The sequence below is a fragment of the Oncorhynchus kisutch genome, linkage group LG20 (genome assembly GCF_002021735.2).
Source record: "Oncorhynchus kisutch isolate 150728-3 linkage group LG20, Okis_V2, whole genome shotgun sequence".
NCBI lineage: Eukaryota > Metazoa > Chordata > Actinopteri > Salmoniformes > Salmonidae > Oncorhynchus > Oncorhynchus kisutch.
The window spans coordinates 1061950-1122897 of record NC_034193.2 but is presented as its reverse complement, the minus strand read 5'-3'; the positions used below and the strand labels follow the sequence as shown (position 1 = coordinate 1122897).

Sequence of the window (60948 nt, the reverse complement as noted above, 5' to 3'; positions counted from 1 at the left end):
GGAGCGAGAGAAGAGCGAGAGAAGAGGGAGAGCGAGAGAGGAGGGAGAGAGCGAGAGAGGAGAGAGAGAGCGAGAGAGGGGGAGAGGAGGGAGAGAGCGAGAGAGGGGGAGAGGAGGGAGAGAGCGAGAGAGGGGGAGAGAGCGAGAGAGGGGGAGAGAAGGGAGAGAGGGAGAGAGGCACTTCACTGTGCAGTGACTGAAGATACATAAAACATGACAAAAATACGTTCCAATTTTTTTTATTGAGGTCTCTCCTCATGTTATCAAAAACCTTTAGAAATAGGATCTCCTCATGTTATCAAAAAGCTTTAGAAATAGGATCTCCTCATGTTATCAAAAAGTTTAATTGAGATCTCTCATGTTATCAAAAACTATTTTAATTGAGATCTCTCCTCTTAATTAAAAACCTCATTGAACAAAAAGCTTAAAACAGCTTATTCCTTGTAAACAGCATCAACACAACAAGCAAAACACCGTGGGTCCATACTTACGAACTCTGAATGAACCCTTAAACCTTTTAAAACTAAGTTAGCTGTCCCAATTAGAAGCCTTGCTTCCGAGACGCACTCGCAATACGGTTAACTCAGAGTTCGTCAGTATGGACTCTGTACCTTTAAGGAATCAACCACAAAACCAGAACATGGTAAAAGACTACAGAATAACAGTCTCTCAGGGGTCGGTTGGATCCTGAAGCTCAATACCAGAACATGGTAAAAGACAACAGAATGACAGTCTCTCAGGGGTCGGTTGGATCCTGAAGCTCAATACCAGAACATGGTAAAAGACAACAGAATGACAGTCTCTCAGGGGTCGGTTGGATCCTGAAGCTCAATACCAGAACATGGTAAAAGACAACAGAATGACAGTCTCTCAGGGGTCGGTTGGATCCTGAAGCTCAATACCAGAACATGGTAAAAGACAACAGAATGACAGTCTCTCAGGGGTCGGTTGGATCCTGAAGCTCAAAGCGTTCTCTAAATGGCAGCTTCTTTTTTCTCAGCATTGTCTTCACCAAAAAGCCACCGCCTCTGTCCCAAATGGAACCGTGTTCCCTACAGAGTGCACTATTTGTGCATCTATTTTTTGGTCACTAGTGCACTACGTAGGAAATAGGGTCCCCTTTGGGCCACAAGCAGAGAAGGGACAGTCTCTCCTTGCAGTACTGTGACGTCATGACATTCAAGGTCAGTTGTGGAATCAGTCCACCCGTAGAGCTCCAGAAAACGTAAAGAAATCCTCTCTCTTACGCTTACACCCTCTCTCTTAGTTTAGGCCTCTCCCTTTCTCAGGGATTAGCACTTCATGGCTGGAGGGGGGGGGGGGGGGGGGGGTCTTGGCTGGTAGATGGGGTGTCTCCTCTCCCCTCTCCTCTCCTGTCTCCTCCTCTCTCCCCTCCCTCCTCTCCTCTGGTCTCCTCCCCTCCCCTCCTCTCTTCTCTCTTTTTCTCCTCTCTCACTAGCTGGGGTCTGATGGTTTGTTCAGTTCCACCTTCACTCCTTTCTCTCCAGCTCCTGGAAACACACAGACACACACAGAGACAGACAGACACACACAGAGACAGACAGACACACACAGAGACAGACACACAGAGACAGACACACAGACAGACAGACAGACAGACAGACAGACAGAGACAGACAGAGACAGACAGACAGAGACAGACAGACAGAGGACAGACAGACAGAGGACAGACAGACAGACAGAGACAGACAGACAGACAGACACACAGAGACAGACAGAGAGTCAGGCTTAGAGTAGAGGCTGACAGTGAGATGATTCTCCTAGGTTTGTGGAAAGGTGTTTAACATAAAACTTGAATTAAACGCAGAGTCTCAAACAGCCGCCTGTCCCTTTTAAAAGCTGGGCATCGGCACACATTTCAGCAATAAACGGCTGTTTCAAATAAACACCGGGTCGAAATAAAGTGTTTACCAGGTTACCATGGACACAACTATTATATTTCCACAGGCATGTGCATTAAAAAGATTTGTAAAAAAAATTCTGTCATCGTTGCTAGCCATGGCGCCACCAAAAAGACAACGCAACATTAAATTCATGGGTGTATGATAGACAGCCTAGTCTTTGTAAGTCTGATCTGCGATAGATACTAATAGTGTTATTATAATGTTTATACTGGTAACAATAAACAGTAGGTTGGTCTTTTCAACATTTTATTGAGAAAAAGTTGTGCTTTAAGGAAATAGAAGCCCGTCTCTAAATAGAAGCCTGTCTCTAAATAGAAGCCTGTCTCTAATAAGCGCCTGTTGTGTTCAATCATTGAAATAAATAAATGCCTGGGCAATTAATGAAAGTTTTACGGTACATACAATGATATCCTCATAGTAAGAGGTTTACCTGTTAGGTATTTCTCTTTAGCCCTGGCTCGCTCATCAGCATCAAAATACCACACTGTGATGGCATACCTGGAGAAGAAGAGGTCAGAATTGACATCTCTGGGAGGGAGACACCAGAGATAATAGACCAAGTTCTGGACAGGTGATACAGGTGAGGGTGTGTTATAAGCTGTTTGCGAGTTGAGGGTGGCTGAGGGTTGAGCGGGTGTTATAAAGGTGAGTTATAAAGGTGAGTTATAAAGGTGAGTTATAAAGGTGAGTTATAAAGGTGTTATAAAGGTGCGTTATAAAGGTGCGTTATAAAGGTGCGTTATAAAGGTGCGTTATAAAGGTGCGTTATAAAGGTGCGTTATAAAGGTGCGTTATAAGATGCGTTATAGGTGTGTTATAAGATGCGTTATAAAGGTGTGTTATAAGATGCATTATAAAGGTGTGTTATAAGATGCGTTATAAAGGTGTGTTATAAGATGCGTTATAAAGATGTGTTATAAGATGCGTTATAAAGGTGTGTTATAAGATGCGTTATAAAGGTGTGTTATAAGATGCGTTATAAAGGTGTGTTATAAGATGCGTTATAAAGGTGTGTTATAAGATGCGTTATAAAGGTGTGTTATAAGATGTATTATACAGGTGTTTTAGTTAGTTACATTTTAGTTAGTTTAACTGGAACAGGTTGTTATTTTAGTTAGTTTAACTTGACCAGGTAAGGTACTAACCTGATAGCGTGGGCGGGCTGGACCTCGTGTGGGTTCCGTCTGTCTGACCAGAAAAACAGCAACCGGTCAAACTTAGGCTCGATGTCGGCAAACTGAGCTTTACCCTCTGGGAAGATACGCAGAACACCCCCATGTTCCTGGAACAGAACATATCAATCAATCAAAATATCCCCATGTTCCTGGAACAGAACATATCAATCAATCAAAATATCCCCATGTTCCTGGAACAGAACATATCAATCAATCAAAATATCCCCATGTTCCTGGAACAGAACATATCAATCAATCAAAATATCCCCATGTTCCTGGAACAGAACATATCAATCAATCAAAATATCCCCATGTTCCTAGAACAGAACATATCAATCAATTAAACAATCAATCAATCAAAATATCCCCATGTTCCTAGAACAGAACATATCAATCAATCAAACAATCAATCAATCAAAATATCCCCATGTTCCTAGAACAGAACATATCAATCAATTAAACAATCAATCAATCAAAATATCCCCATGTTCCTGGAACAGAACATATCAATCAATTAAACAATCAATCAATCAAAATATCCCCATGTTCCTAGAACAGAACATATCAATCAAAATATCCCCATGTTCCTAGAACAGAACATATCAATCAATTAAACAATCAATCAATCAATCAAAATATCCCCATGTTCCTAGAACAGAACATATCAATCAATCAAACAATCAATCAAAATATCCCCATGTTCCTAGAACAGAACATATCAATCAATTAAACAATCAATCAATCAAAATATCCCCATGTTCCTAGAACAGAACATATCAATCAATTAAACAATCAATCAAAATATCCCCATGTTCCTGGAACAGAACATATCAATCAATTAAACAATCAATCAAAATATCCCCATGTTCCTGGAACAGAACATATCAATCAATTAAACAATCAATCAAAATATCCCCATGTTCCTAGAACAGAACATATCAATCAATCAAACAAAATATCCCCATGTTCCTAGAACAGAACATATCAATCAATCAAACAATCAATCAAAATATCCCCATGTTCCTGGAACAGAACATATCAATCAATTAAACAATCAATCAAAATATCCCCATGTTCCTGGAACAGAACATATCAATCAATCAAACAAAATATCCCCATGTTCCTGGAACAGAACATATCAATCAATCAAACAATCAATCAAAATATCCCCATGTTCCTGGAACAGAACATATCAATCAATTAAACAATCAATCAAAATATCCCCATGTTCCTAGAACAGAACATATCAATCAATCAAACAATCAATCAATCAAAATATCCCCATGTTCCTAGAACAGAACATATCAATCAATTAAACAATCAATCAATCAAAATATCCCCATGTTCCTAGAACAGAACATATCAATCAATCAAAATATCCCCATGTTCCTGGAACAGAACATATCAATCAATTAAACAATCAATCAAAATATCCCCATGTTCCTGGAACAGAACATATCAATCAATTAAACAATCAATCAATCAAAATATCCCCATGTTCCTAGAACAGAACATATCAATCAATTAAACAATCAATCAATCAAAATATCCCCATGTTCCTAGAACAGAACATATCAATCAATTAAACAATCAATCAAAATATCCCCATGTTCCTAGAACAGAACATATCAATCAATCAAAATATCCCCATGTTCCTGGAACAGAACATATCAATCAATCAAACAAAATATCCCCATGTTCCTGGAACAGAACATATCAATCAATCAAACAATCAATCAAAATATCCCCATGTTCCTGGAACAGAACATATCAATCAATTAAACAATCAATCAAAATATCCCCATGTTCCTAGAACAGAACATATCAATCAATTAAACAATCAATCAATCAAAATATCCCCATGTTCCTAGAACAGAACATATCAATCAATTAAACAATCAATCAAAATATCCCCATGTTCCTAGAACAGAACATATCAATCAATCAAAATATCCCCATGTTCCTGGAACAGAACATATCAATCAATTAAACAATCAATCAAAATATCCCCATGTTCCTGGAACAGAACATATCAATCAATCAAACAAAATATCCCCATGTTCCTGGAACAGAACATATCAATCAATCAAACAATCAATCAAAATATCCCCATGTTCCTGGAACAGAACATATCAATCAATTAAACAATCAATCAAAATATCCCCATGTTCCTAGAACAGAACATATCAATCAATTAAACAATCAATCAATCAAAATATCCCCATGTTCCTAGAACAGAACATATCAATCAATTAAACAATCAATCAATCAAAATATCCCCATGTTCCTAGAACAGAACATATCAATCAATTAAACAATCAATCAAAATATCCCCATGTTCCTAGAACAGAACATATCAATCAATCAAACAAAATATCCCCATGTTCCTAGAACAGAACATATCAATCAATTAAACAATCAATCAAAATATCCCCATGTTCCTAGAACAGAACATATCAATCAATCAAACAAAATATCCCCATGTTCCTAGAACAGAACATATCAATCAATTAAACAATCAATCAAAATATCCCCATGTTCCTGGAACAGAACATATCAATCAATCAAACAAAATATCCCCATGTTCCTGGAACAGAACATATCAATCAATCAAACAATCAATCAAAATATCCCCATGTTCCTGGAACAGAACATATCAATCAATTAAACAATCAATCAAAATATCCCCATGTTCCTAGAACAGAACATATCAATCAATCAAACAATCAATCAATCAAAATATCCCCATGTTCCTAGAACAGAACATATCAATCAATTAAACAATCAATCAATCAAAATATCCCCATGTTCCTAGAACAGAACATATCAATCAATCAAAATATCCCCATGTTCCTGGAACAGAACATATCAATCAATTAAACAATCAATCAAAATATCCCCATGTTCCTGGAACAGAACATATCAATCAATTAAACAATCAATCAAAATATCCCCATGTTCCTAGAACAGAACATATCAATCAATCAAAATATCCCCATGTTCCTGGAACAGAACATATCAATCAATTAAACAATCAATCAAAATATCCCCATGTTCCTGGAACAGAACATATCAATCAATTAAACAATCAATCAAAATATCCCCATGTTCCTAGAACAGAACATATCAATCAATTAAACAATCAATCAATCAAAATATCCCCATGTTCCTAGAACAGAACATATCAATCAATTAAACAATCAATCAATCAAAATATCCCCATGTTCCTAGAACAGAACATATCAATCAATTAAACAATCAATCAAAATATCCCCATGTTCCTAGAACAGAACATATCAATCAATCAAAATATCCCCATGTTCCTGGAACAGAACATATCAATCAATCAAACAAAATATCCCCATGTTCCTGGAACAGAACATATCAATCAATCAAACAATCAATCAAAATATCCCCATGTTCCTGGAACAGAACATATCAATCAATTAAACAATCAATCAAAATATCCCCATGTTCCTGGAACAGAACATATCAATCAATTAAACAATCAATCAAAATATCCCCATGTTCCTGGAACAGAACATATCAATCAATTAAACAATCAATCAAAATATCCCCATGTTCCTGGAACAGAACATATCAATCAATCAAACAATCAATCAAAATATCCCCATGTTCCTGGAACAGAACATATCAATCAATTAAACAATCAATCAAAATATCCCCATGTTCCTAGAACAGAACATATCAATCAATTAAACAATCAATCAAAATATCCCCATGTTCCTAGAACAGAACATATCAATCAATTAAACAATCAATCAAAATATCCCCATGTTCCTGGAACAGAACATATCAATCAATTAAACAATCAATCAAAATATCCCCATGTTCCTAGAACAGAACATATCAATCAATTAAACAATCAATCAAACAAAATATCCCCATGTTCCTGGAACAGAACATATCAATCAATTAAACAATCAATCAAAATATCCCCATGTTCCTAGAACAGAACATATCAATCAATTAAACAATCAATCAATCAAAATATCCCCATGTTCCTAGAACAGAACATATCAATCAATTAAACAATCAATCAAAATATCCCCATGTTCCTAGAACAGAACATATCAATCAATTAAACAATCAATCAAAATATCCCCATGTTCCTGGAACAGAACATATCAATCAATCAAACAAAATATCCCCATGTTCCTGGAACAGAACATATCAATCAATCAAACAATCAATCAAAATATCCCCATGTTCCTGGAACAGAACATATCAATCAATTAAACAATCAATCAAAATATCCCCATGTTCCTAGAACAGAACATATCAATCAATCAAACAATCAATCAATCAAAATATCCCCATGTTCCTAGAACAGAACATATCAATCAATTAAACAATCAATCAATCAAAATATCCCCATGTTCCTAGAACAGAACATATCAATCAATCAAAATATCCCCATGTTCCTGGAACAGAACATATCAATCAATTAAACAATCAATCAAAATATCCCCATGTTCCTAGAACAGAACATATCAATCAATTAAACAATCAATCAAACAAAATATCCCCATGTTCCTGGAACAGAACATATCAATCAATTAAACAATCAATCAAAATATCCCCATGTTCCTAGAACAGAACATATCAATCAATCAAAATATCCCCATGTTCCTGGAACAGAACATATCAATCAATTAAACAATCAATCAAAATATCCCCATGTTCCTGGAACAGAACATATCAATCAATTAAACAATCAATCAAAATATCCCCATGTTCCTAGAACAGAACATATCAATCAATTAAACAATCAATCAATCAAAATATCCCCATGTTCCTAGAACAGAACATATCAATCAATTAAACAATCAATCAAAATATCCCCATGTTCCTAGAACAGAACATATCAATCAATTAAACAATCAATCAAAATATCCCCATGTTCCTAGAACAGAACATATCAATCAATCAAAATATCCCCATGTTCCTGGAACAGAACATATCAATCAATCAAACAAAATATCCCCATGTTCCTGGAACAGAACATATCAATCAATTAAACAATCAATCAAAATATCCCCATGTTCCTGGAACAGAACATATCAATCAATTAAACAATCAATCAAAATATCCCCATGTTCCTAGAACAGAACATATCAATCAATTAAACAATCAATCAAACAAAATATCCCCATGTTCCTGGAACAGAACATATCAATCAATTAAACAATCAATCAAAATATCCCCATGTTCCTAGAACAGAACATATCAATCAATTAAACAATCAATCAATCAAAATATCCCCATGTTCCTAGAACAGAACATATCAATCAATTAAACAATCAATCAATCAAAATATCCCCATGTTCCTAGAACAGAACATATCAATCAATTAAACAATCAATCAAAATATCCCCATGTTCCTAGAACAGAACATATCAATCAATTAAACAATCAATCAAAATATCCCCGTGTTCCTGGAACAGAACATATCAATCAATCAAACAAAATATCCCCATGTTCCTAGAACAGAACATATCAATCAATTAAACAATCAATCAAAATATCCCCATGTTCCTAGAACAGAACATATCAATCAATCAAACAAAATATCCCCATGTTCCTAGAACAGAACATATCAATCAATTAAACAATCAATCAAAATATCCCCATGTTCCTGGAACAGAACATATCAATCAATCAAACAAAATATCCCCATGTTCCTGGAACAGAACATATCAATCAATCAAACAATCAATCAAAATATCCCCATGTTCCTGGAACAGAACATATCAATCAATTAAACAATCAATCAAAATATCCCCATGTTCCTAGAACAGAACATATCAATCAATCAAACAATCAATCAATCAAAATATCCCCATGTTCCTAGAACAGAACATATCAATCAATTAAACAATCAATCAATCAAAATATCCCCATGTTCCTAGAACAGAACATATCAATCAATCAAAATATCCCCATGTTCCTGGAACAGAACATATCAATCAATTAAACAATCAAAATATCCCCATGTTCCTAGAACAGAACATATCAATCAATTAAACAATCAATCAAAATATCCCCATGTTCCTGGAACAGAACATATCAATCAAAATATCCCCGTGTTCCTAGAACAGAGCACAACAATAGAATGACAGATGACACATGTATTTAGTACTCTGCTATAGAAAGAAATGGGTTTGACTACAAGGTCAACAGACAGATCATAGCAGCACTAAGAGCAACAAACTGTTTGAAAGGATGAGAAGGCCATTTAAAGGACCTACGGCTGAATCAGTTACAAACATGGAACTAGAAAAGAGAAGAAAAGACTGTTCCACCTTCTGGGTCTGTGTTCCAAATGGCTCCCTAGTCCCTTAAGAATGAACTACTGTTGACCAAGAAGTGACAGTCTAGGGAATAGGGTGCCATTTGGGACACTCGAGTGGTGGAGGACTTAGGGAGGAGAGCTGTGGATAGGAAGCGGCGTGGGAACGGTCTTTCCTGCTGAGCAATCAGAAGAAGAATCTAACAGGAAAAGAGTTCGTTTGGATAAAAGAACCCGGAGACTCGCATTCAACCTTTCACATCTACGATATGATAGGCTGTTCTCTACACACATGTTAATACTACGATACGATAGGCTGTTCTCTTCACACATCTAGAGATCAATAAACACTAGACACCTGACCACAAACTAGAGATCAATAAACACCTGACCACAAACTAGAGATCAATAAACACCAGACACCTGACCACAAACTAGAGATCAATAAACACCAGACACCTGACCACAAACTAGAGATCAATAAACACCAGACACCTGACCACAAACTAGAGTTCAATAAACACCAGACACCTGACCACAAACTAGAGTTCAATAAACACCAGACACCTGACCACAAACTAGAGATCAATAAACACCAGACACCTGACCACAAACTAGAGATCAATAAACACCAGTCCCATTCAGGATGCCGGGCATGTGTCCTAGCTCACCCTATTCCCTACTTGGCTCTGGTCAAACCCAAAGGATCTTGTTTACCCTCTGTGCTAGAGGGTTCATTTCAGTATAACTGCAGACAGTAATATTTAATACCTTGGTATCTCAGTCTCTGTGCTAGAGGGTTCATTTCAGTATAACTGGAGACAGTAATATTTAATACCTTGGTATCTCAGTCTCTGTGCTAGAGGGTTCATTTCAGTATAACTGGAGACAGTAATATTTAATACCTTGGTATCTCAGTCTCTGTGCTAGAGGGTTCATTTCAGTATAACTGGAGACAGTAATATTTAATACCTTGGTATCTCAGTCTCTGTGCTAGAGGGTTCATTTCAGTATAACTGCAGACAGTAATATTTAATACCTTGGTATCTCAGTCTCTGTGCTAGAGGGTTCATTTCAGTATAACTGGAGACAGTAATATTTAATACCTTGCTATCTCAGTCTCTGTGCTAGAGGATTCATTTCAGTATAACTGGAGAGGTACAGTAATATACCTTGGTGTCCCAGTCTTTATTTAGGTAGTATATACAGGTGACACATCGCCCGTCTCCGTTCGGATTGTCCACATGGCGTACGTATCCGGTCCCGTTGCCTGGGTAACACGCCACCATCGCCTAGACAACAGAACAGAAACATTATGATGATTGCCTTGGAAGGAGATGATTAGTCCTGACACTTAAGAACATGATACCATTACTCATGCCAACATTAACTGTCCCGTCACGATTAGACCTAGGAAGGTGACCCACACACACTCCCGCTATGAATGTTACACCCTCCGTTATTGATGTTACAGTCTAAAATAGACATTCAAATAAAAATCATCATTTGGAATGTAAAAAAAAAAAATGCCAACGGAAGTTGCAGAACCTTAGAATTGCATAATTACAGGTAGACACCACCCTCTGACAGGTAGACACCACCCTCTGACAGGTAGACACCACCCTCTGACAGGTAGACACCACCCTCTGACAGGTAGACACCACCCTCTGACAGGTAGACACCACCCTCTGACAGGTAGACACCACCCTCTGACAGGTAGACACCACCCTCTGACAGGTAGACACCACCCTCTGACAGGTAGACACCACCCTCTGACAGGTAGACACCACCCTCTGACAGGTAGACACCACCCTCTGACAGGTAGACACCACACCCTGACAGGTAGACACCACACCCTGACAGGTAGACACCACACTCTGACAGGTAGACACCACACTCTGACAGGAAGCCTGAATAGTAGACAAGCCAGACACCACACCCTATCAGGAAGCCTGAATAGTAGACAAGCCAGACACCACACCCTATCAGGAAGCCTGAATAGTAGACAAGCCAGACACCACACCCTAAATGAACCTATTGATGCACAAATATGTTTTTCTAGTACATGCCCCCATGCAGTCTTTTAATTGTAGATTTAAAAGCCCACTGTGTGAAAATAACTCCAAATATATGTTTCATCATTTATTTTCCCTGAGCCTCCTTTGGCTCAGTCTGATCATGTGGGCTTGATGAAACACATTTAAATATATTTACATACACAGCCCTGATGGCAGATAGGATCATCTAGACCAGGGGTCCAGAGCCTGCTGCTCTTCTGTTCTACCTGGTAATTCATTGCACCTACCTGGTTTCCCAGGTCTAAATGAGTCCCTGATTAAAAAGGGGAATCACCTTCCTGGTGTCCCAGGTCTAAATGAGTCCCTGATAAGAGAACAATGAAAACACACAGCGGAACTGGTTTGGAGGTTCTGAGTTGAGTGGTCTAGACTCTAGAGGCCAGAAACTCAACTCTGGACGTTGATGCCTGTGTAACAGTATAACTTTAGACCGTCCCCTCGCCCATACCCGGGAGTGAACCAGGGACCCTCTGCACACATCAACAACTGACACCCACGAAGCATCGTTACCCATCGCTCCACAAAAGCCGTGGCTTCAAGGTCTCAGAGCAAGTGACGTCACCGATTGAAACGATATTTAACGCGAACCACCGCTAACTAAGCTAGCCGTTTCACATCCGTTACACTTGCGATCCCAATTGTAATATAATTTGCAACCCCCACCATGTAAAAGAGTGATGTGCTCAACAGCTATGACAGTCTATTACAAATGAGTCTGACAGTACTATTGACAGTATTTCAAACTGAAGGAAGTATGGTTTGAACTAAGTGACTGAAATGAACCAGAAAGGCATTGGGAAGATGATTGTACTTCCCTCCCAGTCTGATATAGGTCTTGTCCTCTGTTCTAATGAGTCCTGCGTGGCTCGTAGAGGGAGACAGACACACACATGTTCCTTAGAGTCTGATCTTTCAGTGATGGGCTCATAATATTTTGTAACTTAAACCTTTTATAAAAGATAGAACCACTTATGTAGGAAGAAAACAGAAACGGCTTTGTTCATGACAACCGCATCTAGCGGCTACTGGAGGTTACGGATTCTATGAACCGAGGGCAATCAATCCCCATTTTCAAATCAGACGACCCCTAGTTAAAAAAACACTGCCGTAGGGTAAGAGTAGGAGGATACCTATGCAAATAAAAGATAACTGGTCATTGGTCAGAATAATCAGATCAGATTGTGATGTCATGCTGTGTGCTGAAAACAGGCTGAAATTCCAGGCGTTCTTTATTTTTTATTTTTTGCAGTGACGCTCTCCATCCAACCTGACAGAGCTTGAGAGGATCTGCAGAGAAGAATGGGAGAAACTCCCCAAATACAGGTGTGCCAAGTTTGTAGCATCATAACCAAGAAGAGTTGAGGCTGTAATCGCTGCCAAAGGTGCTTCAACAAAGTACTGAGTAAAGGGTCTGAATACTTATGTTATTTTTGCTTTGTCATTATGGGGTTTTATTTTAAAATAAGTCCGTAATGTAACAAAATGTGGAAAAAGTCAAGGGGGCTGAATACTTTCTGAATGCACCCTGCCTAATAAACAATGCACCCTGCCTAATAAACAATGCACCCTGCCTAATAAACAATGCACCCTGCCTAATAAACAATGCACCCTGCCTAAACAATGCACCCTACCTAATAAACAATGCACCCTACCTAATAAACAATGCACCCTACCTAATAAACAATGCACCCTACCTAATAAACAATGCACCCTACCTAATAAACAATGCACCCTACCTAATAAACAATGCACCCTACCTAATAAACAATGCACCCTACCTAATAAACAATGCACCCTACCTAATAAACAATGCACCCTACCTAATAAACAATGCACCCTACCTAATAAACAATGCACCCTACCTAATAAACAAAGCACCCTACCTAATAAACAATGCACCCTACCTAATAAACAATGCACCCTACCTAATAAACAATGCACCCTACCTAATAAACAAAGCACCCTACCTAATAAACAAAGCACCCTACCTAATAAACAATGCACCCTGCCTAATAAACAATGCACCCTACCTAATAAACAATGCACCCTGCCTAATAAACAATGCACCCTGCCTAATAAACAATGCACCCTGCCTAATAAACAATGCACCCTGCCTAATAAACAATGCACCCTACCTAATAAACAATGCACCCTGCCTAATAAACAATGCACCCTACCTAATAATGTCTTAAATAAATGAAATATGGGGGGGCTGCTGTGAGCTGAAAAACAAGCTCTGTGAACCCTTTCTTAAATAAATGAAACATAATTGACTGCAAAGCCTTTGAGACTGTGTATCCTACTCTGTAATGGTCAGAATTCATACCATTTCTTACATAGACTTTCTAAAATAAAGTCTGACCTCCGTCATTTAGACCTAAAGTATACTTATGGACATGGTTTCACACTTTATTTGTAGATGCTCAGGTTGACCGTTCTACGAAATGGCTCATATACATGCATGGCTATTTCAGTGTAAGTTATTCTCTATCTGGGAGGAACATCCAATGACTAGTGGCTAGGCCAGCCTCCCTCACGCTGCTGCAGCACGCGCCGCACGGCACGTAGCACAACCATTAAAACATACTCCCTCTGGAGAGGGGGCAGGAGTCAGAGTTCAACCCAGTTTATTTTCTCCCTCCCACACACTCTTCCTCCTTCTCCCCTCCTCCTCCTCATCCCTCTCCAGCTCAGTGGCCCTGTAGAAACCCTACAGCACAACGAGTTGTACATGTGAGACGTGCAGAGAGCCGTTGTTTACATGGATAACTGGTTGTCTTGGTTACCCGGTAGTCCTGTAGATTACAACAGAGTGGTGACAAACACACACCCAGGGTTAGGAGCACAGGCGGTTCCAGCGTCAATACCTTCAGTCCCTTTGCCAGATCGACAAAAATTCTAATGAAACATATTCTAAACCTCCGTAAATGTTAACTTTGAGACATGTATGCATAAATATGATGTTTTAACCTTCTTTTAAACACTTAAACCAGTGTTTTTACACAATATATATGAGCCTTGTGAAATGTCTTAAGCTACATCAACAGATGGAATCGGATCGCTTTACATATACGGAGCAGAAAGATTTGACATGATTAGTCTCGGTGTGTTACGAGCCCAGGGAGGCTAGTCTGCTATAATGCCATGGTAATAATACGGTTTCTATGATGTTGATGTAACCGGAAAGAGGATCATGGACTAACACGCAGACAGGCGAGGTGCTTCATGACGACTGAACCTGAACAAGTCTCTGTTCCAGGAACATTCTGAGCTCCTCTGTCTGCGTTGTGCACGTGGCTTCTTCTGGGTTAAACTAGGTGCATACGTTTCATATACAATATCATGCAATCCTCCAAGATCTATGGGTGAAGTTACGTCCAAATCGTACAATATCGTGTTTGTTTTGAAACTGCAGTTGCTCTCTAAACGTAACCAATGTTGTACTAAAGATACACTGTATCCACAGCAGTATGTGAAGACCCCTTCACATGAGTGGAGCCACACTACATCAGCCACAGCCGTTGCTGACAGGTGTATAATACAGAGCCATGCAATCTCCATAGACAAATCTGGGATTGGCGGATGCCAGGAGAACTACCTATCCGAAATGCAAAGTGCCAACTGTAAAGTTTGGTGGAGGAGGAATAATGGTCTGGGTCTGTTTTTAATGGTTTGGGCTAGGCCTCTTTCCGCATGACAACGCCCCCATGCACAAAAGCGAGGTCCTTACAGAAAAGGTTTGTCGAGATCGGTGTGGAAGAACTTGACTGGCCTGCTGAGAGTGACCTAAGCCCCATCAAACACCTTTAGTATGAATTGGAACGCTGACTACGAGCCAATCGCTCAACATCAGTACCCGACCTCACTGATGCTCTTGTGGCTGAATGGAAGCAAGTCCACACAGCAATGTTCCTACATCTAGTGGAAAGCCTTCCCAGAAGAGTGGAGGCTGTTATAGCAGCAATGTTCCAACATCTAGTGGAAAGCCTTCCCAGAAGAGTGGAGGCTGTTATAGCAGCAATGTTCCTACATCTAGTGGAATGCCTTCCCAGAAGAGTGGAGGCTGTTATAGCAGCAAAGGGGGGACCAACTCCATATTAAAGCCTTCCCAGAAGAGTGGAGGCTGTTATAGCAGCAATGTTCATACATCTAGTGGAAAGCCATATTCACTGAGGGGTTTAATAGACCAGGTCATATCCACTGAGGGGTTTAATAGACCAGGTCATATTCACTGAGGGGTTTAATAGACCAGGTCATATTCACTGAGGGGTTTAATAGACCAGGTCATATTCACTGAGGGGTTTAATAGACCAGGTCATTTTCACTGAGGGGTTTAATAGACCAGGTCATATCCACTGAGGGGTTTAATAGACCAGGTCATATTCACTGAGGGGTTTAATAGACCAGGTCATATCCATATCCACTGAGGGGTTTAATAGACCAGGTCATATCCACTGAGGGGTTTAATAGACCAGGTCATATCCATATCCACTGAGGGGTTTAATAGACCAGGTCATATCCACTGAGTGGTTTAATAGACCAGGTCATATTCACTGAGTGGTTTAATAGACCAGGTCATATCCACTGAGTGGTTTAATAGACCAGGTCATATCCACTGAGTGGTTTAATAGACCAGGTCATATCCACTGAGTGGTTTAATAGACCAGGTCATATCCACTGAGGGGTTTAATAGACCAGGTCATATCCACTGAGGGGTTTAATAGACCAGGTCATATCCACTGAGGGGTTTAATAGACCAGGTCATATCCACTGAGGGGTTTAATAGACCAGGTCATATCCACTGAGGGGTTTAATAGACCAGGTCATATCCACTGAGGGGTTTAATAGACCAGGTCATACCCACTGAGGGGTTTAATAGACCAGGTCATATCCACTGAGGGGTTTAATAGACCAGGTCATATTCACTGAGGGGTTTAATAGACCAGGTCATATCCACTGAGGGGTTTAATAGACCAGGTCATATTCACTGAGGGGTTTAATAGACCAGGTCATATTCACTGAGGGGTTTAATAGACCAGGTCATATTCACTGAGGGGTTTAATAGACCAGGTCATATTCACTGAGGGGTTTAATAGACCAGGTCATATCCACTGAGGGGTTTAATAGACCAGGTCATATCCACTGAGGGGTTTAATAGACCAGGTCATATCCATATCCACTGAGGGGTTTAATAGACCAGGTCATATTCACTGAGGGGTTTAATAGACCAGGTCATATTCACTGAGGGGTTTAATAGACCAGGTCATATTCACTGAGGGGTTTAATAGACCAGGTCATATCCACTGAGGGGTTTAATAGACCAGGTCATATCCACTGAGGGGTTTAATAGACCAGGTCATATCCACTGAGGGGTTTAATAGACCAGGTCATATCCATATTCACTGAGGGGTTTAATAGACCAGGTCATATCCACTGAGGGGTTTAATAGACCAGGTCATATTCACTGAGGGGTTTAATAGACCAGGTCATATCCATATTCACTGAGGGGTTTAATAGACCAGGTCATATTCACTGAGGGGTTTAATAGACCAGGTCATATCCACTGAGGGGTTTAATAGACCAGGTCATATTCACTGAGGGGTTTAATAGACCAGGTCATATTCACTGAGGGGTTTAATAGACCAGGTCATATCCACTGAGGGGTTTAATAGACCAGGTCATATCCACTGAGGGGTTTAATAGACCAGGTCATATCCACTGAGGGGTTTAATAGACCAGGTCATATTCACTGAGTGGTTTAATAGACCAGGTCATATCCACTGAGTGGTTTAATAGACCAGGTCATATCCACTGAGTGGTTTAATAGACCAGGTCATATTCACTGAGTGGTTTAATAGACCAGGTCATATCCACTGAGTGGTTTAATAGACCAGGTCATATCCACTGAGGGGTTTAATAGACCAGGTCATATCCACTGAGGGGTTTAATAGACCAGGTCATATCCACTGAGGGGTTTAATAGACCAGGTCATATCCACTGAGGGGTTTAATAGACCAGGTCATATCCACTGAGGGGTTTAATAGACCAGGTCATATCCACTGAGGGGTTTAATAGACCAGGTCATATCCACTGAGGGGTTTAATAGACCAGGTCATATCCACTGAGGGGTTTAATAGACCAGGTCATATCCACTGAGGGGTTTATTAGACCAGGTCATACCCACTGAGGGGTTTAATAGACCAGGTCATATTCACTGAGGGGTTTAATAGACCAGGTCATATCCACTGAGGGGTTTAATAGACCAGGTCATATCCACTGAGGGGTTTAATAGACCAGGTCATATCCACTGAGGGTTTTAATAGACCAGGTCATATCCACTGAGGGGTTTAATAGACCAGGTCATATCCACTGAGGGGTTTAATAGACCAGGTCATATCCACTGAGGGGTTTAATAGACCAGGTCATATCCACTGAGGGGTTTAATAGACCAGGTCATATCCACTGAGGGGTTTATAGACCAGGTCATATCCACTGAGGGGTTTAATAGACCAGGTCATATTCACTGAGGGGTTTAATAGACCAGGTCATATCCACTGAGGGGTTTAATAGACCAGGTCATATCCACTGAGGGGTTTAATAGACCAGGTCATATTCACTGAGGGGTTTAATAGACCAGGTCATATCCACTGAGGGGTTTAATAGACCAGGTCATATCCACTGAGGGGTTTAATAGACCAGGTCATATTCACTGAGGGGTTTAATAGACCAGGTCATATCCACTGAGGGGTTTAATAGACCAGGTCATATCCACTGAGTGGTTTAATAGACCAGGTCATACCCACTGAGGGGTTTAATAGACCAGGTCATATCCACTGAGTGGTTTAATAGACCAGGTCATATCCACTGAGTGGTTTAATAGACCAGGTCATATCCACTGAGGGGTTTAATAGACCAGGTCATATCCACTGAGGGGTTTAATAGACCAGGTCATATCCACTGAGGGGTTTAATAGACCAGGTCATATCCATATTCACTGAGGGGTTTAATAGACCAGGTCATATCCACTGAGTGGTTTAATAGACCAGGTCATATCCACTGAGGGGTTTAATAGACCAGGTCATATTCACTGAGGGGTTTAATAGACCAGGTCATACCCACTGAGGGGTTTAATAGACCAGGTCATACCCACTGAGGGGTTTAATAGACCAGGTCATATTCACTGAGTGGTTTAATAGACCAGGTCATATTCACTGAGGGGTTTAATAGACCAGGTCATACCCACTGAGGGGTTTAATAGACCAGGTCATATCCACTGAGGGGTTTAATAGACCAGGTCATATTCACTGAGGGGTTTAATAGACCAGGTCATATTCACTGAGTGGTTTAATAGACCAGGTCATATCCACTGAGGGGTTTAATAGACCAGGTCATATCCACTGAGGGGTTTATAGACCAGGCCATATCCACTGAGGGGTTTAATAGACCAGGTCATATTCACTGAGGGGTTTAATAGACCAGGTCATATCCACTGAGGGGTTTAATAGACCAGGTCATATCCACTGAGGGGTTTAATAGACCAGGTCATATCCACTGAGGGGTTTAATAGACCAGGTCATATTCACTGAGGGGTTTAATAGACCAGGTCATATTCACTGAGGGGTTTAATAGACCAGGTCATATTCACTGAGGGGTTTAATAGACCAGGTCATATTCACTGAGGGGTTTAATAGACCAGGTCATATTCACTGAGGGGTTTAATAGACCAGGTCATATTCACTGAGGGGTTTAATAGACCAGGTCATATTCACTGAGGGGTTTAATAGACCAGGTCATACCCACTGAGGGGTTTACAGTCATGCTGTTGTAACCACACCGTGCGTGCATACCAAACGGTCATGCTGTTGTAACCACACCGTGCGTGCATACCAAACGGTCATGCTGTTGTAACCACACCGTGTGTGCATACCAAACGGCATATAGTGGATTATATTTGACCAGGGTCTATAGGGCTCTACAGCGGCAGGGAGCATAGCAGGTAAGAGCGTTGGACCAGTTGCTGGTTCGAATCCCTTAATGGACTAGGTGAAAAATCTGCCGATGTGCCCACGACCAAGGTACCTAAACCTAATTGGTAATGGATAAGAGCATCTGCTAAAGATAACCATTATAATGTAAAGGGCCAGAGTGCCATTTGGGAAACAGCCTCGACTATTGCATGACATATGAGCCAAGATAACGATTATAAATACCCAGGTTTGAAATCACTCTGCCATTTCCTGGTTGTTAAAATTCTAATAGTTCGACTAATTTCAGTTTGTGTGACAAAACAAGCAAGTATAGTTTAGAGAATCATTGTACCATCTAAACAAAACCACTGTGAAATAAATTGAACATATGCAAAAACATATTTTCAGCTGTTTTGTCGGTGGGGTACAAAACCGAAAGTAGAAGACACAAAAACGACACGTAATGGTGTGCATAGAAATTACACACACATAAACAGAGCTACAGCATCTTAAACTTGCTTTCAATGAGAATGACAGATCTATAACTTACAAGTCTATGTGAATTTGATCGGGTTGGACATAACGTTTCATATTGCAGCTTTACCTTAACCTGGATACTTACTTTAGTCCTTCCATTTATTGTAAAGTTTCCCAGCTGACCATTACAATGTCTGACCAGATCATCCATCCGGCTCATGAGGAAGCAGATCTTCTCACATCCGGTCTCTCGGCCCTCGATCCATGTGATCTTATCTCCCCTAATGTCTTTAGTGGAGTCCGTTTTCTGACTGACCAACTGACCGTCGGTAAACTTCCCGGTTTTATGCAACAATTTAACGTCTTCCAAGATGGCCAGCCCCGTTTCACCGCCGAGGAAGTTGTCAACAACACATATCCCATGCTTTATCATACACGGGACGATGTACTCAATGGCGAGATTCTGAGGCGTGGACCGGGTGGTGGTCTGTCCGTTGGGTTTGGTGTTCGACCCGCCTGGTTTCCCGACCGAGGAGCCAGCGCACTCTGCGTTAGTTATAAAACCTTTCATTCTTGTCTCTCCGCTCGGTGATGCGGTGTTGTCGGGTTGGACGCGTGTCTTTAGTTGTGGTGACGGTAGTGTCTGTCCCTCTATCCCCCCGGACGGTGCCTGAGGTTCAGCAGACTTCTGTTTTGAAACCTGTGGTTTTACCTCGGATTCTTTACAATTCACCTTGTGCATTTTCCAGTGCTGCTTCTGGTGCTCCTTGCTGCAGTAAAACGAGTTTCGACACCGGCCGCACTTTAGGAGATTCTCCATTTTCCCACAAAGTTCACAATACTGTCTTTCTCGCTCCAAGTCCAGAGCAGTCTGAGCTGCAGTCTTAAGTTTAGTCTCCATGTTTGCAGTTGGAAGTAACGTTAGCTAACCTGTGTGTTACGGTCTTTAAATCCAATCATTTACACGCGTCCTGTTACTGATTTAGTTTGGAAGTGATCCACACACAGATCGAGCCCAGCCTGCCACGCCACACCGAGTGAAACGGAAAACCAGCTCCTGATAATTTCATCACACGTATTCCGTTGTTTACTTTATTTTACACGGTAATAAGAGTTTAGGTGCGTTCGAGCCCAACATTTGGATAATTCCAGTGTTCGGGACGTTTTGTAGCACGGAGCCATCGATCAGACGGTGTCGCATAACGCCGTCAGTGTTACGACGCCTTATCTCTCTCGGAGCGTATTATTTACGCAGATTCTGTTACAAAATGTTTCTTAAACGGAAGCGAACAAAACGGGGCGGGATATACGTGCATTTGTCCAATAGAAACTCTAGTTTTAGTTGCAAATCGGAATGATAACGATTACGCCTCTGGGCTGCGTTTCGTATGTATTTACGTTCTGAAACGGTGCTGTACTGAACGACCAGTTGAAAAAAGGGTCGGGGAACACAGTCGACATCGCCACTTCCCTTTAAATACGTCACTCCTTGCTTCAAGTCACGCCTCGCCACACCCACCAAATGGCAGCAAACCTACCTCAAAGTATGTTCAAGAACGTACAAGAACGTTTTGGAGAAACGTCGTTAAATACAACCAGTTGCACAACGTAGCAAACGTTCAAGCAAACTGAACGCACCCATGATGTCAACAACGACACCTGCCTGCTGGTCCAATGTCAGCAGCTGGTCCTCCCTTTAAACCTGCAATGTGGAACTTTTTGGGAGATGACCAAATTCACATAGAAATGGGAGTTACAGATGTGTCATTCATTGAAAGCAAGTCTAAGAAGCGGTGTATTTGTTCTATGTGCTCTATTTCTATAATTCTATTTCTTAAGTTTCGTTTTTGCATCGTTTACTTTTGATTCTGGACAAAAGCTGAAAATATAATATTTTTGGTTATGGAAAATATATTTCACCACGGTTTAGATGGTACAATGATTCTCTACACTAGACTTGCTTGTTTTGTCACATAAACTGAAATTAGACTTAACTATTCGAATTTTAGCCGAAAAGGTGCCAAGATGGCGGCTTGAACAGACGCTTTTATACCGAGATCTGTACCAAACTTCAGAAAGATTGTGAAAAAAACAAGTTTACAGTCATTACTATTTTTATTTGTTCAAGATATAAGACATTTCCTGTTACTGGAATAATAATTGGATCATTTATTTCAGCATGTCCATGCAAAGTCGTGACAAAAGAAGAAAGGAAGAAGTTAGCCATTCTATTGCTAATCAACAAGAGAGAAACATGCTTATAGACATCTGCCATAACTACGCTTGGCCTATGGATAATATATGCTTTCGAATGCTGAAGATGACGAATTCCCCTCTTTACCGGTTACTCCGTGCAAACCTCCACCCTCCAAAAAAACCAACATGAACTCTGACATCGTGGCTACCCTCTCCTTACTCATCAACTCCAGGTGTGACGCCATTGAGAAAATGGTAGGCGCGAACACCATGGTTATCGAAGGCTTGAGAAAGACTGTGGAGTTTGCATGTGGTGAAATTAATGATGTGAAAACGAGAGTGGCAAAAGTTGAAAAAAGTGTGGAAAAGAATAACAATGTCTACCATAGACGTCTCACTGATCTGGAACAATACACAAGAAAATGGAACCTGAGACTCTAAGGCTTGCCAGAGGTGGAGAATGAAGATGGAACCTGAGACTCTATGGCTTGCCAGAGGTGGAGAATGAAGATGGAACCTGAGACTCTACGGCTTGCCAGAGGTGGAGAATGAGGATGTGCGAGGAGAGGCTACCCGTATCTGCCAAGAAGTTATCCCTGCAGAGAAGAACAAAGTTGGTGATGCCATCGACGATGTGCATCGCCTCGGCAAGAAGCAACAGCAAAACGATTCAAGACCAAGGGGTATCATCATCCTCTTCACTGCCAGATTCTACAGGGATGCTGTCTGGAATGCTGCTAGGAAGAACGCCTTCCTTCAGAGCCATGGTCTGCGTTTCGCCGAGCATCTCAGCCCGGAGTACATAGAAAGAAGAAACAGGTTGTGGCCAACGATCAAGATAGCACGAAGTGAGGGGAAGGCTGCTTACTTCGTCGGAGGACGAGGCTTCATCAACGGTTCAGAAATCCATATTCCTCCCTAAAATCTCACCAGAAGGAACAGGTTGATGGTTTCAGCCATGGTATTCTCATTTTCCTTATGTGGTTTACCTAACAAGCATCAGGTGACTATTTTACAGGAATACTCAGGTACCTCAATTCATTAGTTTGTTCTTGTATGACCAGAAGTCCTATTTTGTTTATAAACTTACGAAGAAGATTGAAAGCTGAATTTATGTTTTATGTATACAGTAACTAAGATACTGTCCTAAATGGCACACAGGTCTGCTCTGACTTTACACGGTTATTGTTCTATTTAGTTATTAATACTTATTTCCAAAAAAGGTCTTAGGAACGTTTATATGTAAAACATTTTGTTATACAATTATTTTATGATCAGTTTTCATATGTACTTAAAATAGTAGGTACCCTTTTATTTAAATTATTATTTTGTATTTTATTTCTCAGAATAGTTCCTGATTACACTAAAGAGGACTTTTAGTCTCTCTTACTACAAGAACCCTTGGTTTGGTCTTGAACATCATTTTCAGTTGAGTTGAATTTCAAAAGCCGGATAACGTCTAGCTCAAAGGTTATGGAATAAGCCATTTTCACTTTAAATTGACTTAAATGGTGCAGATCTCGGTTCCTTATCGTTTACGTTCACTGCTCCTATGTCTTTGACTCATCCTACTACAGTTTATACTTTTATATAATCTTTGTTGTTTTGTCTTTGTCTATAGTATCTCTTAATGCTAGGGGGTTACGAAAAAATGTGAAGCGCAAGGGCTTGTTTTTATTTACTAAACAATTTCGAACAGATTTATGCTTTTTTCAAGAGTCTCACTCAATTTTGGCTGATGCCAACTTCTGGAGGTCACAGTGGGGCAACGATATTTGGCTTTCCCACGGATCTGAACTGGTGTCACTACAATGAAAAATACCTTTGGTGGTAATATTCTACACTCTGTGACCCCTTTGGTGGTAATATTCTACACTCTGTGACCCCTTTGGTGGTAATATTCTACACTCTGTGACCCCTTTGGTGGTAATATTCTACACTCTGTGAACCCTTTGGTGGTAATATTCTACACTCGGAATGTGACCCCTTTGGTCACTTTATTTGTCTTGTGATCAGTTACAATGACATTACACTCATTACTGTAAACTTCTACGGGTACAACACCAAACAGGAGAATGATCAGTTACAATGACATTACACTCATTACTGTAAACTTCTACGGGTACAACACCAAACATGAGAATGATGAGTTACAATGACATTACACTCATTACTGTAAACTTCTACGGGTACAACACCAAACATGAGAATGATGAGTTACAATGACATTACACTCATTACTGTAAACTTCTACGGGTACAACACCAAACATGAGAATGATCAGTTACAATGACATTACACTCATTACTGTAAACTTCTACGGGTACAACACCAAACATGAGAATGATGAGTTACAATGACATTACAATCATTACTGTAAACTTCTACGGGTACAACACCAAACATGAGAATGATGAGTTACAATGACATTACACTCATTACTGTAAACTTCTACGGGTACAACACCAAACAGGAGAATGATGAGTTACAATGACATTACGCTCATTACTGTAAACTTCTACGGGTACAACACCAAACATGAGAATGATCAGTTACAATGACATTACACTCATTACTGTAAACTTCTACGGGTACAACACCAAACAGGAGAATGATCAGTTACAATGACATTACACTCATTACTGTAAACGTCTACGGGTACAACACCAAACAGGAGAATAATGAGTTACAATGACATTACGCTCATTACTGTAAACTTCTATGGGTACAACACCTAACATGAGAATGATCAGTTACAATGACATTACACTCATTACTGTAAACTTCTACGGGTACAACACCAAACATGAGAATGATTAGTTGCTTGAATCTATAGAGAAACATATACTTCATTGGTTATCTAAATGTCCCAATTCCTTATTATTGATAGGAGGGGACTTTAACATTACAATAGATAATTCATCTGATAGATGGCCCCCAGGTATCCCAACCAATCAGAATTTGGGTTTAATACTTTTTATGGAAAAGTTTGATCTTACTGATATATGGAGAGAGAGGTTTCCGGCTGACAGATCATTCACTTGGAGTAACAAAACCGGTTCCAGACAATCCAGAATAGATGTTTGGCTTATATCCAAATGTATTGATAGTCAGTGTGTTACTACACATATTTGTACTACTCCCCTCACAGACCATAGGGCCATTTACATTGATATCAAAATATTTACCCCTGATACTAACCTTGGTAGAGCATCCTACTGGAAGCTAAATAGCTCATTATTAAATAAGGATGTAGTTAAATTTGAGGTTAAAGATCTGCTCTCACACTTTTGTGAAGAAAAATCTTATTGCAAGAACTGGGAGCTCTTTAAATTTGAGGTGTCCCTACCTTAGAAAATATGGTAGTAATCTTGCTAAGACCAGAAGAGCTGAGGAGGAAAAGGTGATCATTAAGATAACTTCCCTTTCTCAGAGTTCCCCAGCTGACCTCTCGGGGGAGGAGAAGATGGAACTAATTGAGTTACAAAATAAACTGGATAATATATATAAATTAAAAGCAGAAGGAGCCTTTATTAGATCTAGGAAAAAATGGATTGAGGAGGGAGAACAGAATTCATCCTATTTCTTTAGACTTGAGAAATTCCACTCTAAGAATAACACTATCCATAAGTTAAACATCGATGGTGTTATTACAGATGACCAAAAATTAATCGCTAAATACTGTAGCAATTTTTACAGAAAATTGTATAGCTCTACGTGCTGTCAGGAATCCACAGATATGTTTTTTAACTCACTGAATAATGTTCACTCTATCAGTGATATAGAATCTAACTTAGGAAGGCCACCAAAAATTCTGAGATTTCCATACCCAACAATAACATTTTCCGTCAAGATAGAACTGCCAAAGGGGGAGGAGTTGCAGTCTACTGCAGAGATAGCCTACAAAGTAATGCCATACTTTCCAGGTCCATACCCAAACAGTTCGAACTACTAATTTTAAAAATGACTCTCTCCAGAAATAGGTCTCCCACTGTTGCCGCCTGCTATCGACCCCCCTCAGCTCCCAGCTGTGCCCTGGACACCATTTGTGAATTGATCGCCCCTCATCTAGCTTCAGAGTTTGTTCTGTTAGGTGACCTAAACTGGGATATGCTTAACACCCCGGCAGTCCTACAATCTAAGCTAGATGCCCTCAATCTCACACATATCATCAAGGAACCCACCAGGTACAACCCTAAATCTGTAATCAAGGGCACCCTCATAGACGTCATCCTGACCAACTGGCCCTCCAAATACACCTCCGCTTTCTTCAACCAGGATCTCAGCGATCACTGCCTCATTGCCTGTATCCGCTACGGATCCGCAGTCAAACGACCACCCCTCATCACTGTCAAACGCTCCCTAAAACACTTCTGCGAGCAGGCCTTTCTAATCGACCTGGCCCGGATATCCTGAAAGGATATCTACCTCATCCCGTCAGTTGAGGATGCCTGATCATTCTTTAAAAGTAACTTCCTCACCATTTTAGATAAGCCTGCTCCGTTCAAAAAATGCAAGAACTAAGAATAGATATAGCCCTTGGTTCACTCCAGACCTGACTACCCTCGACCAGCACAAAAACATCCTGTGGCGGACTGCAATAGCATCGAATAGTCCCCGCGATATGCAACTGTTCAGGGAAGTCAGGAACCAATACACGCAGTCAGTCAGGAAAGCCAAGGCCAGCTTCTTCAGGCAGAAATTTGCATCCTGTAGCTCTAACTCCAAAAAGTTCTGGGACACTAAAGTCCATGGAGAACAAGAGCACCTCCTCCCAGCTGCCCACTGCACTGAGGCTAGGTAACATGGTCACCACCGATAAATCCATGATTATCGAAAACTTCAACAAGCATTTCTCAATGGCTGGCCATGCCTTCCTCCTGGCTACTCCAACCTCGGCCAACAGCTCCGCCCCCCTGCAGCTACTCGCCCAAGCCTCTCCAGGTTCTCCTTTACCCAAATCCAGATAGCAGATGTTCTGAAAGAGCTGCAAAACCTGGACCCGTACAAATCAGCTGGGCTTGACAATCTGGACCCTCTATTTCTGAAACTATCCGCTGCCATTGTCGCAACCCCTGCCCACGCCATTGTCGCCCCGGGGCAGCAGGGTAGCCTAGTGGTAGCCTAGTGGTTAGAGCATTGGACTAGTAACCGAAAGGTTGCAAGTTCAAATCCCCGAGCTGACAAGGTACAAAATCTGTCGTTCTGCCCCTGAACAGGCAGTTGACCCACTGTTCCTAGGCCGTCATTGAAAATAAGAATTTGTTCTTAACTGACTTGCCTAGTAAAATAAAGGTAAAATAAAATAAATATTACCAGCCTGTTCAACCTCTCTTTCATATCATCTGAGATCCCCAAGGATTGGAAAGCTGCCGCAGTCATCCCCCTCTTCAAAGGGGGAGACACCCTGGACCCAAACTGTTACAGACCTATATCCATCCTGCCCTGCCTATCTAAGGTCTTCGAAAGCCAAGTCAACAAACAGGTCACTGACCATCTCAAATCCCACCGTACCTTCTCCGCTGTGCAATCTGGTTTCCGAGCCGGTCACGGGTGCACCTCAGCCACGCTCAAGGTACTAAACGATATCATAACCGCCATCGATAAAAGACAGTACTGTGCAGCCATCTTCATCGACCTGGCCAAGGCTTTCGACTCCGTCAATCACCATATTCTTATCGGCAGACTCAGTAGCCTCAGTTTTTCTAATGACTGCCTTGCCTGGTTCACCAACTACTTTGCAGACAGAGTTCAGTGTGTCAAATCGGAGGGCATGTTGTCCGGTCCTCTGGCAGTCTCCTGGTGCCACAGGATTCAATTCTCGGTCTGACTCTTTTCTCTGTATATACTGTATCAATGATGCCGCTCTTGCTGCGGGTGATTCCTTGATCCACCTCTATGCAGACGACACCATTCTGTATACATCTGGCCCTTCTTTGGACACTGTGTTAACCAACCTCCAAACGAGCTTCAATGCCATACAACACTCATTCCGTGGCCTCCAACTGCTCTTAAATGCTAGTAAAACTAAATGCATGCTCATCAATCAATCGCTGCCCACACCCGCCCGCCCGACGAGCATCACTACTCTGGACGGTTCTGACTTAGAATATGTGGACAACGACAAATACCTACGTGTCTGGCTAGACTGTAAACTCTCCTTCCAGACTCACATTAAGCATCTCCAATCCAAAATTAAATCTAGAATTGGCTTCCTATTTCGCAACAAAGCCTCCTTCACTCATGCTGCCAAACATACGTAAAACTGACTATCCTACCTATCCTCGATTTCGGCCTCCAACCCTGTACTCAACAAACTGGATCCAGTCTATCACAGTGCCATCTGTTTTGTCACCGAAGCCCCATGTATGCTCTCGTTGGCTGGCCCTCGCTTCATACTCGTCGCCAAACCCACTGGCTCCAGGTCATCTATAAGTCTTTGCTAGGTAAAGCTCTGCCTTATCTCAGTTCACTGGTCACCATAACAACACCCACCCGTAGCACGTGTGCCAGCAGGTATATCTCACTGGTCACTCCCAAAGCCAACACCCACTTTGGACGCCTTTCCTTACAGTTCTTTGCTGCTGTACATAGCTCTTCTGTAAATAGTCCATCCAACTACCTCATCCCCATACTGCTATTTATTTACTTTTTTGCTCTTTTGCACCCCAGTATCTCTACTTGCACATCATCATCTGCACATCTATCACTCCAGTGTTAATGCTAAATTGTAATTATTTTGCCTCTATGGCCTATTTATTACCTTACCTCCTTACTCCATTTGCACACACTGTATATAGATGTTTCTATTGTTATTGACTGTACTTTTGTTTATTCTATGTGTAACTCTGTGTTTGTGTCGAACTGCTTTGCTTTATCTTGGCCAGGTCGCAGTTGTAAATGAGAACTTGTTCTCAACTGGCCTACCTGGTTAAATAAAGGTGAAAAAATACACATTCAAGGGTTTTTCTTTATTTGTACTATTTTACACATTGTAGAATAATAGTGAAGACATCAGAACTATGAAATAACACATATGGATGTGGATGTATGGATGTAGTAACCAAAGAAGTGTTAAACAACTCAAAATCCAATTTTTATTTGAGATTCTTTAAAGTAGCCAAAGTTTGCCTTGATGACATCTTGGCATTAGAGGATCGCCGCTGCTCTGAACCAACTGTTTGATAATTTCTTATCACATTGTTTGTAACTTTTTTAGTATGTTGCTGCTACCGTGTCTTGTCACCTGAAAGAGCTTCTGGACATCAGAACAGTGATCACTCACCTTGAACTAGACAAATAATTTTTCTTTAATGAGTTGGATGGGAAGGATATACTCCAAACACCCGAACAGGCCCTCATCCCCGTCATTCGCTGGAGAAACAAACAGCGATTTCGCAGAAAGAGATCGGGGTGCCTTGTGAGGATCAGGCGATGAGTGGCTAATCTGCGTTTGCCATCCGTACTGTTAGTTAACGTTCAAATCGCTGGAAAATAAATGGGACGAACTGAAAGCACGTATATCCTACCAACAGGACACTAACTGTAATATCTTGTGTTTCACCGGGACTGAACGACGACATTAATAACATACACTCTATCGGCAGGATAGAACAGCATCCTCGGTAAGACAAGGGGCGGCAGTATATTTCTAAACAACAGCTGGTGCATGATGTCAAAGGAAGTCTCAAGGTTTTGCTCACCTGAGGTAGAGTATCTCATGATAAGCTGTAGACCACACTATCTACCAAGAGAGTTTTCATCTGTATTTTTTGTAGCTGTCTACATACCACCACAGCCACTACTGGCACTAAGACACCACTCAATAAGCTGTATACCGCCATAAGCAAACAGGAAAATGCTCATCCAGAGGCGGCGCTCCTAGTGGCCGGGGACTTTAATGCAGGGAAACTTAAATCAGTTTTACCTCATTTCTACCAGCATGTTAAATGTGCAACCAGAGGGGAAAAAAACTCTAGACCACCTTTACTCTACAGAGATGCATAAAGCTCTCCCTCTCCCCCTCCATTTGGCAAATACCCCAACCCGAAGCCATGGTTTACAGGCAACATTCGCACTGAGCTAAAGGGTAGAGCTGCCGCTTTCAAGGAGCGTGACTCTGACCGGGAAGCTTATAAGACATCCCACTATGCCCTCTGATGAACCATCAAACAGGCAAAGCATCAATACAGGACTAAGATTGAATTGTACTACACCGGCTCCGACACTCGTCGGATGTGGCAGGGCTTGCAAACAATTACAGACTACAAAGGGAAGCACAGCCGAGAGCTGCCCAGTGACAAGAGCCTACCAGACGAGCTAAATAATGTGCTCGCTTCGAGGCAAGTAACACTGAAACATGCATGAGAGCAACAGTTGTTCCGGAAGACTGTGGGATAAAGCTCTCGGAAGCTGATGTGAGTAAGATCTTAAAACAGGCCAGCATTCACAAGGCCGCAGGGCCAGACAGATTACCAGGACATGTACTCCGAGCATGTGTCTTCACTGACGTTTTCAACCTCTCCCTGTCTGTGTCTGTAATACCAACATGTTTCAAGCAGACCACCATAGTCCCTGTGCCCAAGAACACTAAGGTAGCCTGCCTGAATGACTACCAACCCGTAGCACTCACGTCTATAGCCATGAAATGCTTTGAAAGACTGGTCATGGCTCACATCAACACCATTATCCCAGAATCCCAGATCCACTCCAATTTGCATACCGCCACAACAGATGCTCTATTGCACCCTTTCCCACCTGGACAAAAGGAACACCTATGTGAGAATGCTATTCATTTACTACAGCTCAGCGTTCAACACCATAGTGCACTCAAATCTCATCAATAAGCTAAGGACCATGGGACTAGGGTAGGTAACAACACATCCGTCAGGCTGGTCCTCAACAAGGGGGCCCCTCAGGGGTGCATGCTCAGTCCCCTCCTGTAGTCCCTGTTCATTCATGACTGCACGGCCAGGCACGACTCCAACACCATCATTAAGTTTGCCGAGGACACAACAGTGGTAGGCCTAATAACCAACAACGATGAGACAGCCTATAGGGAGGAGGTCAGAGACCTGACTGTGTGGTGCAAGTACAACTACCTCTCCCTCAACGTGATCAAGACAAAGGATATGATTGTGGACTACAGGAAAAGGAGGGCCGAGCACGCCCCCATTCTCATCAACGGTGCTGTAGTGGAGCAGGTTGAGAGCTTCAAGTTCCTTGGCGGCCACATCACCAACAAACTAACATGGTCCAACCAGACCAAGACAGTCGTGTCAGTGGTGTGACAAAACCTATTCCCCCTCAGGAGACTGAAAAGGTTTGGCATGGGGGTCCTCAACTCCTCAACAGGTTTTAGAGCTGCACCATCGAGAGCATCCTGATGGGTTGCATCACTCCCTGGTATGGAAACTGCTCGGCCTCCGACCGCAAGGCACTACAGTGGGTAGTGCGTACGTCCCAGTAAATCACCTAGTCTATGACTAGGGTGGCTGGACAATTTTTTAGGGCCTTCCTATAACAGCGCTGTTATAGGAAGGTCCTAAAAAATTGTCCAGCCACCCTAGTCATAGACTGTTCTCCCTGCTACCACACGGCAAGCGGTACCGGAGCACCAAGTCTAGGTCCAAGAGGCTTCTAAACAGCTTCTACCCCCAAGCCATAAGACTCCTGAACATCTAATCAAATGGCTACCCAGACTGCTGCTACTTTCTGTTATTAACTATGCAGAGTCACTTTGACAACCCTACCTACATGTACAGTTGGCTACTAGCTAGCTAGGTAGCTGTTTAGCTTTTTAGAACATTCACTCCGTTGTAAACAATTAACAAGATAGTTGGCTACCACCTGTGGTAGTCAAACTGTCAACTATCAAGCAACAAGATATGTCAAACAAAAGTCTAAAAACCACTTGAGCGCAAGTACATCAGATTAAATCCAGGAATGAGATATTATTTGATACACATTGAGTTTGGCCTTTGCTATAATAGCCCATAGAAACACACTGAATAACACATTCATAAATGTGGGACTGCTTTAGACCTGGAACACAAGGTGCGTGAAATTAATTATCAGGTAGAACAAAAACATTGCAGTAGTCTGGGCCTCGCAGAGTATGATTTGAATAGCCTTCCAACATTTTATTTTTTAAATTTTTTATTTCACCTTTATTTAACCAGGTAGACTAGTTGAGAACAAGTTCTCATTTGCAACTGCGACCTGGCCAAGATAAAGCATAGCAGTGTGAACAGACAACACAGAGTTACACATGGAGTAAACAATTAACAAGTCAATAACACAGTAGAAAAAAGAGAGTCTATGTACATTGTGTGCAAAAGGCATGAGGAGGTAGGCGAATAATTACAATTTTGCAGATGAACACTGGAGTGATAAATGATCAGATGGTCATGTACAGGTAGAGATACTGGTGTGCAAAAGAGCAGAAAAGTAAATAAATATAAACAGTATGGGGAAGAGGTAGGTAAAATTGGGTGGGCTATTTACCGATGGACTATGTACAGCTGCAGCGATCGGTTAGCTGCTCAGATAGCAGATGCAATTCGTTCCAGTCACAGGCAGCAGAGAACTGGAAGGAAAGGCGGCCAAATGAGGTGTTGGCTTTAGGGATGATCAGTGAGATACACCTGCTGGAGCACGTGCTACGAGTGGGTGTTGCCATCGTGACCAGTGAACTGAGATAAGGCGGAGCTTTACCTAGCATGGACTTGTAGATGACCTGGAGCCAGTGGGTCTGGCGACGAATATGTAGCGAGGGCCAGCCGACTAGAGCATACAGGTCGCAGTGGTGGGTGGTATAAGGTGCTTTAGTAACAAAACGGATGGCACTATGATAAACTGCATCCAGTTTGCTGAGTAGAGTGTTGGAAGCTATTTTGTAGATGACATCACCGAAGTCAAGGATCGGTAGGATAGTCAGTTTTACTAGGGTAAGTTTGGCGGCGTGAGTGAAGGAGGCTTTGTTGCGGAATAGAAAGCCGACTCTAGATTTGATTTTAGATTGGAGATGTTTGATATGAGTCTGGAAGGAGAGTTTACAGTCTAGCCAGACACCTAGGTACTTATAGATGTCCACATATTCTAGGTCGGAACCATCCAGGGTGGTGATGCTCGTCGGGCGTGCGGGTGCAGGCAGCGAACGGTTGAAAAGCATGCATTTGGTTTTACTAGCGTTTAAGAGCAGTTGGATGCCACGGAAGGAGTGTTGTATGGCATTGAAGCTCATTTGGAGGTTAGATAGCACAGTGTCCAAGGACGGGCAGTTGAAAAAGCATGAAAAAAAGACCACAGTTTACTGTAGAATACTATAGTACTTACTGTCAGAAATAGCCATAATAACCAGCCAGTTCACTCCAAGTCGGGAGATGCCTTCAAAACTGCAATCTCTGGCTCTGAGGGTCGCATGTTCAATCCCAGTGCTAGATAGCCTGACGAATCACACTACATTCTTCAGCTGCTCTGTCTTTCGCTACATACTTCAGTCTGAGACTGCCATCATTGAAGTGGTTTGTGGTGACGAGGAGAACGAGGGCTGTTGTACAAAACAAAGTCGCCAGTGATTGGATCGTCATCTAACCAATCAACACCAATGATTCATTTTCAAACCGCCACTTTAACCCACGTGTGTCCTGGCTCTGGACTAACCCATCGGTTTCTGGACCAATCAGAGGGCCCTGAATGTGTTCTCATTCGGTAAAGGATTGGGAAGGTACTCCGATCCAGACTCATGTAGTGCTTAGCCGGAGCAAGGAGTCTAGGTAGTCAGGCAAAGTTTTTTCTATTGAAACCGTATCCCAAACCTTAACCCTTACCTTAACCATTCAGAATTAATGTCTTAACTTAACCCTTACCTAAACCATTCAGAATTAATGTCTTAACTTAACCCTTACCTAAACCATTCAGAATAATGTCTTAACTTAACCCTTACCTAAACCATTCAGAATGAATGTCTTAACTTAACTATCAAAATGTAATGTTTATGCCCCTAAACGTTTAATACTGAAGTCAAACATTGAGATCTTGTTGTAATAACAGGAAGTTAGTCATGTGGGGCTGAAACCCTGTGTATTCCTACTGGAAGGGTTTAGCTTAATAACACAGACCTTCAGGATGACAGTTTAGCTGAATAACACAGACCTCCAGGAGGACAGTTTAGCTGAATAACACAGCCCTCCAGGATGACAGTTTAACTGAATAACACAGACCTCCAGGATGGCAGTTTAACAGAATTACACAGACCTCCGGGATGACAGTTTAGCTGAATAACACAGACCTCCAGGATGACAGCCTAGCTGAATAACACAGACATCCAGGATAACAGTTTAGCTGAATAACACAGACCTCCAGGATGACAGTTTAGCTGAATAAAACAGACCTCCAGGATGACAGTTTAGCTGAATAAAACAGACCTCCAGGATGACAGTTTAGCTGAATAACGCAGACCTACAGGATGACAGTTTAGCTGAATAACACAGACCTCCAGGATGACAGTTTAGCTGAATAACTGAAGGATCCTAACATAACATAATTCTATTTTATTTCTTATGTTTTTGTCCTGTTACAGGGATGTTGTGAAGCGTGACAGAGGGAAGGAAACCTTCCAGGTCCACTGCAAAGGAAAGAGCGTCTGCTGCAGGAGAAACTTACGTAGGTCTACCTGGTAGAGAGGCGTAGAGATACCAGGCCTACCTGGTAGAGGGGCATAGAGATACCAGGCCTACCTGGTAGAGGGGCGTAGAGATACCATGTCTACCTGGTAGAGGGACGTAGAGATACCATGTCTACCTGGTAGAGGGAGGTAGAGATACCAGGTCTACCTGGTAGAGGGGCGTAGAGATACCAGGCCTACCTGGTAGAAGGGCGTAGAGATACCAGGCCTACCTGATAGAGAGGCGTAGAGATACCAGGCCTACCTGGAGAGGGGCGTAGAGATACCAGGCCTACCTGATAGAGAGGCGTAGAGATACCAGGCCTACCTGGAGAGGGGCGTAGAGATACCAGGCCTACCTGGTAGAGAGGTGTAGCGATACCAGGTCTACCTGGTAGAGGGAGGTAGAGATACCATGTCTACCTGGTGGAGGGGCGTAGAGATACCATGTCTACCTGGTATAGGGTCGTAGAGATCCCAGGCCTACCTGGTAGAGAGGCGTAGAGATACCAGGCCTACCTGGTAGAGGGGCGTAGAGATACCAAGTCTACCTGGTAGAGAGGCGTAGAGATACCAGGCCTACCTGGTAGAGGGGCATAGAGATACCAGGCCTAACTGGTAGAGGGGTGTAGAGATACCAGGCCTACCTGATAGAGAGGCGTGGAGATACCAGGACTACCTGGAGAGGGGCGTAGAGATACCAGGCCTACCTGGTAGAGAGGCGTAGAGATACCAGGCCTACCTGGTAGAGGGTCGTAGAGATCCCAGGCCTACCTGGTATAGAGGCGTAGAGATACCAGGCCTACCTGGTAGAGGGGCGTAGAGATACCAGGCCTACCTGGTAGAGAGGCGTAGAGATACCAGGCCTACCTGGTAGAGAGGCGTAGAGATATCAGGCCTACCTGGTAGAGAGGCGTAGAGATACCAGGCCTACCTGGTAGAGGGGCGTAGAGATACCAGGCCTACCTGGTAGAGGGGCGTAGAGATACCAGGCCTACCTGGTAGAGGGGCGTAGAGATACCAGGCCTACCTGGTAGAAGGGCGTAGAGATACCAGGCCTACCTGATAGAGAGGCGTAGAGATACCAGGCCTACCTGGAGAGGGGCGTAGAGATACCAGGCCTACCTGATAGAGAGGCGTAGAGATACCAGGCCTACCTGGAGAGGGGCGTAGAGATACCAGGCCTACCTGGTAGAGAGGTGTAGCGATACCAGGTCTACCTGGTAGAGGGAGGTAGAGATACCATGTCTACCTGGTGGAGGGGCGTAGAGATACCATGTCTACCTGGTATAGGGTCGTAGAGATCCCAGGCCTACCTGGTAGAGAGGCGTAGAGATACCAGGCCTACCTGGTAGAGGGGCGTAGAGATACCAAGTCTACCTGGTAGAGAGGCGTAGAGATACCAGGCCTACCTGGTAGAGGGGCATAGAGATACCAGGCCTAACTGGTAGAGGGGTGTAGAGATACCAGGCCTACCTGATAGAGAGGCGTGGAGATACCAGGACTACCTGGAGAGGGGCGTAGAGATACCAGGCCTACCTGGTAGAGAGGCGTAGAGATACCAGGCCTACCTGGTAGAGGGTCGTAGAGATCCCAGGCCTACCTGGTATAGAGGCGTAGAGATACCAGGCCTACCTGGTATAGAGGCGTAGAGATACCAGGCCTACCTGGTAGAGGGGCGTAGAGATACCAGGCCTACCTGGTAGAGAGGCGTAGAGATACCAGGCCTACCTGGTAGAGAGGCGTAGAGATATCAGGCCTACCTGGTAGAGAGGCGTAGAGATACCAGGCCTACCTGGTAGAGGGGCGTAGAGATACCAGGCCTACCTGGTAGAGGGGCGTAGAGATACCAGGCCTACCTGGTAGAGGGGCGTAGAGATACCAGGCCTACCTGGTAGAGATGCGTAGAGATTCCAGGCCTACCTGGTAGAGAGGCGTAGAGATACCAGGCCTACCTGGTAGAGGGGCGTAGAGATACCAGGCCTACCTGGTCGAGAGGCGTAGAGATACCAGGCCTACCTGGTAGAGGGGCGTAGAGATACCAGGCCTACCTGGTAGAGGGGCGTAGAGATACCAGGCCTACCTGATAGAGAGGCGTAGAGATACCAGGCCTACCTGGAGAGGGGCGTAGAGATACCAGGCCTACCTGATAGAGAGGCGTAGAGATACCAGGCCTACCTGGAGAGGGGCGTAGAGATACCAGGCCTACCTGGTAGAGAGGTGTAGCGATACCAGGTCTACCTGGTAGAGGGAGGTAGAGATACCATGTCTACCTGGTAGAGGGGCGTAGAGATACCATGTCTACCTGGTATAGGGTCGTAGAGATCCCAGGCCTACCTGGTAGAGAGGCGTAGAGATACCAGGCCTACCTGGTAGAGGGGCGTAGAGATACCAAGTCTACCTGGTAGAGAGGCGTAGAGATACCAGGCCTACCTGGTAGAGGGGCATAGAGATACCAGGCCTAACTGGTAGAGGGGTGTAGAGATACCAGGCCTACCTGATAGAGAGGCGTGGAGATACCAGGACTACCTGGAGAGGGGCGTAGAGATACCAGGCCTACCTGGTAGAGAGGCGTAGAGATACCAGGCCTACCTGGTAGAGGGTCGTAGAGATCCCAGGCCTACCTGGTATAGAGGCGTAGAGATACCAGGCCTACCTGGTAGAGGGGCGTAGAGATACCAGGCCTACCTGGTAGAGAGGCGTAGAGATACCAGGCCTACCTGGTAGAGAGGCGTAGAGATATCAGGCCTACCTGGTAGAGAGGCGTAGAGATACCAGGCCTACCTGGTAGAGGGGCGTAGAGATACCAGGCCTACCTGGTAGAGGGGCGTAGAGATACCAGGCCTACCTGGTAGAGGGGCGTAGAGATACCAGGCCTACCTGGTAGAGATGCGTAGAGATTCCAGGCCTACCTGGTAGAGAGGCGTAGAGATACCAGGCCTACCTGGTAGAGGGGCGTAGAGATACCAGGCCTACCTGGTCGAGAGGCGTAGAGATACCAGGCCTACCTGGTAGAGGGGCATAGAGATACCAGGCCTACCTGGTAGAGGGGCGTAGAGATACCAGGCCTACCTGATAGAGAGGCGTAGAGATACCAGGCCTACCTGGAGAGGGGCGTAGAGATACCAGGCCTACCTGATAGAGAGGCGTAGAGATACCAGGCCTACCTGGAGAGGGGCGTAGAGATACCAGGCCTACCTGGTAGAGAGGTGTAGCGATACCAGGTCTACCTGGTAGAGGGAGGTAGAGATACCATGTCTACCTGGTGGAGGGGCGTAGAGATACCATGTCTACCTGGTATAGGGTCGTAGAGATCCCAGGCCTACCTGGTAGAGAGGCGTAGAGATACCAGGCCTACCTGGTAGAGGGGCGTAGAGATACCAAGTCTACCTGGTAGAGAGGCGTAGAGATACCAGGCCTACCTGGTAGAGGGGCATAGAGATACCAGGCCTAACTGGTAGAGGGGTGTAGAGATACCAGGCCTACCTGATAGAGAGGCGTGGAGATACCAGGACTACCTGGAGAGGGGCGTAGAGATACCAGGCCTACCTGGTAGAGAGGCGTAGAGATACCAGGCCTACCTGGTAGAGGGTCGTAGAGATCCCAGGCCTACCTGGTATAGAGGCGTAGAGATACCAGGCCTACCTGGTAGAGGGGCGTAGAGATACCAGGCCTACCTGGTAGAGAGGCGTAGAGATACCAGGCCTACCTGGTAGAGAGGCGTAGAGATATCAGGCCTACCTGGTAGAGAGGCGTAGAGATACCAGGCCTACCTGGTAGAGGGGCGTAGAGATACCAGGCCTACCTGGTAGAGGGGCGTAGAGATACCAGGCCTACCTGGTAGAGGGGCGTAGAGATACCAGGCCTACCTGGTAGAGATGCGTAGAGATTCCAGGCCTACCTGGTAGAGAGGCGTAGAGATACCAGGCCTACCTGGTAGAGAGGCGTAGAGATACCAGGCCTACCTGCTAGAGGGGTGTAGAGATACCAGGCCTACCTGGTAGAGAGGCGTAGAAATACCAGGCCTACCTGGTAGAGAGGCGTAGAGATACCAGGCCTACCGGTATAGGGGCGTAGAGATACCAGGCCTACCTGGTAGAGAGGCGTAGAGATACCAGGCCTACCTGGTAGAGAGGCGTAGAGATACCAGGCCTACCTGGTATGGGGGCGTAGAGATACCAGGCATACCTGGTAGAGGGACGTAGAGATACCAGGCCTACCTGGTAGAGAGGCGTAGAGATACCAGGCCTACCTGGTAGAGAGGCGTAGAGATACCAGGCCTACCTGGTAGAGAGGCGTATAGATACCAGGCCTACCTGGTAGAGAGGCGTAGAGATACCAGGCCTACCTGGTAGAGGGGCGTAGAGATACCAGGCCTACCTGGTAGAGGGGCGTAGAGATACCAGGCCTACCTGGTAGAGGGGCGTAGAGATACCAGGCCTACCTGGTAGAGAGGCGTAGAGATACCAGGCCTACCTGGTATGGGGGCGTAGAGATACCAGGCATACCTGGTAGAGGGACGTAGAGATACCAGGCCTACCTGGTAGAGAGGCGTAGAGATACCAGGCCTACCTGGTAGAGGGGCGTAGAGATACCAGGCCTACCTGGTAGAGGGGCGTAGAGATACCAGGCCTACCTGGTAGAGAGGCGTAGAGATACCAGGCCTACCTGGTAGAGAAGTGTATAGATACCAGGACTACCTGGTAGAGAGGCGTAGAGATAACAGGCCTACCTGGTAGAGAGGCGTAGAGATACCAGCCCTACCTGGTATAGGGGCGTAGAGATAGCAGGCCTACCTGGTAGAGAGGCGTAGAGATACCAGGCCTACCTGGTAGAGAGGCGTAGAGATACCAGGCTTACCTGGTAGAGGGGCGTAGAGATACCAGGCCTACCTGGTAGAGAGGCATAGAGATACCAGGCCTACCTGGTAGAGAGGCGTAGAGATACCAGGCCTACCTGGTAGAGGGCGTAGAGATACCAGGCCTACCTGGTAGAGAGGCGTAGAGATACCAGGCCTACCTGGTAGAGAGGCGTAGAGATACCAGGCCTACCTGGTAGAGAGGCGTAGAGATACCAGGCCTACCTGGTAGAGAGGCGTAGAGATACCAGGCCTACCTGGTAGAGGGGCGTAGAGATACCAGGCCTACCTGGTAGAGGGGCGTAGAGATACCAGGCCTACCTGGTAGAGGGGCGTAGAGATACCAGGCCTACCTGGTAGAGAGGCGTAGAGATACCAGGCCTACCTGGTAGAGAGGCGTAGAGATACCAGGCCTACCTGGTAGAGGGGCGTAGAGATACCAGGCCTACCTGGTAGAGATCAGGCCTATCCTGGTAGGGGCGTAGAGATACAGGCCTACCTGGTAGAGAGGGGCGTAGAGATACCAGGCCTAACCTGGTAGAGAGGCGTAGAGATACCAGGCCTACCTGGTAGAGAGGCGTAGAGATACCAGGCCTACCTGGTAGAGAGGCGTAGAGATACCAGGCCTACCTGGTAGAGGGGCGTAGAGATAACCAGCCTACCTGGTAGAGGGGCGTAGAGATACCAGGCCTACCTGGTAGAGAGGCGTAGAGATACCAGGCCTACCTGGTAGAGAGGCGTAGAGAATACCAGGCCCTACCTGGTAGAGAGGCGTAGAGATACCAGGCCTACCTGGTAGAGGGGCGTAGAGATACCAGGCCTACCTGGTAGAGAGGCGTAGAGATACCAGGCCTACCTGGTAGAGAGGCGTAGAGATACCAGGCCTACCTGGTAGAGAGGCGTAGAGATCCCAGGCCTACCTGGTAGAGAGGCGTAGAGATACCAGGCCACTGGTAGAGGGGCGTAGAGATACCAGGCCTACTGGTCGAGAGGCGTAGAGAACCAGGCCTACCTGGTAGAGGGGCGTAGAGATACCAGGCCTACCTGTAGAGGGCGTAGAGATACCAGGCCTACCTGTAGAGGGGCGTAGAGATACCAGGCCTACCTGGTAGAAGGGGCGTAGAGATAGCCAGGCCCTACCTGGTAGAGAGGCGTAGAGGATACCAGGCCTACCTGGTAGAAGGGAGGCGTAGAGATACCAGGCCTACCTGGTAGAGGGGCGTAAGAGATACCAGGCCTACCTGGTAGAGGGGCGTAGAGATACCAGGCCTACCTGGTAGAGAGGCGTAGAGATCCAGGCCTACCTGGTAGAGAGGCGTAGAGATACCAGGCCTACCTGGTAGAGGGGCGTAGAGATACCAGGCCTACCTGGTAAGAGGGCGTAGAGATACCAGGCCTACCTGGTAGAGGGGCGTGAGAGATACCAGGCCTACCTGGTAGAGAGGCGTAGAGATACCAGGCCTACCTGGTAGAGAGCGTAGAGATACCAGGCCTACCTGGTAGAGGGCGTACCAGGCCTACCTGGTAGAGAGGCGTAGAGATACCAGGCCTACCTGGTAGAGGAGCGTAGAGATACCAGGCCTACCTGGTAGAGGGGCGTAGAGATACCAGGCCTACCTGGTAGAGGGGCGTAGAGATACCAGGCCTACCTGGTAGAGGAGCGTAGAGATACCAGGCCTACCTGGTAGAGGGGCGTAGAGATACCAGGCCTACCTGGTAGAGGGGCGTAGAGATACCAGGCCTACCTGGTAGAGGGGCGTAGAGATACCAGGCCTACCTGGTAGAGAGGCGTAGAGATACCAGGCCTACCTGGTAGAGGGGCGTAGAGATACCAGGCCTACCTGGTAGAGGGGCGTAGAGATACCAGGCCTACCTGGTAGAGGAGCGTAGAGATACCAGGCCTACCTGGTAGAGAGGCGTAGAGATACCAGGCCTACCTGGTAGAGAGGCGTAGAGATACCAGGCCTACCTGGTAGAGGGGCGTAGAGATACCAGGCCTACCTGGTAGAGAGGCGTAGAGATACCAGGCCTACCTGGTAGAGTGGCGTAGAGATACCAGGCCTACCTGGTAGAGAGGCGTAGAGATACCAGGACCTACCTGGTAGAGGGGGCGTAGAGATACCAGGCCTACCTGGTAGCAGGAGCGTAGAGATACCAGGCCTACCTGGTAGAGGGGCGTAGAGATACCAGGCCTACCTGGTAGAGGGGCGTAGAGATACCAGGCCTACCTGGTAGAGGGGCGTAGAGATACCAGGCCTACCTGGTAGAGGGGCGTAGAGATACCAGGCCTACCTGGTAGAGGGGCGTAGAGATACCAGCCTACCTGGTAGAGGAGGCCGTAGAGATACAGGCCTACCTGTAGAGGGGCGTAGAGATACCAGGCCTACCTCTGGTAAGAGGGGCGTAGAGATACCAGGCCTACCTGGTAGAGAGGCGTAGAGATACCAGGCCTACCTGGTAGAGGGAGCGTAGAGATACACCGGCATACCTGGTAGAGGAGATAGAGATACCAGGCCTACCTGGTAGAGAGGCGTAGAGATACCAGGCCTACCTGATAGAGAGGCGTAGAGATACCAGGCCCTACCTGGTAGAGGAGCGTAGAGATACCAGGCCTACCTGGTAGAGGGAGCGTAGAGATACCAGGCCTACCTGGTAGAGGGTCGTAGAGATACCAGGCCTACCTGGTAGAGGGGCGTAGAGATACCAGGCCTACCTGGTAGAGGGGCGTAGAGATACCAGGCCTACCTGGTAGAGGAGGCGTAGAGATACCAGGCCTACCTGGTAGAAGGGGCGTAGGAATACCAGTGCCACCTGGTAGAGGGAGCGTAGAGATACCAGGCCTACTGTAGAGGGGCGTAGAGATTACCAGGCCTACTGGTAGAGGGGCGTAGAGATACCAGGCTACCTGGTAGAGCAGGCGTAGAGATACCGGCTAGCCTGGTAGAGAGGCGTAAGAGATACAAGGCCTACCTGGTAGAGGGGCGTAGAGATACCAGGCCTACCTGGTAGAGGGGCGTAGAGATACCAGGCCTACCTGGTAGAGGGAGCGTAGAGATACCAGGCCTACCTGGTAGAGGGGCGTAGAGATACCAGGCCTACCTGGTAGAGGGGCGTAGAGATACCAGGCCTACCTGGTAGAGGGGCGTAGAGATACCAGGCCTACCTGGTAGAGAGGCGTAGAGATACCAGGCCTACCTGGTAGAGGGGCGTAGAGATACCAGGCCTACCTGGTAGAGGGGCGTAGAGATACCAGGCCTACCTGGTAGAGGAGCGTAGAGATACCAGGCCTACCTGGTAGAGAGGCGTAGAGATACCAGGCCTACCTGGTAGAGAGGCGTAGAGATACCAGGCCTACCTGGTAGAGGGGCGTAGAGATACCAGGCCTACCTGGTAGAGAGGCGTAGAGATACCAGGCCTACCTGGTAGAGGGGCGTAGAGATACCAGGCCTACCTGGTAGAGAGGCGTAGAGATACCAGGCCTACCTGGTAGAGGAGCGTAGAGATACCAGGCCTACCTGGTAGAGGGGCGTAGAGATACCAGGCCTACCTGGTAGAGAGGCGTAGAGATACCAGGCCTACCTGGTAGAGGGGCGTAGAGATACCAGGCCTACCTGGTAGAGGGGCGTAGAGATACCAGGCCTACCTGGTAGAGGGGCGTAGAGATACCAGGCCTACCTGGTAGAGGGGCGTAGAGATACCAGGCCTACCTGGTAGAGGGGCGTAGAGATACCAGGCCTACCTGGTAGAGGGGCGTAGAGATACCAGGCCTACCTGGTAGAGAGGCGTAGAGATACCAGGCCTACCTGGTAGAGGAGGCGTAGAGATACCAGGCCTACCTGGTAGAGGGGCGTAGAGATACCAGGCCTACCTGGTAGAGGGGCGTAGAGATACCAGGCCTACCTGGTAGAGAGGCGTAGAGATACCAGGCCTACCTGGTAGAGGAGCGTAGAGATACCAGGCCTACCTGGTAGAGGAGCGTAGAGATACCAGGCCTACCTGGTAGAGGGGCGTAGAGATACCAGGCCTACCTGGTAGAGGGGCGTAGAGATACCAGGCCTACCTGGTAGAGGGGCGTAGAGATACCAGGCCTACCTGGTAGAGGAGCGTAGAGATACCAGGCCTACCTGGTAGAGGGGCGTAGAGATACCAGGCCTACCTGGTAGAGGAGCGTAGAGATACCAGGCCTACCTGGTAGAGGGGCGTAGAGATACCAGGCCTACCTGGTAGAGGGGCGTAGAGATACCAGGCCTACCTGGTAGAGGGGCGTAGAGATACCAGGCCTACCTGGTAGAGGGGCGTAGAGATACCAGGCCTACCTGGTAGAGGGGCGTAGAGATACCAGGCCTACCTGGTAGAGAGGCGTAGAGATACCAGGCCTACCTGGTAGAGAGGCGTAGAGATACCAGGCCTACCTGGTAGAGGGGCGTAGAGATACCAGGCCTACCTGGTAGAGAGGCGTAGAGATACCAGGCCTACCTGGTAGAGGGGCGTAGAGATACCAGGCCTACCTGGTAGAGGGGCGTAGAGATACCAGGCCTACCTGGTAGAGGGGCGTAGAGATACCAGGCCTACCTGGTAGAGGGGCGTAGAGATACCAGGCCTACCTGGTAGAGGAGCGTAGAGATACCAGGCCTACCTGGTAGAGGGGCGTAGAGATACCAGGCCTACCTGGTAGAGGGGCGTAGAGATACCAGGCCTACCTGGTAGAGGGGCGTAGAGATACCAGGCCTACCTGGTAGAGGGGCGTAGAGATACCAGGCCTACCTGGTAGAGGGGCGTAGAGATACCAGGCCTACCTGGTAGAGGGGCGTAGAGATACCAGGCCTACCTGGTAGAGGGGCGTAGAGATACCAGGCCTACCTGGTAGAGAGGCGTAGAGATACCAGGCCTACCTGGTAGAGGGGCGTAGAGATACCAGGCCTACCTGGTAGAGGGCGTAGAGATACCAGGCCTACCTGGTAGAGGGGCGTAGAGATACCAGGCCTACCTGGTAGAGAGGCGTAGAGATACCAGGCCTACCTGGTAGAGAGGCGTAGAGATACCAGGCCTACCTGGTAGAGGGGCGTAGAGATACCAGGCCTACCTGGTAGAGGGGCGTAGAGATACCAGGCCTACCTGGTAGAGGGGCGTAGAGATACCAGGCCTACCTGGTAGAGAGGCGTAGAGATACCAGGCCTACCTGGTAGAGAGGCGTAGAGATACCAGGCCTACCTGGTAGAGGGGCGTAGAGATACCAGGCCTACCTGGTAGAGGGGCGTAGAGATACCAGGCCTACCTGGTAGAGAGGCGTAGAGATACCAGGCCTACCTGGTAGAGGGGCGTAGAGATACCAGGCCTACCTGGTAGAGAGGCGTAGAGATACCAGGCCTACCTGGTAGAGGGGCGTAGAGATACCAGGCCTACCTGGTAGAGAGGCGTAGAGATACCAGGCCTACCTGGTAGAGGGGCGTAGAGATACCAGGCCTACCTGGTAGAGAGGCGTAGAGATACCAGGCCTACCTGGTAGAGGGAGCGTAGAGATACCAGGCCTACCTGGTAGAGGGGCGTAGAGATACCAGGCCTACCTGGTAGAGAGGCGTAGAGATACCAGGCCTACCTGGTAGAGGAGCGTAGAGATACCAGGCCTACCTGGTAGAGGGGCGTAGAGATACCAGGCCTACCTGGTAGAGGGGCGTAGAGATACCAGGCCTACCTGGTAGAGGAGCGTAGAGATACCAGGCCTACCTGGTAGAGGGGCGTAGAGATACCAGGCCTACCTGGTAGAGGGGCGTAGAGATACCAGGCCTACCTGGTAGAGGGGCGTAGAGATACCAGGCCTACCTGGTAGAGGGGCGTAGAGATACCAGGCCTACCTGGTAGAGGGGCGTAGAGATACCAGGCCTACCTGGTAGAGGGGCGTAGAGATACCAGGCCTACCTGGTAGAGGGCGTAGAGATACCAGGCCTACCTGGTAGAGAGGCGTAGAGATACCAGGCCTACCTGGTAGAGGGCGTAGAGATACCAGGCCTACCTGGTAGAGGGGCGTAGAGATACCAGGCCTACCTGGTAGAGGGGCGTAGAGATACCAGGCCTACCTGGTAGAGGGGCGTAGAGATACCAGGCCTACCTGGTAGAGGGGCGTAGAGATACCAGGCCTACCTGGTAGAGAGGCGTAGAGATACCAGGCCTACCTGGTAGAGAGGCGTAGAGATACCAGGCCTACCTGGTAGAGGGGCGTAGAGATACCAGGCCTACCTGGTAGAGGGGCGTAGAGATACCAGGCCTACCTGGTAGAGGAGCGTAGAGATACCAGGCCTACCTGGTAGAGGGGCGTAGAGATACCAGGCCTACCTGGTAGAGGGGCGTAGAGATACCAGGCCTACCTGGTAGAGAGGCGTAGAGATACCAGGCCTACCTGGTAGAGGGGCGTAGAGATACCAGGCCTACCTGGTAGAGAGGCGTAGAGATACCAGGCCTACCTGGTAGAGGGGCGTAGAGATACCAGGCCTACCTGGTAGAGGGGCGTAGAGATACCAGGCCTACCTGGTAGAGAGGCGTAGAGATACCAGGCCTACCTGGTAGAGGAGCGTAGAGATACCAGGCCTACCTGGTAGAGGGGCGTAGAGATACCAGGCCTACCTGGTAGAGGGGCGTAGAGATACCAGGCCTACCTGGTAGAGGGGCGTAGAGATACCAGGCCTACCTGGTAGAGGGGCGTAGAGATACCAGGCCTACCTGGTAGAGGGGCGTAGAGATACCAGGCCTACCTGGTAGAGAGGCGTAGAGATACCAGGCCTACCTGGTAGAGGAGCGTAGAGATACCAGGCCTACCTGGTAGAGGGGCGTAGAGATACCAGGCCTACCTGGTAGAGAGGCGTAGAGATACCAGGCCTACCTGGTAGAGAGGCGTAGAGATACCAGGCCTACCTGGTAGAGGAGCGTAGAGATACCAGGCCTACCTGGTAGAGGAGCGTAGAGATACCAGGCCTACCTGGTAGAGGGGCGTAGAGATACCAGGCCTACCTGGTAGAGGGGCGTAGAGATACCAGGCCTACCTGGTAGAGGGGCGTAGAGATACCAGGCCTACCTGGTAGAGGGGCGTAGAGATACCAGGCCTACCTGGTAGAGGGCGTAGAGATACCAGGCCTACCTGGTAGAGGGGCGTAGAGATACCAGGCCTACCTGGTAGAGGGGCGTAGAGATACCAGGCCTACCTGGTAGAGGGGCGTAGAGATACCAGGCCTACCTGGTAGAGGGGCGTAGAGATACCAGGCCTACCTGGTAGAGGGGCGTAGAGATACCAGGCCTACCTGGTAGAGAGGCGTAGAGATACCAGGCCTACCTGGTAGAGAGGCGTAGAGATACCAGGCCTACCTGGTAGAGGGGCGTAGAGATACCAGGCCTACCTGGTAGAGAGGCGTAGAGATACCAGGCCTACCTGGTAGAGGGGCGTAGAGATACCAGGCCTACCTGGTAGAGGAGCGTAGAGATACCAGGCCTACCTGGTAGAGGGGCGTAGAGATACCAGGCCTACCTGGTAGAGGGGCGTAGAGATACCAGGCCTACCTGGTAGAGGAGCGTAGAGATACCAGGCCTACCTGGTAGAGGGGCGTAGAGATACCAGGCCTACCTGGTAGAGGGGCGTAGAGATACCAGGCCTACCTGGTAGAGGGGCGTAGAGATACCAGGCCTACCTGGTAGAGGGGCGTAGAGATACCAGGCCTACCTGGTAGAGGGGCGTAGAGATACCAGGCCTACCTGGTAGAGGGGCGTAGAGATACCAGGCCTACCTGGTAGAGGGGCGTAGAGATACCAGGCCTACCTGGTAGAGAGGCGTAGAGATACCAGGCCTACCTGGTAGAGGGGCGTAGAGATACCAGGCCTACCTGGTAGAGGGGCGTAGAGATACCAGGCCTACCTGGTAGAGGGGCGTAGAGATACCAGGCCTACCTGGTAGAGAGGCGTAGAGATACCAGGCCTACCTGGTAGAGAGGCGTAGAGATACCAGGCCTACCTGGTAGAGGGGCGTAGAGATACCAGGCCTACCTGGTAGAGGGGCGTAGAGATACCAGGCCTACCTGGTAGAGGGGCGTAGAGATACCAGGCCTACCTGGTAGAGAGGCGTAGAGATACCAGGCCTACCTGGTAGAGAGGCGTAGAGATACCAGGCCTACCTGGTAGAGGGGCGTAGAGATACCAGGCCTACCTGGTAGAGGAGCGTAGAGATACCAGGCCTACCTGGTAGAGGCGTAGAGATACCAGGCCTACCTGGTAGAGGGGCGTAGAGATACCAGGCCTACCTGGTAGAGAGGCGTAGAGATACCAGGCCTACCTGGTAGAGGGGCGTAGAGATACCAGGCCTACCTGGTAGAGAGGCGTAGAGATACCAGGCCTACCTGGAGAGGGGCGTAGAGATACCAGGCCTACCTGGTAGAGAGGCGTAGCGATACCAGGTCTACCTGGTAGAGGGAGGTAGAGATACCATGTCTACCTGGTAGAGGGGCGTAGAGATACCAGGCCTACCTGGTAGAGAGGCGTAGAGATACAAGGCCTACCTGGTAGAGGAGCGTAGAGATACCAGGCCTACCTGGTAGAGGGGCGTAGAGATACCAGGCCTACCTGGTAGAGGGGCGTAGAGATACCAGGCCTACCTGGTAGAGGAGCGTAGAGATACCAGGCCTACCTGGTAGAGGGGCGTAGAGATACCAGGCCTACCTGGTAGAGGGGCGTAGAGATACCAGGCCTACCTGGTAGAGGGGCGTAGAGATGCCAGGCCTACCTGGTAGAGAGGCGTAGAGATACCAGGCCTACCTGGTAGAGGGGCGTAGAGATACCAGGCCTACCTGGTAGAGGGGCGTAGAGATACCAGGCCTACCTGGTAGAGGAGCGTAGAGATACCAGGCCTACCTGGTCGAGAGGCGTAGAGATGCCAGGCCTACCTGGTAGAGAGGCGTAGAGATACCAGGCCTACCTGGTAGAGGGGCGTAGAGATACCAGGCCTACCTGGTAGAGAGGCGTAGAGATACCAGGCCTACCTGGTAGAGGGGCGTAGAGATACCATGCCTACCTGGTAGAGAGGCGTAGAGATACCAGGCCTACCTGGTAGAGGAGCGTAGAGATACCAGGCCTACCTGGTAGAGGGGCGTAGAGATACCAGGCCTACCTGGTAGAGAGGCGTAGAGATACAAGGCCTACCTGGTAGAGGAGCGTAGAGATACCAGGCCTACCTGGTAGAGGGGCGTAGAGATACCAGGCCTACCTGGTAGAGGGGCGTAGAGATACCAGGTCTACCTGGTAGAGGGGCGTAGAGATACCAGGCCTACCTGGTAGAGGGGCGTAGAGATACCAGGCCTACCTGGTAGAGGGGCGTAGAGATACCAGGCCTACCTGGTAGAGAGGCGTAGAGATACCAGGCCTACCTGGTAGAGGAGCGTAGAGATACCAGGCCTACCTGGTAGAGGGGCGTAGAGATACCAGGCCTACCTGGTAGAGAGGCGTAGAGATACCAGGCCTACCTGATAGAGAGGCGTAGAGATACCAGGCCTACCTGGTAGAGGAGCGTAGAGATACCAGGCCTACCTGGTAGAGGAGCGTAGAGATACCAGGCCTACCTGGTAGAGGGGCGTAGAGATACCAGGCCTAACTGGTAGAGGGGCGTAGAGATACCAGGCCTACCTGGTAGAGGGGCGTAGAGATACCAGGCCTACCTGGTAGAGGAGCGTAGAGATACCAGGCCTACCTGGTAGAGGGGCGTAGAGATACCAGGCCTACCTGGTAGAGGAGCGTAGAGATACCAGGCCTACCTGGTAGAGGGGCGTAGAGATACCAGGCCTACCTGGTAGAGGGGCGTAGAGATACCAGGCCTACCTGGTAGAGAGGCGTAGAGATACCAGGCCTACCTGGTAGAGAGGCGTAGAGATACCAGGCCTACCTGGTAGAGGGGCGTAGAGATACCAGGCCTACCTGGTAGAGGGGCGTAGAGATACCAGGCCTACCTGGTAGAGGGGCGTAGAGATGCCAGGCCTACCTGGTAGAGAGGCTCAGAGATACCAGGCCTACCTGGTAGAGAGGCTCAGAGATACCAGGCCTACCTGGTAGAGGGGCGTAGAGATACCAGGCCTACCTGGTAGAGGGGCGTAGAGATACCAGGCCTACCTGGTAGAGGAGCGTAGAGATACCAGGCCTACCTGGTAGAGGAGCGTAGAGATACCAGGCCTACCTGGTAGAGAGGTGTAGAGATACCAGGCCTACCTGGTAGAGGGGCGTAGAGATACCAGGCCTACCTGGTAGAGGAGCGTAGAGATACCAGGCCTACCTGGTAGAGGGGCGTAGAGATACCAGGCCTACCTGCTAGAGGGGCGTAGAGATACCAGGCCTACCTGGTAGAGGAGCGTAGAGATACCAGGCCTACCTGGTAGAGGAGCGTAGAGATACCAGGCCTACCTGGTAGAGAGGTGTAGAGATACCAGGCCTACCTGGTAGAGGGGCGTAGAGATACCAGGCCTACCTGGTAGAGGGGCGTAGAGATACCAGGCCTACCTGGTAGAGAGGCGTAGAGATACCAGGCCTACCTGGTAGAGGGGCGTAGAGATACCAGGCCTACCTGGTAGAGAGGCGTAGAGATACCAGGCCTACCTGGTAGAGGGGCGTAGAGATACCAGGCCTACCTGGTAGAGGGGCGTAGAGATACCAGGCCTACCTGGTAGAGAGGCGTAGAGATACCAGGCCTACCTGGTAGAGGGGCGTAGAGATACCAGGCCTACCTGGTAGAGGGGCGTAGAGATACCAGGCCTACCTGGTAGAGAGGCGTAGAGATACCAGGCCTACCTGGTAGAGGGGCGTAGAGATACCAGGCCTACCTGGTAGAGAGGCGTAGAGATACCAGGCCTACCTGGTAGAGGGGCGTAGAGATACCAGGCCTACCTGGTAGAGAGGCGTAGAGATACCAGGCCTACCTGGTAGAGGGGCGTAGAGATACCAGGCCTACCTGGTAGAGAGGCGTAGAGATACCAGGCCTACCTGGTAGAGGGGCGTAGAGATACCAGGCCTACCTGGTAGAGGGGCGTAGAGATACCAGGCCTACCTGGTAGAGAGGCGTAGAGATACCAGGCCTACCTGGTAGAGGGGCGTAGAGATACCAGGCCTACCTGGTAGAGGGGCGTAGAGATACCAGGCCTACCTGGTAGAGAGGCGTAGAGATACCAGGCCTACCTGGTAGAGGGGCGTAGAGATACCAGGCCTACCTGGTAGAGAGGCGTAGAGATACCAGGCCTACCTGGTAGAGGGGCGTAGAGATACCAGGCCTACCTGGTAGAGAGGCGTAGAGATACCAGGCCTACCTGGTAGAGGGGCGTAGAGATACCAGGCCTACCTGGTAGAGGGGCGTAGAGATACCAGGCCTACCTGGTAGAGGGGCGTAGAGATACCAGGCCTACCTGGTAGAGGAGCGTAGAGATACCAGGCCTACCTGGTAGAGGGGCGTAGAGATACCAGGCCTACCTGGTAGAGAGGCGTAGAGATACCAGGCCTACCTGGTAGAGGGGCGTAGAGATACCAGGCCTACCTGGTAGAGAGGCGTAGAGATACCAGGCCTACCTGGTAGAGGGGCGTAGAGATACCAGGCCTACCTGGTAGAGGGGCGTAGAGATACCAGGCCTACCTGGTAGAGAGGCGTAGAGATACCAGGCCTACCTGGTAGAGGGGCGTAGAGATACCAGGCCTACCTGGTAGAGGGGCGTAGAGATACCAGGCCTACCTGGTAGAGGGGCGTAGAGATACCAGGCCTACCTGGTAGAGAGGCGTAGAGATACCAGGCCTACCTGGTAGAGGGGCGTAGAGATACCAGGCCTACCTGGTAGAGAGGCGTAGAGATACCAGGCCTACCTGGTAGAGGGGCGTAGAGATACCAGGCCTACCTGGTAGAGAGGCGTAGAGATACCAGGCCTACCTGGTAGAGGGGCGTAGAGATACCAGGCCTACCTGGTAGAGGGGCGTAGAGATACCAGGCCTACCTGGTAGAGGGGCGTAGAGATACCAGGCCTACCTGGTAGAGGAGCGTAGAGATACCAGGCCTACCTGGTAGAGGGGCGTAGAGATACCAGGCCTACCTGGTAGAGGGGCGTAGAGATACCAGGCCTACCTGGTAGAGGGGCGTAGAGATACCAGGCCTACCTGGTAGAGGGGCGTAGAGATACCAGGCCTACCTGGTAGAGGGGCGTAGAGATACCAGGCCTACCTGGTAGAGGGGCGTAGAGATACCAGGCCTACCTGGTAGAGGGGCGTAGAGATACCAGGCCTACCTGGTAGAGGGGCGTAGAGATACCAGGCCTACCTGGTAGAGGGGCGTAGAGATACCAGGCCTACCTGGTAGAGGGGCGTAGAGATACCAGGCCTACCTGGTAGAGAGGCGTAGAGATACCAGGCCTACCTGGTAGAGGAGCGTAGAGATACCAGGCCTACCTGGTAGAGGGGCGTAGAGATACCAGGCCTACCTGGTAGAGAGGCGTAGAGATACCAGGCCTACCTGGTAGAGGAGCGTAGAGATACCAGGCCTACCTGGTAGAGGGGCGTAGAGATACCAGGCCTACCTGGTAGAGGGGCGTAGAGATACCAGGCCTACCTGGTAGAGGGGCGTAGAGATACCAGGCCTACCTGGTAGAGGGGCGTAGAGATACCAGGCCTACCTGGTAGAGAGGCGTAGAGATACCAGGCCTACCTGGTAGAGGGGCGTAGAGATACCAGGCCTACCTGGTAGAGAGGCGTAGAGATACCAGGCCTACCTGGTAGAGGGGCGTAGAGATACCAGGCCTACCTGGTAGAGGGGCGTAGAGATACCAGGCCTACCTGGTAGAGAGGCGTAGAGATACCAGGCCTACCTGGTAGAGAGGCGTAGAGATACCAGGCCTACCTGGTAGAGGGGCGTAGAGATACCAGGCCTACCTGGTAGAGGGGCGTAGAGATACCAGGCCTACCTGGTAGAGGGGCGTAGAGATACCAGGCCTACCTGGTAGAGGGGCGTAGAGATACCAGGCCTACCTGGTAGAGGGGCGTAGAGATACCAGGCCTACCTGGTAGAGAGGCGTAGAGATACCAGGCCTACCTGGTAGAGGGGCGTAGAGATACCAGGCCTACCTGGTAGAGGGGCGTAGAGATACCAGGCCTACCTGGTAGAGGGGCGTAGAGATACCAGGCCTACCTGGTAGAGGGGCGTAGAGATACCAGGCCTACCTGGTAGAGGGGCGTAGAGATACCAGGCCTACCTGGTAGAGGGACGTAGAGATACCAGGCCTACCTGGTAGAGGGGCGTAGAGATACCAGGCCTACCTGGTAGAGGGACGTAGAGATACCAGGCCTACCTGGTAGAGGGACGTAGAGATACCAGGCCTACCTGGTAGAGGGGCGTAGAGATACCAGGCCTACCTGGTAGAGGGACGTAGAGATACCAGGCCTACCTGGTAGAGGGACGTAGAGATACCAGGCCTACCTGGTAGAGGGGCGTAGAGATACCAGGCCTACCTGGTAGAGGGACGTAGAGATACCAGGCCTACCTGGTAGAGGGGCGTAGAGATACCAGGCCTACCTGGTAGAGGGACGTAGAGATACCAGGCCTACCTGGTAGAGGGGCGTAGAGATACCAGGCCTACCTGGTAGAGGGGCGTAGAGATACCAGGCCTACCTGGTAGAGGGGCGTAGAGATACCAGGCCTACCTGGTAGAGGGGCGTAGAGATACCAGGCCTACCTGGTAGAGGGGCGTAGAGATACCAGGCCTACCTGGTAGAGGGGCGTAGAGATACCAGGCCTACCTGGTAGAGGGGCGTAGAGATACCAGGCCTACCTGGTAGAGGGGCGTAGAGATACCAGGCCTACCTGGTAGAGGGGCGTAGAGATACCAGGCCTACCTGGTAGAGGGGCGTAGAGATACCAGGCCTACCTGGTAGAGGGGCGTAGAGATACCAGGCCTACCTGGTAGAGGGGCGTAGAGATACCAGGCCTACCTGGTAGAGAGGTGTAGAGATACCAGGCCTACCTGGTAGAGGGGCGTAGAGATACCAGGCCTACCTGGTAGAGGGGCGTAGAGATACCAGGCCTACCTGGTAGAGAGGCGTAGAGATACCAGGCCTACTGATAGAGAGGCGTAGAGATTACCAGGCCTACCTGGTAAGAGGGGCGTAGAGATACCAGGCCTACTGGTAGAGGGGCGTAGAGATACCAGGCCTACCTGGTAGAGGGGCGTAGAGATACCAGGCCTACCTGGTAGAGAGGCGTAGAGATGCCAGGCCTACCTGGTAGAGGGGCGTAGAGATATCAGGCCTACCTGGTAGAGAGGCGTAGAGATACCAGGCCTAACCTGGTAGAGGGGCGTAGAGATACCAGGCCTACCTGGTAGAGGGGTGTAGAGATACCAGGCCTACCTGGTAGAGGGGTGTAGAGATACCAGGCCTACCTGGTAGAGGGGCGTAGAGATACCAGGCCTACCTGGTAGAGAGGCGTAGAGATAACCAGGCCTACCTGGTAGAGGGGCGTAGAGATACCAGGCCTACCTGGTAGAGGGGCGTAGAGATACCAGGCCTACCTGGTAGAGAGGCGTAGAGATACCAGGCCTACCTGGTAGAGGGGTGTAGAGATACCAGGCCTACCTGGTAGAGGGGCGTAGAGATACCAGGCCTACCTGGTAGAGGGGCGTAGAGATACCAGGCCTACCTGATAGAGAGGCGTAGAGATACCAGGCCTACCTGGTAGAGAGGCGTAGAGATACCAGGCCTACCTGGTAGAGGGGCGTAGAGATACCAGGCCTACCTGGTAGAGAGGCGTAGAGATGCCAGGCCTACCTGGTAGAGGGGCGTAGAGATACCAGGCCTACCTGGTAGAGGGGCGTAGAGATACCAGGCCTACCTGGTAGAGGGGCGTAGAGATACCAGGCCTACCTGGTAGAGGGGCGTAGAGATACCAGGCCTACCTGGTAGAGGGGCGTAGAGATACCAGGCCTACCTGGTAGAGGGGCGTAGAGATACCAGGCCTACCTGGTAGAGGGGCGTAGAGATACCAGGCCTACCTGGTAGAGGGAGGTAGAGATACCAGGCCTACCTGGTAGAGGGGCGTAGAGATACCAGGCCTACCTGGTAGAGAGGCGTAGAGATACCAGGCCTACCTGGTAGAGGGCGTAGAGATACCAGGCCTACCTGGTAGAGGGGCGTAGAGATACCAGGCCTACCTGGTAGAGGGGCGTAGAGATACCAGGCCTACCTGGTAGAGGGGCGTAGAGATACCAGGCCTACCTGGTAGAGAGGCGTAGAGATACCAGGCCTACCTGGTAGAGGGGTGTAGAGATACCAGGCCTACCTGGTAGAGGGGCGTAGAGATACCAGGCCTACCTGGTAGAGAGGCGTAGAGATACCAGGCCTACCTGGTAGAGGGGCGTAGAGATACCAGGCCTACCTGGTAGAGAGGCGTAGAGATACCAGGCCTACCTGGTAGAGGTAGATAAATATACATCATAAAGGTACCTAATATTTCATCATATACATTAATATTTAATATATTTACACAAATTACATGGAGCTCTGTATGTTCTGTCTTTTACACAAATATGTCCCAATTGGCTCTAACAGTAGTATCTGTTTAACTGGAGGCATGAGGAAGTTGAGGGATTCTGCGCCACGCCTTGCTATACACTATTTCCACCTCTTCTGCCCACTGCCTTCTCTGTCTGACAGCTGCAGTACACACAGTCACCACATGGGGCTGCTAGAGAGCCATCTCTGTCTGACAGCTCCAGTACACACAGTCACCACAGGGGGCTGCTAGAGAGCCTTCTCTGTCTGACAGCTGCAGTACACAGTCACCACACGGGGCACATGACACGTGAAAGAGAGGTTTTGTATTATAGTAGTTATTTAAGAAGAAACGTATTCTTGCTTGTTAAATGGGCTGATTCGTTTAGATTTGGTTCAGTCTGGTTATTATCAAACGCTTTCTCAGAGGTTCTACAGGAATACTAAGCTGGTCCCAAATGGCACCCTATTCCCTATGAAGTGGACTCTTGATCACAACCCTGGTCTAAAGTAGTGCACTACTAACCCTATAGACCCTGGTCTAAAGTAGTGCACTACTACCCTATAGGCCCTGGTCTAAAGTAGTGCACTACTAACCCTATAGACCCTGGTCTAAAGTAGTGCACTACTATGGAATAGGGTGCCATTTGGGACTAAATCTCTCTTTGGAGTCTCTTCCCACAGACACCTGTTGTGTTCTTAACCTTTTACCCAGAGTCCCATTCTTCTACTGTCAAATAGTGACATTTAAAACCAATCCCACTCTGGTATCCTGCTGCTATTCTGGCTTCTGGTAGAAGAATATAGTGCTTTGGTCTCTGGTCACACACCCGTCTAATGGCCTCTGTTCTGACAGAGAAAGCTGCTGCTGCTGTACTGACTTCTGATATAACACACTGCTTTGATAGAACGAGGAGAAAAGGTCCTTTTCTGATGAAATGCCACGCTGAATAATAGATCATATTAACAGACAGGAGTTTATAATAGATAGGGAGTTTATAATAGATCATATTAACAGACAGGAGTTTATAATAGATCATATTAACAGACAGGAGTTTATAACAGATAATATTAACAGACAGACAGGAGTTTATAATAGATCATATTAACAGACAGACAGGAGTTTATAATAGAAACAGAGAGACAGGAGTTTATAATAGATGATAGAGACAGACAGGAGGCAGGAGGGGATCATTAACATACAGACAGGAGGCAGGAGGGGCTCATTAACAGACAGACAGGAGTTTATAATAGATGATAGAAACAGACAGACAGGAGGCAGGAGGGGCTCATTAACATACAGACAGGAGTTTATAACAGATAATATTAACAGACAGACAGGAGGCAGGAGAGGCTCATTAACAGACAGACAGGAGTTTATAATAGATCATATTAACATACAGACAGGAGGCAGGAGAGGATCATTAACAGACAGACAGGAGGCAGGAGGGGTTCATTAACAGACAGACAGGGGGCAGGAGGGGTTCATTAACAGACAGACAGTGGGCAGGAGGGGTTCATTAACAGACAGACAGGAGGCAGGAGTTCCCTGCTAGTATAAGTCCTCTTTGTCCCCTGCTAGTATAAGTCCTCTTTGTTCCCTGCTAGTATAAGTCATCTTTGTCCCATGCTAGTATAAGTCATCTTAGTCCCCTGCTAGTATAAGCCCTCTTTGTCCCCTGCTAGAATAAGTCCTCTTTGTCCCCTGCTAGTATAAGTCCTCTTTGTCCCCTGCTAGAATAAGTCCTCTTTGTCCCCTGCTAGTATAAGTCCTCTTTGTCCCCTGCTTGAATAAGTCCTCTTTGTCCCCTGCTAGTATAAGTCCTCTTTGTCCCCTGCTAGTATAAGTCCTCTTTGTCCCCTGCTAGAATAAGTCCTCTTTGTCCCCTGCTAGTATAAGTCCTCTTTGTCCCCTGCTAGTATAAGTCCTCTTTGTCCCCTGCTAGAATAAGTCCTCTTTGTCCCCTGCTAGTATAAGTCCTTTTTGTCCCCTGCTAGTATAAGTCCTCTTTGTCCCCTGCTAGTATAAGTCCTCTTTGTCCCCTGCTAGTATAAGTCATCTTAGTCCCCTGCTAGTATAAGTCCTCTTTGTCCCCTGCTAGAATAAGTCCTCTTTGTCCCCTGCTAGTATAAGTCCTCTTTGTCCCCTGCTAGTATAAGTCCTCTTTGTCCCATGCTAGAATAAGTCCTCTTTGTCCCCTGCTAGTATAAGTCCTCTTTGTCCCCTGCTAGTATACGTCCTCTTTGTCCCCTGCTAGTATAAGTCATCTTAGTCCCCTGCTAGTATAAGTCCTCTTTGTCCCCTGCTAGAATAAGTCCTCTTTGTCCCCTGCTAGAATAAGTCCTCTTTGTCCCCTGCTAGTATAAGTCCTTTTTGTCCCCTGCTAGTATAAGTCCTCTTTGTCCCCTGCTAGTATAAGTCCTCTTTGTCCCCTGCTAGTATAAGTCATCTTAGTCCCCTGCTAGTATAAGTCCTCTTTGTCCCCTGCTAGAATAAGTCCTCTTTGTCCCCTGCTAGTATAAGTCCTCTTTGTCCCCTGCTAGTATAAGTCATCTTAGTCCCCTGCTAGTATAAGTCCTCTTTGTCCCCTGCTAGTATAAGTCCTCTTTGTCCCCTGCTAGTATAAGTCATCTTAGTCCCCTGCTAGTATAAGTCCTCTTTGTCCCCTGCTAGTATAAGTCCTCTTTGTCCCCTGCTAGTATAAGTCATCTTAGTCCCCTGCTAGTATAAGTCCTCTTTGTCCCCTGCTAGAATAAGTCCTCTTTGTCCCCTGCTAGTATAAGTCATCTTTGTCCCCTGCTAGAATAAGTCCTCTTTGTCCCCTGCTTGAATAAGTCCTCTTTGTCCCCTGCTAGTATAAGTCCTCTTTGTCCCCTGCTAGTATAAGTCCTCTTTGTCCCCTGCTAGAATAAGTCCTCTTTGTCCCCTGCTAGTATAAGGCCTCTTTGTCCCCTGCTAGTATAAGTCCTCTTTGTCCCCTGCTAGTATAAGTCATCTTAGTCCCCTGCTAGTATAAGTCCTCTTTGTCCCCTGCTAGAATAAGTCCTCTTTGTCCCCTGCTAGAATAAGTCCTCTTTGTCCCCTGCTAGTATAAGTCCTTTTTGTCCCCTGCTAGTATAAGTCCTCTTTGTCCCCTGCTAGTATAAGTCCTCTTTGTCCCCTGCTAGTATAAGTCATCTTAGTCCCCTGCTAGTATAAGTCTTCTTTGTCCCCTGCTAGAATAAGTCCTCTTTGTCCCCTGCTAGTATAAGTCCTCTTTGTCCCCTGCTAGTATAAGTCCTCTTTGTCCCCTGCTAGAATAAGTCCTCTTTGTCCCCTGCTAGTATAAGTCCTCTTTGTCCCCTGCTAGTATAAGTCCTCTTTGTCCCCTGCTAGTATAAGTCATCTTAGTCCCCTGCTAGTATAAGTCCTCTTTCTCCCCTGCTAGAATAAGTCCTCTTTGTCCCCTGCTAGAATAAGTCCTCTTTGTCCCCTGCTAGTATAAGTCCTTTTTGTCCCCTGCTAGTATAAGTCCTCTTTGTCCCCTGCTAGTATAAGTCCTCTTTGTCCCCTGCTAGTATAAGTCATCTTAGTCCCCTGCTAGTATAAGTCCTCTTTGTCCCCTGCTAGTATAAGTCCTCTTTGTCCCCTGCTAGTATAAGTCCTCTTTGTCCCCTGCTAGTATAAGTCCTCTTTGTCCCCTGCTAGTATAAGTCCTCTTTGTCCCCTGCTAGTATAAGTCCTCTTTGTCCCCTGCTAGTATAAGTCCTCTTTGTTCCCTGCTAGTATAAGTCATCTTTGTCCCCTGCTAGAATAAGTCCTCTTTGTCCCCTGCTAGTATAAGTCATCTTAGTCCCCTGCTAGTATAAGTCCTCTTTGTCCCCTGCTAATATAAGTCCTCTTTGTCCCCTGCTAGTATAAGTCATCTTAGTCCCCTGCTAGTATAAGTCCTCTTTGTCCCCTGCTAGTATAAGTCCTCTTTGTCCCCTGCTAGTATAAGTCATCTTAGTCCCCTGCTAGTATAAGTCCTCTTTGTCCCCTGCTAGAATAAGTCCTCTTTGTCCCCTGCTAGTATAAGTCATCTTTGTCCCCTGCTAGAATAAGTCCTCTTTGTCCCCTGCTTGAATAAGTCCTCTTTGTCCCCTGCTAGTATAAGTCCTCTTTGTCCCCTGCTAGTATAAGTCCTCTTTGTCCCCTGCTAGAATAAGTCCTCTTTGTCCCCTGCTAGTATAAGGCCTCTTTGTCCCCTGCTAGTATAAGTCCTCTTTGTCCCCTGCTAGTATAAGTCATCTTAGTCCCCTGCTAGTATAAGTCCTCTTTGTCCCCTGCTAGAATAAGTCCTCTTTGTCCCCTGCTAGAATAAGTCCTCTTTGTCCCCTGCTAGTATACGTCCTTTTTGTCCCCTGCTAGTATAAGTCCTCTTTGTCCCCTGCTAGTATAAGTCCTCTTTGTCCCCTGCTAGTATAAGTCATCTTAGTCCCCTGCTAGTATAAGTCCTCTTTGTCCCCTGCTAGAATAAGTCCTCTTTGTCCCCTGCTAGTATAAGTCCTCTTTGTCCCCTGCTAGTATAAGTCCTCTTTGTCCCCTGCTAGAATAAGTCCTCTTTGTCCCCTGCTAGTATAAGTCCTCTTTGTCCCCTGCTAGTATAAGTCCTCTTTGTCCCCTGCTAGTATAAGTCATCTTAGTCCCCTGCTAGTATAACTCCTCTTTGTCCCCTGCTAGAATAAGTCCTCTTTGTCCCCTGCTAGAATAAGTCCTCTTTGTCCCCTGCTAGTATAAGTCCTTTTTGTCCCCTGCTAGTATAAGTCCTCTTTGTCCCCTGCTAGTATAAGTCCTCTTTGTCCCCTGCTAGTATAAGTCATCTTAGTCCCCTGCTAGTATAAGTCCTCTTTGTCCCCTGCTAGTATAAGTCCTCTTTGTCCCCTGCTAGTATAAGTCCTCTTTGTCCCCTGCTAGTATAAGTCCTCTTTGTCCCCTGCTAGTATAAGTCCTCTTTGTCCCCTGCTAGTATAAGTCCTCTTTGTCCCCTGCTAGTATAAGTCCTCTTTGTCCCCTGCTAGTATAAGTCCTCTTTGTTCCCTGCTAGTATAAGTCATCTTTGTCCCCTGCTAGAATAAGTCCTCTTTGTCCCCTGCTAGTATATGTCAGTCTCTGTTTCTCAGCCATATACAGTACATTAAGACTACAGAATTAATGGGTCTGTCAGTCTCTGTTTCTCAGCCATATACAGTGCATTAAGACTACAGAATTAATGGGTCTCTCAGTCTCTGTTTCCCAGCCATATACAGTGCATTAAGACTACAGAATTAATGGGTCTGTCAGTCTCTGTTTCTCAGCTAAATACAGTACATTAAGACTACAGTATTAATGTGGGAGGGTATGTGTGTGTCACCTTGACTGCTCTCTGTGTGTTAGATCCTCCTTCCTCTCTCTCCTCTCTGTCTCAGGAGAAGTCTCAGCTATATTAGATCGCCTAGAGCTGTGTAAGCATCAGGAAATTGCCACTTTGGCCGTCATGCCCCCAGGCACTCTCTCTCACGCAGTGTGTGTGTTGGGGGTGGGGGCGGGGGGTGCTGTATGTGTCCATTTCTGCCTGCTTCTGCCTGCTTGTATGGCTGTTCTACTGTGTGTCTATGGTGGTGTGAGTTGTGTTCTTCTCTCTGTGTGTGCTGTTTGCCTGTTATAGTGGGGAGAGCAGTTTCCCCTCAGACACAAATCTGTGTTAGAAGCAGCAGAAAGCTGTCAGTGTTTGTGAAGGAGGGGGAGGGAGGGAAGGACGGA

General features: G+C 47.1%; 1 protein-coding gene across 1 annotated transcript; it reads right to left on the bottom strand.

Annotated features, from left to right (window-relative positions):
• Positions 1–223: 223 nt before the first annotated feature.
• egln1a (egl-9 family hypoxia-inducible factor 1a) lies at positions 224–21371 on the bottom strand. The gene is made up of 5 exons (XM_031799653.1): positions 20081–21371; positions 10586–10705; positions 3071–3207; positions 2356–2423; positions 224–1511 (listed from the first exon to the last, which is right to left on the bottom strand). Exons 1-5 carry the CDS (start codon positions 20834–20836, stop codon positions 1456–1458), a joined length of 1137 nt encoding a protein of 378 aa, XP_031655513.1. The 5' UTR covers positions 20837–21371; the 3' UTR covers positions 224–1455.
• Between the last annotated feature and the right edge of the window lie 39577 nt (positions 21372–60948).

What these genes read in the sequence shown, in the direction of transcription:
- egln1a (XM_031799653.1), bottom strand. Translation starts at nt 20,836, where the DNA reads ATGGAGACTAAACTTAAGACTGCAGCTCAGACTGCTCTGGACTTGGAG. An exon ending in CAATAAATGGAAGGACTAAA is followed by an intron (nt 10,706 to 20,080) that starts GTAAGTATCCAG and finishes TCTGTTGTCTAG; the next exon opens with GCGATGGTGGCGTGTTACCC. An exon ending in ATAAAGACTGGGACACCAAG is followed by an intron (nt 3,208 to 10,585) that starts GTATATTACTGT and finishes GTTCTGTTCCAG; the next exon opens with GAACATGGGGGTGTTCTGCG.